This window comes from Hibiscus syriacus, unplaced genomic scaffold, assembly GCF_006381635.1.
Source record: "Hibiscus syriacus cultivar Baekdansim isolate YM2019G1 unplaced genomic scaffold, ASM638163v2 tig00111569_pilon, whole genome shotgun sequence".
In the NCBI taxonomy this organism is placed as follows: Eukaryota; Viridiplantae; Streptophyta; class Magnoliopsida; order Malvales; family Malvaceae; genus Hibiscus; species Hibiscus syriacus.
The window spans coordinates 478,915-544,298 of NW_024063123.1; the positions used below are offsets into that span (position 1 = coordinate 478,915).

Here is a 65,384-nt window from a genome sequence, read left to right on the forward strand (position 1 = left end):
AACATGAATTAGTTATGTTTTATCTCTTGGATGGAGCCTCATTTTTATCTGTAATAGATTCAAAATGAGCCTCATCAGCTTCAAGGACTTTTCACATTTAAGACTGTCCCATTTGAAAATGTCTTTCTCATTTCTCTTATTTTAGGAAAAAAAGAATTTTGTAAAACATTGCCTCTTAATTTAGGCTCGCAATCAAATCATAAACATGAGTTCAAAGAATATCAAAAGAATCAATAGCTCTTTAATGCTTCCAGAGTTATAGCTCTTTGACAAATATCTAAATTGATGAGTTGGCTTTAGGTTAGCTTCCTATTTTCTATGGTTTCGGCCACCAAAATGTCATTTCTTTTTTGAACATCGCAACATGCCCCTCTTTCTCGCCTTGCCATTTTAATCGGATGTGGATAAAATGACATAACTAGCATAATCAATTACTAGACCTTCTATTTTGGTTCTATAAAATCTTCCATTTGTTCAAGCTTCGTAGGCTCCTTTAACAAAGGCAGTACAGAAATATCGATCTAAAAACGAAATTTCTGAGTGCTCGTGTGAAATTGACTATAACAGGTGTTCCTTAACTCCCTTAGTCTATCTTTACCGAAACTCCTTATTTAGATAAATTTGATTTAATTTTCCATTGTTTGGCTAGCTGAATCCATAAATCTGGGGCGTTTAACCAACTGCTCCATAGGGACAGCTCAATATTATTATCATCTTTATCAGGCTAGTTGAATCTTTTCCACAAAGTTAGGCGTTTAACCAATTGCTCTATAGGGATAGCTCAAGCTTTATTGTATAGATATTATAATCACCTTTATCAGGCTAGCTGAACCTTTTCTATAAAGCCAAGGCATTTAACCAATTGCTCTAGAGGGACAGCTCAAGCTTTATTACATTTATATAATATTATAATATGGGTATACGGATCCAATTTCTTAAGTTTGTCAAGAAGAACCTGTTATAGTCAAGGTGTTGTTGAAAGTCAATCAATCTCATATTTAGAGTTTAATTTCCAAGCAACTGACCTAAACTAGATTCACCTACTCGACTATTCCATCTGTGAAGATCATCATCATCATTGAACGTCCTCAATAAAAGTATAGTAATGTCATACACAAGAGATGTCCCATGTTGTCCGCTCCTATGCATACCTAATACCAAGCCTCTTGTTCATTCCCATATGAAAGGAAAAGGCTATATCAGTCCCAAAAGAAATATAAGAAAGTCCAAAAAACAAGTTCAAACAGGATGCTGCAAAATGGGATAAAGCCTCATTAGGATGCCCTTCTAGTTGGATTAGGGCTTTCATCTACACTTGCTCCCCATTTCTCAATCGTTTCACTTGTCTGGGCTCTTTTTGATGTACCCTCTGATGCACAAATTTCTACTTCCTCCTGAGCAGCTTCTTGGGAAAATATCACTTCCTTGTGATTTATCAGCTTTCTTTTCTTGGTTGGAAATTGGGCCAAAATTCAGATCCAAAATGATTTTCCTTGGTGATGATAGTTTTGGTTGGATCCTGACGCATATTGCAGTTGCGACTGGCGTAATATTCGTCACATCTTTTAAGCTACCCAAAACCCTAATTACCTTCAGAAAATCTAATATAGGTGTTTGAGGTGTCTTCAAGGTTGGGTCTGTCCCACTGATTCTTAAACCCACGGGATAGTCTCGGACTACATTCATGGAAGCCCTTTTATTTGGATTTCCTTTCCTATCCTCTTGCGCCTTATGTTTTTCGCAGGAATCCTCTGTTGAAGTAATTTGAGGTATCTTCCTGGCTACATCTGTCCCATCTATTCTCAAACCCACGGGTCAGTCTCAAATTACATTTATGGAAGCCCTTCTGCTTGGATTTCATTTTTCACCCTTTTGCGCTTTACGTTCTTCACAGGAATGACTTCCGAGTTTTGGACCTTGATCCCTTTCTTTTCTACCTTGCACCCCTGAATAGTTTATTCTAAAGGATCCTCAAGGTTACTAGTAACCTTAACAGAACCATCTGGGGTTCCATCCTAATTTATCCAAGGAATCTCCTTATATGTCTACTTCTCATTCGGGGGCCACTGTGCCTGGACATATCCCTGTGCAACTAATCCGGCTGTGAGCATTTTTAATGTAGTTTTTCAAGCGAAAAATGGAAGGGAGAGAACTGAAAACCCTGCACTTTCTTTTTCTTCTCATCTAGTCCCCATGACGAGAGACTACTTGACAATGACTTTATAGATAGAGCTTGAGTGTCCTGACTGGATGATTGTAAATGTTTAGAACCTCTAATCATGAGAGGTTGATCATTCTTAGCTTTTTTGGTTAACATTTTGTCTTCTTCTATGACCCTCTTCTTTGAGTGAAACTTATCTCTCACAAGAGAAATTTTATTCCTCATTAGCTCTTCCTTCATTGTTGGCCCAGTGGAACCTTCTACAACCACATATGATTTTCAGAGCTGACTTGAAATATCCGGCTCCTTAACAGGTTCTCTTACCACTGTCATTTTAGTTTCAGCACCAGCATTCATAGTCCCATCCAGAATGGGATCCTCTAGTGGCTTCTCTCCATGGATCAAAATATTTACCATGTTCATTAACTTGGTCATTTGTTTTTCTTGATTCATCCTGAAACCTTCTTTCTTGATTGATCATTTCCTGTTGGGTATTTACGAGTTGCTCTTGAATTTTCTCAATCTTACCAACACGCGCTAGTATCTCATTCATCGCTTTGGATCTTATTACAAACACACTTCCGGTAATCTTCAATTTGCTTTTAAAGCTTCTCTTTTAATTGCCTTTTCTTTGTACGGTGTATCCAGTGTTTGTTCCTTTTTTATAAGACATCTCTTGTTAGTTAATGTGAATGCAATAAAAATAATGTGAAATATGCAAGAATGCATGATGCATGAAATGTTCGAGGCATTGATCCAAAAATGTGTTTTTTCTTCTAAATAATCCTTATTGGGGATAAAAGTGTTATTTATTAAGAGACAAAAAACATTTTAAAGGTATATTCTTCTAGACCCCGAATATCTTCTAAAAGGTTGATTCATCTTCCACCTTCTTCTGTCATCGGTTGAATATTCTGTTGGACCGTTCCGACCTCTCTGAGATACTTTTTGTACTTGTTACAAGAAGTCTCGAATGGATGCATCTCTAGCTTTCACATTCTGTTGAGTCTGTTCCCTAACGGAAACACCATTGGAGCCCTCTATCGATAGGAACTATTCGAAGTTTATCTGTTTGTTTCTTTGAATTTGTCAACAATGGCCTCCAGTTTTAGTTATCGCTTTACCATCTTGTTCTTGTTGTCTTTAAAGAGACTCCCTAGGTCAGTAACTTTTTTCTCGTTTTGCCCCTACAACTTTTGCCAACCTGTTTAGGAAAAGTTGACTTTTAAAATAAAGCAGGAAATAATCTCAAAGCAACCTATGGTTTGAAATGAGGTTTTAGGGTGGGCTATAATTCCCTGTAGTCTCCCGGTTTAGGTTCTAAAGAATGTACCTGAGTTCTCCTTGCTGGTGCCCCCTTAGGCTTGCCAGACCCTTAGTCCTAAGCCCATTACAAGCTCATATGGACTAAGTTAAACTCGAGAGGATATATTCCCTTATGCCCGCACGGTGAATAAATTCACACGAAGACATAAGGTATATGAATCCCGAAAGTTACTTGCTAGGCCTATGCGGAGAATAAATTCTCATGAAGGTATCACTTTTACCCCCACTTAAAAGGGTTCGAAGCTCGAGTATAGAGCCAGAGATGAAAACTTTTTCAAAAATTTGAAATAATTAAAAAAATATCTGTACAACTATCTACTTGAAAAGATAATCAAAAGTAAGTAATAAGGATCGAACACTTACTTGTCCCCATCGAAGTCGCCAAGATGTCGCGGCCGTTTTCGGGGGGCCCAAAATTGGGCTTTGACATAAATAAAATTATTAGAGCCACAATCGATCATTTATTTTAAGAACAAATGGGTTGATCGGATACCTCGATTTTTTACCTGATCTGCATCTTACCAAAGATATGTTGGATTTGAGAGTCGGTTACAGTCAAGGAAAGGTTAGCACCATTGAACTGCCCTTTCGGTACTAATTAATTTCTAATTGTCTTAATTGAGAAAATCGTAAGTTAAATTAAAAAGTAAAATTTTTATCCGAATTACTTAACTTTAAATTTATAAACACCCTTAAAAAGTCAAGAAAAATGTTAGATGTAGTAAATAACATAATCAAATTAAGATAAAAAAATGTATGTGGATGAATTAAAAAAAATACAATAGAAGTCAATAAAGGGTCAATCGAATTGAAACAAAAAGAAAGAAATGGATAAACATAGAAATACTAATTGAAAAATTAAATATAAACAAATACTACAATAAAGAAAAAAAGTAAAAAAAATATATAAAAAACCATAAGAAATATCTAAATAACAAAAAAATTAATCTCAAAAAAGTAAAAAAATGATAAAATAAATAACATAAAATAAAGTAAAATAAAAAACAAAATAAATAAAAGAAAATAAAATACAAATACAAATAAAAGAAAATTAAATCAAACAAAAAGAAACAAAAAAATTAAAATTAAAATTAAAAAAACAAAAATATAAAATATATAAATAAAAAATATAAAAAATAATAAAAAAGAAATAAACCAATAGGGAGAAAAAAGTATACAAAAGTATATAGATAAATATTAATATTAAATTGAATAAATAATGAAAAAAATAAATATATATAAGAGTAATAATAGGGACTAAATTGAAAAAGAAATTAAATAAGAAGTAAAATTTAAAAGTAAATCAAGGTTAAAATTGAATTTTATGAGGCAAAATGAAAGCCTTAAAAATGGGGGGATCGAAACTATAATTATCTCATTCCTAGGCAAAAACATGTGGATCCTAGGATCCGCGAGTCGGGTCACGAGTCTCCATGTGTTGAGTATAAATGCAATAATCCTATAACAACTTTCATTTCCCCCCACACTGAAAACAGATCAAAACGAAACCAAAAAATCCTCTGAAATATTCATCGCGTTCTTCATGAAAATGAAGAACACGACCGTGAAACCCAGAAACCGGCCGGCCACCGTCTCACTGGCGATAACTGATTTTTTTTTTTTTGCATTTTCTTAAAGTTTTTTTACCCTTGTTTCAAAAATCCAAACCCCTTTTTCAAAATAGCCCGAGGAGGGCTATATCTGAGATTGAAAATCTCGGTCGCCCTCCCCCGATCATCGGCCAACCACTTTTTTTGGTTTTTTGGGTCAAAAAAGGAAAGCGAGACAACGTATGGAAGAAAAAACCAACCGAACGAAGGTAAAAATAGTACCCTTTTTTATTTCAACCTTGCTTTCGAAAGTTTACAATCCTTGCTTTTCTTTCGTATTTTCTTTTTTGTGTAATTTATGAGTGTTTCTTAGTGTTGTTTACATGCATATAAATAGTCTAAAAATCCTATTTTTAGTTCATTTTAGAATTTCTCTTGGACTAAAACACTTGTTTGTTGGTTGTTTTTGTGTCCCACTAACATACGTCGCCGATGTTCGTTGATGTGCCGAGAAAAACGGTCGTTGGTTGCGTGAGGCGTGAGGAATCTTCGAAGGGAGGGATGCGGTTGGAACGGTGCCGAGGGAACCGGGCTAGGGTTCGAAAAACCCTAGATGAGGTCTGCTGTGGGCCATTGGATCTCATCTTGATCCAACGGTTGAGATGCTTGGCGGTTGGAGCAAAGTGAGGCTTAGGGTTCTGGAAACCCTACCCGACTTAGTTGGAGCTTGGGTTGGTTCGAGTCGGGTTCGAATTGGATCCGGGTTGAGGTTGGGTTATGGATTCGGGTCTATTGGGCTTCCCTTGTATATGGGCTTCGGGTTTGGGCCTGACACAAAACCAAACAATATTAATATATATATATATACGCGTAATATTATATAATATGAATACAATGTACACAATGGTATAATGTATGCACACTAATACATCATAAATATGCAACACGTATATACTATATAATATATAATATAATCATATAAGCAAGGACGAAATCGTGTGTCTACACTACTATAGTGATCAACATATATTCTAATATTCGAATCACTAAATAAAGATATATATATATATATATATATATATACACACATAATCACTAACGTTGGTCACTAATAAATAGCACAGTAAATCATGAAGGCATAATAAATGGCACAGTAAATAATAAATTTTGTTTAATTAATTATTTTTGGAATGCCATTATTAATTGCATATATATATATATATATATATGATCACTAAATAAAATCTAAATTTCGTAATATTAATAATAAATGCACTTCAAAAATAAAAAATAATATGATTTGAATCATATTAATACCAAACATTTGCATAAATTAAACAGGCGAACATTAATAATGCATTGTAAAATCAAATATGAATTAAATTAATGAATAATGATTAATAATACTATTGTTTAATTTATACATATAGCATTACAAAAATTAAATTAAACATAAATGATTCAATCATTTAAAATCAAACAATAAATTTTGGACGTATGACACTGTGAATTAATAATGATAGTGTACAATCAAACAAAAATTAATAGTGGTTGTGACTTGCAATTAATTTGTGTTGTAAAGTTATTACTTGATCAATCTAGGAACATTTCACAAACAAATGACAATTGCATACAATATATTTTTCTCATTTTATATTATATGTCATTTTTATGTTATAATTTAACTAATATTTCTTTATTTAGGCATGGAAAAAATATTCCAAAAGAAAGGCAACGGCAGAGAATTCATATTCGGTGAAAAAAAAGTTTTTTAGAAGTTAACTTAAAAAATCTTCAAGGGGATCCCGGAAAAAGACCAAAGATTATAGAATATCATACCAATGATCACGAAGAACTCCGAAGGGCTTATTTGTTGAAAGATCATTGCCAACCAAAAAAAGCACAAGTTCCCCAAGAAGAATTATAATGATAAATTGTGAAGTTTCAATCCTAAATGGTTCAAAGAGCATAAAAGTTGGTTAGAATATAGTGTATCTAAAGATGCAACATTTTGTTTACATTGTTACCTTATGAGACCTGAATCTAGAGGAGAGCAAGGAGGAGGTGATACATTTGTTGTTGATGGATTTAAGATTTAGAAAGACAAGAACAGATTACAACTTCATGTTGGAGGTCCTAATAGCGTTCATAATGTAGCTTTGAGAAAATGTGAAGCTTTAATAAATCAGAAACAACATGTTGAAGTTGTCATTGCAAAACAATTTGATCAAGCCAAACAAGAATATCGAATTCATCTTACAACTACAATTGATTGCGTTCGATTCCTTTTGCGACAAGGATTGGCTTTTCGTGGACATGATGAGTCTCATGATTCTTTTAATCAAGGTAACTTTCTTGAGCTTTTACATTTTCTTGCTACTCATAATGAAAATGTTAACAATTTTTTCAAAAATGCTCATGGCAATCTTAAGCTAGTAGCACCGACTATACAAAAAGATATTGTTAGTGCAGCCGCTAGTGAGACAACTTGGCAATTATTGATGATCTTGGAAATGATTTTTTTTTTGCTATTCTGGTTAATGAGTCTCATGACATTTCAGTTAAAGAGCAAATGGCTATCGTTCTACGGCACGTACATAAAAAAGGAAGAGTTGTGAACAATTTCTTTGAATTTTTCTTGTTTCTCATACTGCTGCTTCACTTATGAATGCTCTTGAAGATATGTTTGCAACTCATGGATTATGTTTTTCAAGAATAAGAGGACAAGGTTACGACGGGGCAAGTTCATGTAAGAGAACGAGTGTGCTTTTTTTGTCCATTACTTTGCACACCAACTTCAATTAGCACTTGTTGTTGTTGCTAAAAAACAAGTTGAGGTTGCTTTTCTTTTTAATTTAGTTGTTAGTGTGGTTAATATGGTTGGTGTTTCATGTAAGAGAAAATAACTTCTTCAATCTAGTTAAATGATTAAGGTAAGAGAAGCATTACAAAATGGTGAAATCTTCAGTGGCCGTGTATTAAATCAAGAAAATGTTATAAAGAGAGCTGGAGATACTCGTTGGGGTTCACATTATAAAATTGTTGTTAGCTTGATTACTATATTTTCTTTTGTGATGGATGCGCTTGAAATTTATTGAGGAAGATGGAACACACTCAGAGCAAAGAGTTGAAACTTGTATGTTGTTGAGTTCTTTATGGTCTTTTGAGTTTGTGTTTAATTTGCACTTGATGAAAAATATATTAGGGGTTACTAGTGAATTATCTCAAGCATTGCAATGGAGTGATAAAGACATTGTGAATGCTAAGCAATTAGTTAGTGTGTCCAACCAACAATTACAAATGATGAGAGATGTGGGATGACAATCTTTACTTGAAGAAGTTTCTTTGTTTTGCGAAAAGAATAACATTGAGGTTCCAAAGATGGAAAATATATTTGTTGTTCCAGGAAGGTTTAGGAGAAAAGCTTGTGAAGTTTCAAATTTGCATCATTTTCAGGTTGAATTATTTTATCAAGTGATTGATAGACAACTTCAAGAGCTTAATAATCGTTTTTCCGAGACAGGTACATAGTTGCTTCTTTGTGTGGCTTGCTTGAGTCCAAGAGACTCGTATCGTTCTTTTGATAAAAAAAAAAGGTTGATTCGTCTTGCACAATTTTATCTTTGTGAATTTTCTACAGGAGATCTAATGTTGCTTGATTGTCAACTGGGAATTATTTTATTGATGTTCGTTCAGATGAAAATAAAAAATTGTGATCTAAAAGGACTTTCTGATTTATCTGAAAAGATGGTTGAGACAAGGAAGCATGTTGTGTACCCACTTGCGTATTTACTTTTGAAGTTAGCTTTGGTTCTATCGGTTGTAACCGCGACAGTGGAAAGAACATTCTCTACGATGCACTTTATAAAGAATCGACCTACGCAACAACATGGAAGATGAATGGTTGAATGATTGTTTAGTTACTTTTATTGAGAAATATATATTTGATAATGTAGCACAATTAAAAGATAATACAACGATATCAGAATATGAAGTCTATAAGGGAGCAATTGTAAAATTTAATTTTAGTCGTACTTTTTTTTGTAAGACTTTTTATTATAATTAAAATATTATTAGTATTTTTATATTTAAAAAATTATATTATTATTATATTATGCCCACCTCAAATTTTTTTCTGGATCCGTCACTGTACATTATACGAGCTTCAGCTTGAATTATATTTCACTGATCTACCGATTTTATTTTGCAGGTTGCCTTTCTGCAAATTTGAAAGGTTGACATCAAAACCCTTGAATGAAATGACAGCATTATTGATTAATCCACCCTACTTATTTAAAACTCTTAATCATCCATAGGAAACAGATAGATGTAAGACAAGTAATGATAATTTCCCCTTAATTTTCACCATTTTCCCACTCTCCCCCTCTCCGATCAGCATAGGATGCCATTTTAGAGCAACCGGATCTCTTCCTTCATTAATTTAATGGGAAAATTAATTGGATTTGGTTTCACCAAATACCAACTCATTTTCACCAAAGATAATGAATCTTTCCACGTGAAAATCTCTCTCTGTCACCTGCATGTTTTTCATCACTTAAATCCCTTTGCTTTTTGTCTATCTAAAAAGGTGAAATAAACCCTAGCTGCTAATCGGTTCCTTCTTTTAATAATCTATGTTTGTTTTACTAAATTATTTTTCGTAAGTTGTGAAATAATCTGTTTTACGTACCCAGAATTCTGGGTAAATAGATATTAATTTTACGTGAAACCCTAATGATGTGAAAGTCAATGATACAACCAGACAACAACAGTGGCGAGGTATCTAGTCTTCTGGGTGGGCACGTACACCCTAAACCCTAATGATAAAAAAAAGTTTTATTTTTCATGATGTAATTTGACAAACATGACTCTATGCTATGCTAATGTAGTAGGCCATGGAAATGGCTCACAGTTAAAGGATTATTAATTTTATTAAAGTCTTTAGATAGCTTTGACTGTGAATATAAATTCAACTGTCACGAGGACATGCATAGGGTTTGGTATGATTTTAAGTTCTCTTGCAATTTCTTTCTACATAAACACATCAAAATTGTTCAATTTATATGCTTTTTTTCTAGATTTTTAATCCAATTATCTGATTTTTAAGTATAGAAAATGTCTGAACATCAAATATATAGTTAATATATTAAATAATATCTTTTTTAAGTTAAAAAATATGTAAATATATGTTTGTCTTTTTTTAAATACAAATCCTTCACGACTTCTCTTAAGATCATTCATTTAATACTTTTTTAATAAATATTTTTATATAAAATTTAGTTTTTTCAATCATAAGTATGATAAAAACTTAATATGTATATTTTAGTGCGTTAAATTTCTTGATTGAATTTTTTTTCCTAATTATTTATCTTTTCATATTTTTAATTATTTTTGAATAAAACATTAAAATTAATTACTTAAAGATCAAATATAAAAGTGTATATTGTACTGATGGATTACTGACTTGATGAATAAACACACATCAAGTATAGTCAATTAATTCCACACAATTCATTGAGGGCTTAATACCCTTTTTATATAACTTTGTTATCTAACTAACTCATGACAGCTCATCACTATAACCACCTTATAACATAAGGCTATGCATTCACACACAAACACATTGCTCAACAACCTCACGTAATTCATACCAGCTCAGCTACCTCTCTAGCTTCATTCACACTCAACCTTATTTGCTATCATTCTCCCATTTTTTTCCTTCTTCTGTTTTTTGTTTAACAAGGACGAACACGAAGTCTATCTCGAAATACTTGAAATGGTGCCATTGTCAAGGGTTTGGTAAACCCATCAGCAAGCTGAAATCCAGCAGGAACATAACTCACCCTAAGACAACGTGTTGCAACCTTCTCCCTAACAAAGTGTATATCAAGGTCAACATGTTTTGACTTCGCATGATACACAAGATTAGCATACATTGCAACTACACTTGTATTATCACACCAAACAACCAGATCATCTGACGATTTCACCCCTATATCACTTAGTAAAGCAATAACCCACGTTACCTCTGCAGCAGCTTCAACAATACTACGATATTCAGCTTCCATCGTCGAACGTGAAACTGTTTTTTGCTTATTGGAGACTCGTGTAACTAAATTGTTACCAAGGAACATTCCATAACCAGTTATCGATCGCCTATCACCCGCATTTTTAGCCCAATCAGCATCGGAAAAGGCCTTGACACATAGTCTAGTATCCTCAGCCGAAAATAACAGACCATAGTCTGCTGTACCTGCCAGATAGCGTAAGATACGCTTAATAGCTACCAAGTGTTCTTTACACGGTGCTTGCATGAACTGAGCTACCCTACTAACGGAGAAAGCAATTTCAGGTCGTGTATGATACACATATAATAATGCACCAACAATGCTACGGTATTCTCGTGCATTGGACAACAACAAACTCCCTTTACTCGACCCTTTTAAGGATGTTATTATAGGAGTGCAGGTTGGAGTGGCTCGAAGCATGTCTGTTCTTTCCAGCAATTCCAGAACGTATTTCTTCTGGCTAAGTGCTAATGCATCACCTTTCCTTTTGACTTCAATGCCAAAAAAAATGAAAGTTCCCCAAGATCTTTGAGAGAAAATTTTTCGTTCAACATTCGTACAACAACATTAATGTCATCATCTGAATTTCCAGTAATTATTATGTCATCGACATATACCAAGAGATATGTGCATGAACCATCCATGAGTCTGACAAATAATGAAGCATCAGCTCGTGAAACTATAATACCTAACTCAAGTAGACTGTTTACACACCAAAGGTGAGCCATTGGAGTCAAATTGTTCAAAACCTGGGGGCTGACGCATATAAACATCTTCAGCCAGATCACCATTCAGAAAAGCCTTATCAATATTTATCTGTCTTAGTGACCAGCCCTTAGCAACTGCAATCGCAAGCACCACATAAATTATTGCAAACTTAACAACTGGGTTGAATGTATCGAGAAAATCATGACCAGGAACCTGTGAAAAACCCTTAGCAACTAACCGAGCTTTATAACGATGAACAGAACCATCAATATTATTCTTAAGCTTGAATAACCACTTACAGCCCACAAGACTCTTATCTCTTGGCATCTCAACCAGGCTCCAGGTTTTGTTCTGAACCAAAGCTGAATATTCAGCATTTACCGCAGTTGCCTAGTTAGGTGACAGTAAGGCATCATGAACATTAGCCGGAACACTATCACTAACGGTACTGGAATATGCTTTTGGCTTGTAAACTCCACATTTACTACGAGTCAACATGGGGTGGTGATTAGCAGTAGACCCTTGCGCAGATTCATTAGGTACAACAATTTCTTCTTGAGATAGAGCATTAGTATGAGCTTCATTAGTAGATGGTGACTCATTCGGAACCTAAAGACCACTAGATGAACCAGTAGAATCAAGTACAAAATCTTCATGATCACAAGCAGGAGCCTGTCGATCTCCAAACGTCTCAGAGGTTACATTACCAACTTTACAAATGTCCATTACAACATCGAGAGAGCGACTAGTCATACCAGAAAGTCCACAAGTACCAGTACTGCTCTCAGCTGCAAAAGGAAACTGCCACTCATCAAATTTAACATGTCGAGACACATAAACTCGGTCATTTGCCCCGAGGCATAAAAAACCTCTATGTTGAGGACTAACTCCAAGAAATGTGCATGTCTGCGATCTAAACTCCAATTTATGACGAATATAAGGGCGTAGATACGGGAAGCATCTGCAACCAAATACTCTTAGCAGTCATAGTCAGGTTTCTTATGAAACAACACCTCAAATGGAGACATTCCTTACAAGACTTTAGTTGGCAGTCTGTTAATAAGATGAACTACCAGGACTACAGCATAAACCCAAAACTTAATAGGCATAGATGCTTGAGCAAGGAGTACGAGGGCAAGTTCAATGACATGCCTATGTTTTCGTTCTATAACTCCATTTTGCTCAGATGTGTGTGGGCAAGTTAATCGATGCAAAATACCAGATGTTAGAAGAACATGAGACAAGCTGCGAAACTCTCCTCCCCAATCACTCTGCACAACTTGTATTTTCGAATTAAATTGTGTAGAAACAAGTTGCTGAAATAACTGGAAAGCATGAACTGCCTGTGACTTATCTTTTAGCAAATACAACCACGTGTGACGTGTGTATGCATCAACAAAATTCATATAGTATTTGTAACCATTGGAAACCACTAGCGAAGGTCCCCATAGATCAGTGTAGATTAATTGAAATGGAGCAGTATAGACTATATCTGAATCATTAAAAGGAAGCCTATGGCTTTTACCCATATGACAAGCAACACACTGTTCATTCAAGTTCTTATCAACAACTACATGAATTGATTTTCAAACTCATTCTAGGGTCCCATGTACAGGATGCCCTAGACGCCTATGTCATAGTTCATACAACTTATTTGAAGCAAGTGCATAATAAACTATTGCCTGACTACTACTCGCAGTACCAACATCCATTTAAAAGAAATAGAGACCACCTCGTTCTTCACCTGGCAATAGAAGTTCACCAGACCTTTCATCTCGGACGCAACAACTTGTAGCTCGAAACTCAAAGTAAACCCCGTTGTCCCTAGCAAGCTTAGACACCGATAATAAATTCTTTGTAATTTTAGGCACATGTAATAAGTCGTTTAACAAAAGTGCTCAAGAATTAGAACGTAAAACAGATTGACCAGCAGTATGAATCGAAAGAGGTACACCATTACCAACCAATAATTTACCTAAACCAGAAAAAATCAGACTTATGATCAATGGTCGACGCATCAGGTATCACATGGTGTGATGCTCCAGAGTCAACCACCCAGGAATCACGATGAGCAGTTATAGCATGAGCTTCAGCATGTCGTTTTGTACAGCAAGAACATGCATAACCATCTACTTGTATAGCTTCCATACTTGAGTAATTAACACTGCCAATGTTATCTCTAGAGAAACCACGACCATAACCCCTACTTGAAAATTTTTGATCAAACTGATGCCAACAATCAACCACGAGATGATCATTCTTGCCGCATAATTTACACTGAACTCTGGGCCTGCCACGACCTCGTCCTCAAGTAGCATAACCAGAATCATTGTGATAATCAGATCGATTGTAAGAAGATGTATTACTCTATTTAGAGTTATTACTCATATTGGTGACATGAGCACTCATAAGAAATTGATCATCTCGAGCGTCAAACCCAGCAATCTGAGTCTCCGCATCAATCAACAATGAACATACCTTATCAAGAGACAATGAGTCTTTCATTGTGGTAATGAAGGGAACATAAGGTTGATACTCCCTCGATAAGTCTTTCAAAATACTCGCGACTTGCTCTGCTGTGGAGATGGCACTGTTACACAACGCCAACGCATCGCAAACCTCCTTGATCCGAGTCAAGTAAGTCATCATGCTGTCATCTCCTTTCCTGAGTGTCTGCAGGTTATAATAGAGAATGATGATGGTCGTGGTAGAGCGGTTTACAAAAAACTGCAAAACCTTGTTCCAAACTGCCACCGCAGTCTCGGCTCCAACAAATTGAGAGAGCAGATACGAGCTGATTGTTGACAGAAGCCACGATGCCAATGCACTATCGTGTGCTACAAAATCATCATACAACTCATTCGACACAGATTAACCATTTGCACCAGCTACAAAGGCGGGTAGAGGTTGCAGCGAACCAGTCAGCAACCGCTCGAGCCGATGGCTACGAACAGTTAGCAGAACTTGCTGCTTCCAGAGTAAGAAATTCGATTCATCAAGAATGACATTCACCTTCTTGTGAGTGAAGGTCTTAGCAATCAACGAATCCATCTCCTCCAGTGGTTGAAGCAGCGAAGCAAAACTCCTCAGGAACAGATAGCGAATGATACCATGATGGATTACTAACTTGATTAATAAACACACAACAAGTATAGTCAATTAATTCCACACAATTCATTGAGGGCTTAACCTTTTTATACAACTTTGTTATCTAACTAACTCATGACAGCTCATCACTATAACCACCTTATAACATAGGCTATGCATTCTCACACACACACATTGCTCAACAACCTCACGTAATTCATACCAGCTCAGTTACCTCTCTAGCTTCATTCACACTCAACCTTATTTGCTAACATGTACCAATATATATATATATATATAAGTGTATATAAATATTTGATCATTTTACCTATAATTACATAAATCTGCTACATAATATAATAATATATAAGAACGGTGGGGGCATTCATGTACCGTTGCAACGCTGTAAAATGTATGGATTTTGGTTTAAATGCAACATTAGATTTGAGGCTGAGTCTAGATATATAATATATATATCGATATTTATTATTAATATAACAATATCGTGAAATCTATAAATAATCATTAAATTTGTTAAAATGATTTATTTATCATTATATTTTTAAAAATTATAAATTAAACATTAAATTTTAATGTATTTAAAAGTAGGACATAGGTAATGACGAGGATGTCGTACAATGTTAAATTAATGGAAAATATCTTATTTGACCCTTCCATTGTAACTGAAATTCCATTTGATATTTTTCAATTTTTTTAAATAATAATTCTAAAAAGAAATTAGAAAATTTAGATTTTTAAAATAAATAAATATATATATATAAATATATATGAATATAAATTATTTTTAAAATTTAAAAATAATAATTTTGAGAAATTTTTTCATTCTTCAAATTATCTTGTAACAAATTATTTATTAATTGTGAGATTTGTAATTAAAAATTTATAATTTTCAAGACCCAAAAAAATTGCAAATCAAACAATGTAATTATCTTTCATTAATCGATGTGATTCAAGCATTTGACTTTCGTTTAAGAAGTTTAAACACAATTTAAAAAATACATCTAGAAAATTATAGTATCATATTAATAAGAAAAATACATCCAAACTTAAATAAAAATACTCAATATAATCCTTAACTTTTAATAATGTATCAAGTAATTTATATGGTATAAATTCAAAATTTATAATATGATACTAAAAATAATATTTAATTTATTTATATTCATTTTATTTTCAATTCAAAAAAAATAATAAAAAATATTTTAATTAAAATTAATAGTAAAATAAAATTTTAGTTACAATTAAAGGGTCAAATAAGATAGTTCCTATTTAGCATACCGCATCACCTCGTTAATGATAGATAACGGCGTTGGGCCCATTTTGTAACAAAATTTAAAGTTTAAAGTATATCATATAATTTTTGAAAGTTTTATGTCTAAAAAGATTATTTTGATATAATTTAATGCACATGAGTTTTACCTTATAAAATTAGTGATGGATATCATTGACATCCATTATAGAATTTTCTCAAATTTTAATATATATTTTTTAAAATTCTAGATTTGATAATTTGAATATATAGTAATTGCATGATATAAGAAAATTCATTAAAATATAAAATATTATAAACAAAAATAACACACCCTTTACTTTACAAATAGAACAAATATTATAAATAGAACTTTGACACATAAATATATAAACCAAAGCCAATATTTGTATATTTTAAGTAAGCACGAATCAAGTGATCTCAATGATTAAGGGATTTGTTATTATCTTTCGAGGTTTCATGTTTGAGCATCACATACGTTAAGGGTATAAGCGTTCATTGTCAAATATAGAGTGTCTTTCTTTAAACAGATATTACTCTTATATTTACCCCAGATATATAAAAAAATAAATTTAAAATAAAAATCATAATATAAGTATTAAATTAAAATGTTTAAAAGGAATTAGAAAATAGAGGGTGGGGACCCAAAAATAAAGAATCAACAGAAGCGCATCTCGTACCATGAACATTGACAGAACAGTTCACACAACTTTAAAATGATCGTTAATATGTTGGATGAGATTTTGTGCCGTTCGATTTATCTCTCGGCTTTCGATGTTGGATGAGATCCAGTTAGGGTAATTAGGGTTTTGATCACAACATTGCATCATGTAGTCACAGAATTTTAGGATTAAAATTTTTTAACTATCATATATTTTAAATATATTTTCTTAAAATTTTATATGTTCATCTTCCTAAAATATTATAAATTTGCTCCCTCATAAAATCATGCATCCATTTCCGACAACGAGACAGAAAAGTATGGGAAGGATTCAAGGGCCTGCATTTCATACTTGTCATCTTACATGCTCGCATATGAAAAAACATCAAAACTCTCTAATACATATAGCTAATTATGTTCGTCACAAAACAAGTTCATCCCATTCTAACATTCAACTCGAGCCGACCGACACAAGGAACATTGCTCTCGCTAACTATAACCATACCACACCAGGAAAACAACCACAAATGCTCTATAGTTCTGTATATTTCACTAATAAAGTTCGTATCTCTCTCCAAAAACTGTTACTCGGACCAGAATTTCACGAAGGCGGCAACTAAAGATTTGAAAATAGCCAAAAGGGGGTTAGTTTCGGATTCCGCAGCACCTTTTGATGTCCCTTCCCATGATTCACTGTCCATAGAAACCAATGTATATCCTAAGGAACTGATAACATTGAAACTAAATTGAATAAGACTGATTCAACTTTAAAAGCAAAATGAGCAAAGGCTAGAAATACTAACAGATTAATTCTGTCTAATGTTTTATTGCATCCTTTCTTCGAGTTGGCATTCTGCACTTCAACGTTACCTTCAGCAGTAACATCGCCCTCCAACATTGGCTTGCAAGTGACATGAGCTTTCGGGTGGATGCCATTTGGAACATATATTGCCTGATGAAAAACAAAACCATCAGGTTCTCATTCAATCCAATACTACAATATTTCTCATTTATCAGTTTGTTAAGAAAAAATACAGCCCATCGAACATACCATGTAGTTTAAAGACAATGACTCAGAGGGAAGACATTCTTCTGAAAATAAAAACATCAGTTCAACCTAAATCGAAGTCATTGGCTTTCTCCAATTAGGGGTCATTACAGAAGAAATACAAATAAACTACTAGAACTCAAGTGGACTTAAAATCACCCCCAAAAAAAAGTGATTTACAATTTGCACACGTGTGACATCTAATTTTTTTTTTTTTTGTACAAACGCATGTGATAGTATCTTAGGCATGTTAAATTATTGGCAAATATCATTGTTTCATTTTTCAGCAAACACATTCAGTGAAGAGTCTAAAAATCTAAAATGTGTGAACCACACACACCCCTTTCTGGAGGAAAGAGGGTTAGGAAGAGAATCAAAACACTCCAAATTACCTAATAATGCTCCAACTTTTCATTTTTTTCTTTAAGTAGCTACTTGTGTCGGAAACATGGATATAGGGATGTGACCTCCAAGGATTCTCTAAATACAGACACTTTGAAATATCTGACCATACCTGTGTTGGACACATACCTGTGCACGACACTCAGACCTCAGTCCGAGTAACATAGTTTAAAGCCACCCTTGAAATTCCTCAAATAACAAGGTTTGAGTATAGTGTCCCTTGAGCATGTTAGTATGTTATCCCTTTAACGCCATTCAGTTTTTTGAATGATTTCATAGCAAGGCACAGAACTAAATAGCACATTGATTCTGCACTATACTCACAGCAATGGTTCCCCCATTTATTCTACCTAAATTACAGTCAAACTACCGACCATTTTTATAAGCAAAGCTTATAATTAGCGAATAATAGCAAAAGAAAACAAATATTTAGAAGCTAATAGACAAAATCAGCTTATCATTCATATTAAGCAATCACTTCGATTGATGTCTGACATAGACATGCACAAAGGTGTTAGACAAAAGCTCACCTCTCCAACAATTGCTTGGCTTTGTTCATTTGTTTCAGAAGTTAAAATATCATCACAAGAGACCTCTAATGCAGCACCGTTGAGAGTATCGTCAATGGCAGTTCCCCCAGTAGAGCAATCCCAGCTTTCCAATAATGGATCTGATATGAATTTTACCACTTTCTTATCTGCTAAATCGGAGTTTTTTTCCAACAACACATCTTCATTGTTTTCCGCTTCATTCTCATCAGTCAAAACAGAAACCTCAGAGGAATTCATACCATACAACTTAAAACTACCATTTTCTTGATTCACATTCACCTTCCCGTTTTCCGTTTGATCCAAGTTTTCATTTAATTTCCCAACATCACTACACATTCCATCAATGGTGCCAGTCGGTTTAGCAACAGGTCGCAATGGAAATGTCTCTACTACTACATCTGCAGTTATTTGAGTGACTTCAGTTGTGGATGCTTCCATTTCCTTTTCACTTTTATCACTTTCCAGAGGTTCAATTACTTGCACCTCTACCATTGCCACTTTATCTGTTCCACAGGTTACATCTACAAGATCCTCATTAATAATCTGCTCGCTGTCAATTTTATATTCAGATCCCATAGAAAGCTCATCAGTAACTGAAAAAACTGATTCATCTCTAGCATCCTCACGATGACTGGGAACAAAAGAACCTCCATTTGGTTGGATGGACAACAGAGTTGCGGGTGCAGTTGAAATGGATCCCAGTGGATTTTGTTGCAAGAACAGATCGGTGCTCTGCTCCCCTTCAGTCAACTTTGCAGGACCCAACACTCTATTTTCCTGAATTATCTCTCGTACAATCTCCCGTACTGTGTAGAAAGACCCACCAACTTCCTTATGGGTAAGGTTAAGAGATGGAAAATTCCCACTGTTCGATTCTTGATACCTGCAACAATTTCATCAATGGGTGAGTTTAAGCGATGGAAATTTTCTATCGTTTAGTTCCCCTTAACTGCATCAACTGAACCAAATAAATGGTACGGAAATGTAGCAACCCACTTCACATTTCCATAAACTTATAGTTCCCCTTAACTGCATTTATTTCTTTTCATGTGAAATGTAACAACCTATAAGTTTAAAATCCCACATGAAAAGAAATAAATGCAGTGCAAATTATATTGAACTTACACCAAATTCAATCCAACCTGGAAATTAAACTATTCCACTCAATTCTACATGGGTTTAAAATTCTAATGTTGCATACTAAATGAACTACAAATGATTTTCCCACAAAGAATAATGGAAAAGGATCATTTCAATAAAGCTCATGAAACACCATGATGATAGTGATTTAGAGATATTAACATGGCATATATTGCATTTGCACAAAAATCCTTGTATCAAACAAAGAATTTTCAGTTTGAAAATAAGTCTAAATGTGTCTTCAAGGAAATATAATAAATTTTGGCTTAAGAAAAAGAATTTTTCATCAGCAAACCATTATTTTCATACATATATAGAACAAAAAATTTTACTGATATGTATGGACAATCTTATATAACACCAATGTCTGAGCTCGATGACCCACCATTCACACATTTAAAGTTAGCAGCGATCAGAGTCAATATCCCAAACAAATATTTTAAGTTAATACTCATAGGTTAAGCAATCACAAGCATTCTGCAATTAATTTGTTAGATACTACAAGGATGATAAATTTAGAATCTTGAATTGCTAAAATATCTGACTATATACAGAGTAATTCTATTATGATTACCATGGAACGGGGATATAGAAGTGTATTAGAATGAAAAAAGATAACTGGTAAAGACTAAATTAAGATGATATAATTAAATTCAACAGTAGAAGCAAACAAATGGAAGAGAAACCATGTGAAATTACTTCTTTATAAAAGACTCAACCATTGCCTTCCTTTCCTCCTTTGAACGACGAACCCGAGACTTCTTCCCTCCGGGCTCATTGCACTTAGCTAGGGCAAAAGTTTGCCCAACCCATCCACCTTTTATAGCATGCATGATGATAACAAGGTTTACCAGCTCACAGCATTAAGGCCTACACGATATAGAATCAAGATCAAGATAAGAAAAGTAAAATCCACGAACACAATTGCACAATGCATAATACAACTTCTTTTAACTACTTTCTTTTCCTTTAGCAGCTCCATTTCTTAGTAGGTTAAATGAAGGGGGAAAAAACTAATCTCCGACAGTAATCCTAACAATACTCTGAACTAAAGAAAATCATATATTCCAACTCAGCAAAAGCTACCAACTTGAGCAGAAGAACTTCAAAAACAAAAGGAACACACCAATTCAAGATCAGTTAACGAAGATAAGGCATTACGCAGGCAAGAATACACAAAGGAACTTGGTGTAAAACAAGAAAAACTAACAAGATAAGCAGATAGATGGATGGAAATGAATTTCAAAGGTAACCCAGAAAAATAAAGGAAAATGAAGCAGAGAATGAGCGCTTACCTAAAGAGATGGAGAGATTATGGGATTTGGGAATTTCTTTTTATGTTTTTAATGCTATTGGGGTTTAGGAAAATGTTGTTTAAAACCCTACCGGGAGGTAAAAGGGAAATGTGAATGCACTAAAATAAGCAGCAGTACACAACAACTGTGTCCCATTTTGCTATTGGTTTCTTCGGGGCGGTACTTTCATTTTTTTTAAAAATACTTTTTGAATAAATATTTAAGTCCTTTTTTATTTTTTTTCCAGAAAAAGTAATTTTTTTTATTTTTAATATAAATAAATAGATGTCCCTTGTTTTTATATATAATAAGGGTAAGAGGAGGTAAAATAGTAGGAGACCTCCAAATTATGAAATGTTCTACGTGAGATTCAATCACATGACCTCAAGATTAAGAACCTTGTGCTCTATCAACTGAACTAGATGGTCATTTCATTTTTAATATAAATATTAACTATAAATAATTGAATAACTTAACACATAGTCCTTCAAATACGATATTTTTTAGTACTTTTATTTGAATTATTTTACTTTCATACTTAAAGTAAATTATATATATAATTTCTAAACTATATAAAATTTTAAATTAAATTATTTAACTATAAAAAATTACAAATTATTTAACTATAAAAAATTACAAATTATTTACTCAATTTATATAAAATTATAAAATTTAATGAGAATATGAAACGACCATTAAACTTAAAAATTAAATTCACATATATTCTATGTAAGACACTAAGGTGGTGTTTGTTTTTGTAGAGGTAAAAGGTCTACAGTCTGCGGATCACATCTGCAGCAGAAGTGGTGAACCAAAAGTCTGCAGTCTGCAAGAAGAATAATGTTTGTTTTTTAACGTCTGCAGACTACTAAAATAAACTGAAATATAAATAAACTGATTTTTTAAACTTAGAAGAGTTTTGCAATACTAAGGTTTAAATAATTTTAGTTTTACAATACTGAAATTTAAATAATTCATATAACTACAATAATAATTTTTTTAGAAAAACAAACAGCACCTTATTAATTTTATTATAAATCTCACATAATATTATATATTATTAGTTTTATAGAATAAAATTTATAAATGATCATTAAATTATATGATTTTTTTTAAATATGCAATTATGTAATACTTTTAATTTTTTTAAATATATATATATTCATAATTTATTTTTAAAATTATATGATATTTTTAGAAAATATTTTTTAATTTATCAAATTATTTTATGATTATTTTTTATTTAAATGTGATTATATTTCAAAATTTTAAAAACATAATTTATATTTTTTTTATTTTAAAATATTAATTATCAAACAATGAAATCATTTTTTATTAAGCAATGTGGTTTAAATACTTACATTTTGTATAAAAAGTTTAAATATAATTTAAAAATAATAAATCCAAAAAAATATTATATTTAAACTTAAATCAAAATAATTAAAATAAATATAAAATTTTAATAATAGATAAAATAATTTATATGATATAAAATTAAATATCTATAATATAATATTAAAAAATTAATATTTAATTTATTTAAAAAAATTAATATTAAAATTAATATTTATAATATAATATTAAAAATTAATATTTAATTTATTTAAAAAATTAATATTAAAATTAAAATCAAATATAATATAATATAAAATTAAATATAAAACCTCTTTGAAGAGGTTAGAAGATGTCTGCAGACATAAGGCTACATCTGCGCCGCGCAGACTACGCACAGACGTTAGAAGAGCTTCTGTCTTCTAAAAAGCAAAAGGTCTGTGAAGCCCAATGTCTGCGCGGCGCAGACATAAGAGCTTTTCAGACCTTACACAGTAAAAACAAACACCACCTAAGATAATACCATTTTTGGTGGATACGTGATAAGTCCTCATTACAAGGGATATAATTCAATCTGAAATTCGCGAGTTCCGATCCGATCCGATTCGATAAGGTCATTTTTTTTAAAGAAATTCAGATGTCGGGTCGAGTTAAATTTTTTAAGGGGGTAAGATCGATTCAGTTCGGGTTCAAGTGGATGGTGAAAAAACTTCAACCTGACCTGATTCAGTGATAATAATGTAATTTTTGAAAAAAAATATTATTTTTAACTAAATCCTTGTTTTATAGACAATCAAATTGGGTCGGATTTATACTCTAAAAATTATGGTATGTTCAGATCAGAGTCGGGTGGAGGATATATATTTTTCGGATCGAATCGGTTTTGACGGAGGATATATAATTTTTCGGTCGTATCGAGTTTGGGTGGAGGATACATATTTTTTTAGTCGAGTTAGGTTGACCAAAAACCCGAATCGTTGCCATCCTACTCATTACAATAATATTTTTATTTGCATTTAATTCTTTTTTAAATGTGTGTTTTTTTTTTTGTATAATCACATGACATTTTCGTTAGTTTTACATTATGATTTCATATTGTATACATTATATTTTTATTGTCATTTTATATGTTTCTAATTGATTTTTGTTAGTTTCGTAAATGTTTATAAGATTTCTATGTGGGGTAGAACGATATTGAAGAGATTGTTTTTGAACAATTTTGAAAAAATATTTTAAATTGAAGTATTATACACTCTTTTGATGAGAACTTAAATTACACATATGGAATGAAAATGCATTAAATATCATTAAAAAAACTCACTTAAAGATAAAAAAAAATACTATAGAATAATTATTATTTTTAATTAATTACTGGTATCCGATTTATTGATCGACTAATCCAAATCAGATACTACAGAAACGATAACGACCCTCTCAACCCAATTTTCTCCATTCGCAAACACCACAATTATTTTCTCTATTTGCTTACAAAATAGAATTATTCTTAATCATTGTGAATACGATATTACTCACTGCTATCTATATAATAAACAAATTAATTTTAATGGAACATACGATTGAAAGAAACAAATATAATTATTTGGCACACTACGCGAGCAGTTTAATATCATACATGAACACCTTATTTCGTACTGTCTTTGAAAATCTTTTGGATCAAATAAAAATGCTTACATATGAAGAGGGCCGGACACATTTGGATCATCCGACTCTGCATCCCCTAAAAACGATTCCATATTTCCTCACGTTTGTTGTTCTCTGGCGATCGGGAAGTTCCAAAACGAATCGGATTTCTCGAAGAATATGTAAAACACAACCGCTGATGCTAAAAATAGTCCTAAAAGCATCAAATAGATCTGCCACTGCACACGGAAGAGGAAGAAAAAAAAATAAGATTATCATCCTCGTATTCATTTATATTGTTCACATTCATTGTGGGATTAAGTTACTTCGACTTTTCGTGCTTCTTTTAAGTACCGTCGTATGATATTTGCACCCGAGTAGGGTAACATAGCTTGAGAGGGGAAAGGAAGAGAGGAATACCTTTCCAGTCTGCAGGAACATTTAGTTTTGTCACCATTGCTCCCCACTGATTAGAAGTTGTAAGAACAACCCTGCAACTGCAACAAAGCAACGACAACGGGAAATCAAACCCGGCTTATAATTCCGGGGAACTATCTGCCAAATTAGAACTTGTTTCACTTAAACATACTTCAGCTAGGACAGAACCCTAGCGATGTAATGGGTGTGCCCAGATGAAGCCTCTTGCTCCAATGGCTGATCTCCATTTTCTTTACTTCAACCACACAAATGTCTCCATCTTCGCTTCCACTAGGATAAAAACAGTTGAGAGTATTCATCAAAACAACATATACATTGAAGAATATTATAAATGTAATTAATTCTGCGAAACTTCCTCAAACATCATAAACCAGTGCTTGGAATGCGAATACATCCAGACTTATGATACTCAGAGTCGGATGTCGGTGTCAGGTATGTTCTAAGTTTTCCCATGTATTTGGAGGATCCTTAAAGGGGTATATCTCCATACCCATGTCAGACACAAGTACTTAACAATGAAGAACCTATTCGGTTCTCTCTATGAGAACCTTGACAAGTTAACATAGATGACCTGTATATGGAGCATTGACACACATACGTAGCTATATGTTGTAAAGTCAATTTTGATGGGTTGTAAAAGGAATAAAATTATCGAATTGTCAAAGCAAATTTTTGGTGGATTGCTGGCAGAGAAGCTTTCGGTGCAAGTGGCAGCAATTACTGAATTTTTGAAATGAGTAAATGCACTTTAGTCATTGCACTTTAGGGTATTTTCAAAGATTAGTCTCTAAGCTTCAACTATAAATATCCTAACCCATTTAGCTTCAAAATCATCCCAAATCATTTCTTTCTCCCAATACTAGAGAGATTCCTTGTGAGTAGTGAGTGCTTTGTAAACACCTGTAAATTTTCTCTCTTAGTAAAAGATCTGCATCAGTCCGGAGACGTAGGCATAATTGGCTGAACTCCGTTATCAATTTCGGGTATTATTTTTCCGTTTTTATTTCGCATTCTTATTAATCTGGTAATAGGAAAATTACGCATACTCGTTTATTTCCCAACAACTGGTATCAGAGCTTTTGGTTGTGAATTTTGTCAATTTTTGCGATGTTACTATTTATTACTATTCACGTGAATAGTAAAAATTTTGTCGGCGATACGAATTTGTCGACGGAGGTGTTCTAATTCACGGTGGTTCGTAAGAATTGTCATAAACGATCCAAACAAAGCCAGATTCGAGCGGGAGCGATAGCTGCAGACGAAGGGAAGGTGAAAATTGAAAAGTTCGATGATGTGGACTTTGGCTTTTGGAAGATGCAGATTGAAGATTTTCTGTACCAGAAAAATCTATATCGACCTCTCTCAGGAAAGCAACCAGAGGGCATGAAGAATGAAGATCGGGGCTCTTCTCGACAGACAAGCCCTCGGAGTTATCCGACTGACGTTATCACGCAATGTTGCTTTCAACATAGCAAAGGAAAAGACCACGGCGGGTCTTATGGAAGCTCTCTCCAGTATGTATGAGAAGCTATCGGCCTCAAACAAAGTTCATTTGATGAGGCGATTATTCAATTTGCAGATGTCAGAATGTTGGGATTTTCAGAAGCTCGATTCGACAACCGGAACGGTTTACAAAGAGGGGTCGAAACGATTTTTGAGTTTAGGGAGTAAGGAGATTGAAAGATAGAAAATTGCACAGCGATTTAGAGTGGTTCGACTTTCTAAGCCAAAGTCTACGTCCACTACATTAGCTCTTCACCAAGGATTTTCCAACAAATTCACTAATTTGTTCTTTCTTTTGAGGACAAAGAGATAACCTTACAACTCCCTAGTTTTTCCAGGCTAAACTAGAACCTTTCCCTAGCTTTTACACGGGATAAGCTAGAACCTTTCCCCTTTACAAAAAGATAAGAAATGTAAACAAGAAAACCTTTCTAAGGTAGGTGTTTACAAGATTAAGCTCACAAGAACAAAATATTTACAAGAGAAAGATGAAATAAGATTGAAAAACTCTTCTCTTGTGTTTGATTGCTTGGATAGTTGTTCTCTTACTTCTTCAAGTGTACTTAGCTTGTATTTATAGCTTGTATTTATAGCTTGAAATGTGTTTGATGTTGTATATAGCCGTTGGGAATGTTTTAGAGCCGTTTGGGGATGATTTTTCTACTCAAAAAGGCTTCCCATAACATGATGCATCGGTGCACTATCAAGGTGCATCGATACCCCTTCATTAAATTCAAATAAACTAGTCGTTACTAGTCGTTGCAGCCTTGATGCATGGATGCATGGCAGGATGCATCGATGCACTAAGTGCATTCGATGTTTGAGTGCATGGATGCATTGCATGATGCATCGATGCATTAGTGCAGGTGCATGGATGCACTGCAGGGATGTATGGATGCACTGCAGGGATACATGGATACACTTCAGGGATGAATGGATGCACTTTGACACCCTTTAGCATTTTGGCTCAAATCCAAATTTAATGGACTTTGAATTATTTTTGAAACCTTTTAAAACTTTGAATAAATTCAATTAAGTCCAAAAACATTTTGTAAATTCAATTCAAGTCCAAAAACCATTTTGCCTTAAATTGTTATATCAAAACATAGTTCAACAATCTCCCCCTTTTTGATATAACAAAATATTTGAAAAATTATTTTTGGCAAAACTCCCCCTTAATAAATTGTTTAATGAAAAAGATATCAATTGTTAACAATTGTTGGAAAATATATGAAAATGTTAAGCTCCCCCTTTTTCATTTAGAAATTAAATTTTTCGAACCAAACTTCTCCCCCTTTTTGTTATATCAAAAATAATTTGATCTTTGAAGTTCAAAATAACTTTAGAGAGTAAGTGGTAAATTTCACATTTAAAAATCATTTGAAAAATCAAAGATCCCCCTCAATAAATGCATTCCAATCAAAATTTATCTTTAAGAACTTGACACTTAAAAAGAAATTGAATTTCTACAAAGAATAACAAATGTTTTAGTAGCACATGAAATTCAATATATCCAAGACTAAAATACTTTATGCAATACCAATTGTTGAAATTTGATATCAATATCATTTGTTAAAATTAAGTGCATATGCATAAAGTTTTCCAAAAATGTTATGCATTTTGAAAAAATTTGATATCAATTGTTAGAGAGATATCATTTTCATTTAAACCACATGCATAAACATTCAAATTTAGGTCAAAAATTTAAAATTTGTAAAATCAAAGTATTTGAAAATTTGATAACAATTGTTAGAGAGATATCATTTGCATTAAAACCAATTTTGACCAAAATTTTATTATGATGAACTAAAAATTCTTAAAAATTAATATAACTTTAAAATGTTCATCATAATCATCTTTTCAACATACATGAGATTAAAACGATGATGCATAATCATTTAAAACCAAAACTCATGCATGCTTAAAATCAAATGAGCAACCAAATAACCAAAATTAAAAACATTAAGCATAGAGGTTGCCCATTCCTTTTTCATGTGTGGCTAGAGCATCTTGAATATCATCACTTTCATCACCATTGCTCCCACACACCTACAAGAGACATTTATTTTTATTTTGGTATCCAAATTGCTTTGGATCCTTGGATGTTAGGTTCAATGCCCCTTGTTCCTTTTGGAATCCATACTTGTCTAATTTTAAAACGATTTATTTTCTTCAAAGGACAAGTATGTTCCTTATGACCATGATAATGACAATGTGAGCATATTGTCATTATTGAACTAAATGAATTATTTAAAATGATTTCTTTTTCTATTGTTAAGCGTTCAAGCTTAACTTTTAAATCAAAATTTTCTTTTTCAAAACTTTCAATTTTTATTTTTGAAAGCTCTAAATCCTTTTTCAAAATTTCATTTTGTTTTTCAAAATCAACTTTTGCTTTCAAAATCAAATTATCTTTAATTTTGAGTTTTGAAATTAATTTCGTATATTTGAAATTCATGGTCTCAAATCCCAAATACAACCTATTATAAGAATCTTGTAACTCATCAAAAGTAAATGAATTAAATTCATTTGAGTTAGAAGATACCTCAACTTCTTCATGAGTGGTCATGAGGCATTGGTTGACTACTTCATCTTCATCATTGGAATCATCTTCATCACTACAAGATTCAACAAATGCCTTCTTCCTCTTTTTCTTTAAAAGAGGACATTCATACTTGACATGCCCCTTTCTTTGACAATTGAAGCACACCGGGGGACTCTTCTTCTTGGTTGATTCATGTTTCACTTCTTTGGAAATCATGAATCTCTTGAGTTCCTTCAAGAGCTTGACCATCTCTTCTTCTTGTTCATCATCGTCTTCATCCACCTCATCACTTGAATATTGATAGCTTTTATTGGTGGACTTGAAGGCAATGCCTACCTCCTCCTCCTTCTTCTTCTTCTTCTCTTCCCTTTATTCATCTTCCTTCACCATCATCTCATGAGTGAGAAAGGAACTAATTAGCTCATCGAGGGTGAGAGACTTTAGATTTCTTGCTTCGATTATGGCCGTCTTCTTTGATTGTCACTCCTTTGGAAGAGAATAGATCATCTTCCTCGCAAGCTTCTCATTTGGGATTACTTCTCTATATCCCTTGAGACCGTTGACAATCACGGAAAATCTATTCGTCATAGCTTTGATGTTTTCATCGGGTTTCATCTTGAAGTTCTCGTAGCTATGGTTGAGAAGACTTTTCTTTGATTCCCTCACTTCGTCGGTTCCTTCATGAGTGACTTGGAGCGTATCCCAAATCTCTTTGGCACTGGAACAAGATGAGATTCTTCCATATTCATTTGGGCCTAAAGCACATAATAGAATATGTATAGCCTTAGAATTAAGCTGAAAATATTTTTGCTCTTCTCTACTCCAATCGTTATACTTGCCGGGTAGAGAAGAGTAATCGTCCATGATTAAGTTCCAAGCTCCTAGATTGTAGGATTGAATAAAGTACATCATCTTATTCTTCCAATGTGCATAATTTGCTCCATTGAAGAAGGGTGGCTTGTTAACCGGTTGTGAATCCATAATAGGATATTCTTCAAGATAATAAGCACCGGAGGAAAAAGTCATTTCTTTGTCGGTTGCGTCGGGAATTGGTAGAGCTTCTTCGAGGATCGTCTCAAGATGGTTAAACCTTCTTAATGAGTTAGGCTCTGATGCCAATTATTGGTATTTTCGAAAGCTTGATTCGACAACCGGAACGGTTTGCAAAGAGGGGTCGGAACGGTTTTTGAGTTTAGGGAGTAAGGAGATTGAAAGATAGAAAATTGCACAGCGATTTAGAGTGGTTCGAATTTCTAAACCAAAGTCTACGTTCACTACCTTAGCTCCTCACCAAGGATTTTCCAACAAATTCACTAATTTGTTCTTTCTTTTTGAGGACAAAGAGATAACCTTACAACTCCCTAGTTTTTCCGGGCTAAACTAGAACCTTTCCTTAGCTTTTACACGGGATAAGCTAAAACATTTCCCCTTTACAAAAAGATAAGAAATGTAAACAAGAAAACCTCTCTAAGGTAGGTGTTTACAAGATTGAGCTCACAAGAACAAAATATTTACAAGAGAAAGATGAAATAAGATTGAAAAACTCTTCTCTTGTGTTTGATTGCTTGGATAGTTGTTCTCTTACTTCTTCAAGTGCCCTTAGCTTGTATTTATAGCTTGAAATGTGTTTGATATTGTATATAGTCGTTGGGGATGTTTTGGAGCCGTTTGGGGATGATTTTTCTACTCAAAAAGGCTTTCCATAATATGATGCATCGGTGCACTATCAAGGTGCATCGATACCCCTTCATTAAATTCAAATAAACTAGCCGTTACTAGTCGTTGTAGCCTTGATGCATGGATGCATGGCAGGATGCATCGATGCATGGATGGATGCATCGATGCACTAAGTGCATTCGATGTTTGAGTGCATGGATGCATTGCATGATGCATCGATGCATTAGTGCAGGTGCATGGATGCACTGCAGGGATGCATGGATGCACTGCAGGGATACATGGATGCACTTTGACACCCTTTAGCATTTTGGCTCAAATCCGAATTTAATGGACTTTGAATTATTTTTGAAACCTTTTAAAACTTTGAATATATTCAATTAAGTCCAAAAACATTTTGTAAATTCAATTCAAGTCCAAAAACCATTTTGCCTTAAATTGTTATATCAAAACATAGTTCAACACGGAAGGAACATCAGTGGCTCAACACCTAAATGAACTCAACACAATCACAACCCAGTTGAGTTCCGTGGAAATTGAATTCGATGATGAAGTTAGAGCTTTAATTCTCTTATCATCTCTACCATATAGTTGTAATGTTATTGTTACAGCAGTCAGCAGCTCGTCGGGAAACAAAATAAATTAAAATTCGACGATGTTCGAGATCTGATATTGAGTGAAGAAATTCGACAGAGAGAATCAGGTGAAGCATCAACCTCCTCAGCCTTGTACACAAATTCTAGAGGGAGAACTTCAGAAAGAAATTCAAATCGTGGCAGATCGAAATCCAGAAGGGGAAAATCAAGAACATGAAAGAAAGATTTTACCTGTTATAATTGTGGCAAGAAGGGTCACTTTAAAAGAGATTGTCGAGCACTGAAGAAAGATACCGGCGCACAGGAATCTGCCAACATGACGAGGAGACAGGTGATGCCATGATTCTAAGCGTCAACAGACCGATTGAATCATGGATCTTAGATTCAGGGGCATCTTTCCACTCCACCCCATGACAAGAAATCATGGAGAACTATGTCAGTGGTGATTTTGGAAAAGTTCATCTAGTTGATGATGAAACCTTGAATATCGTCAGAAAAGGAGACATCAGATTAAAGTTGCCAAACTAGACCACCTGGAAGCTGAAAGGAGTGAGACATATTCCTAACCTCAAAAAAGAAATATGATTTCTGTAGGACAGCTTGATGGAGAATGATATAGTATAACCTTTTCAGGCTATGAATGGAAGATTACCAAAGGAGCACTCATCATTGCTCTTGGTAAGAAGACTGGTACTCTCTATGTAACCTCAAATTTAGAGAATATCATTGCAGTAGCAGATGCTGATGGAAAATCAAACATATGGCACCAAAGGCTTGACCATATGAGCGAGAAAGGGATGAAGACACTTTTGTCAAAAGGGAAGCTGACGGATCTAAAGAATGTAGATGTCGGACTATGTGAAGATTGCATCTTTGGCAAACAAAAGATTGGCAAGACACCCAAGGCTGAAAAATTAGAGTTGGTTCATACTGATGTATAGGGACCATCTCCAGTTCCATCTCTTGTAGGCTCACTATATTATGTCACCTTCATCGATGATTCAACAAGGAAGGTGTGGGTTTATTTTCTGAAGAAGAAATCAGAAGTCTTTGATACCTTCAGAAAATGGAAGGACATGGTGGAAAATGAGATTGGTTTGAAAGTCAAGCGGTTGAGGTCTGATAATGGATGAGAGTACAGAAATAGTAGATTCAGAGATTTTTGCACAAACAATGGGATCAAAATGGAGACAACAATTCCCATGACACCACAACAGAATGGCGTAGCAGAGCGCATGAATAAAACTCTGAATGAACGTTCCAAAAAGATGAGGATACATGCCGGATTGCCCAAATTTCTATGGGCTGAAGCTATCAACACTGCAGCTTACCTAATTAACCGTGGGTCCTTAGTTCCCTTGGATGGTGGAATACCAGAGGAATTTTAGAGCAAGAAAGAAATAAACCTTTCACACTTAATAGTGTTTGGTTGTATTTCTTATGTATACATAGATTCTGCTGAAAGAAGTAAACTTGATATCAAGTCCAACAAATGTGTTTTTATTGGTTATGGTGGTGATGAGTTCGGTTATCAGTTTTGGGACTACGAAAATCAAAATATCATCAGAAGCAGAGATGTCATTTTCAATGAGAATGTGATGTACAAAGACAGGTCAACCATATAATCAAGTAGCTCCAATACCGAAGCTGAAACAAAGGAATTTGCTGAGTTCGAGGAGATTTCTGGAAATGATGTTCAGATAAGTCCTCAAGCAGTTCAAGAAGAACCAGGCACACCAGAACTGAGATGCTCCTCCAGAATTCCTAAACCAACCCAACGTTATTCGCCTTCTTTACACTACTTGTTGCTGACTAACAATGGTGAACCAGTGTGCTATGATGAAGCAATGCAGGTGGAAGATTCAGTCAAGTGAAAGTCTTCCATGAAAGATGTGATAGACTCGCTTATGTCAAATCAGACATGGGAATTAGCTGAATTACCACCAAGCAAGAAAGCGCTCCATAACAAGTGGATTTACAGGACCAAAGAAGAGCATGATGGGAGCAAATGCTACAAAGCAAGATTGGTTGTCAAAGGTTTTCAACAAAAAGAATGTACTGATTACAATGAAATTTTCTCTCCAGTCGTAAAACTGTCTACAATCAGACTGATATTGAAAATTATAGCTGTAGAAAATCTACATCTTGAGCAGTTAGATGTAAAGACAACTTTCCTTCATGGTGATTTGGAGGAAGAAATCTATATGAGGCAGCCAGAAGGCTTCATAAAGGCAGACAAGAAAAACCTGGTATGCAGGTTGAAGAAGAGCTTGTATGGTTTAAAACAAGCTCCTAGACAGTGGTACAAGATATTCAATAGTTTCATGAGTAGCAGTGGTTTTACTAGATGCCAAGCAGATCATTGTTGCTACATCAAGAAGTTCGACAACAACTTCATTATTTTATTGTTGTATGTTGATGGGATGCTCGTTGCAGGCTCAGGCATGCAAGAGATTATAAATTTAAAGCAAAAATTGTCGAAGCAGTTTGCTATGAAGGATCTGAGCACTGCAAAGCATATTCTTGGGATGAGGATTAAGAGAGACACAAAGTCGGGGACTCTGATGTTATCACAGGCTGAGTACATCAACAAAGTACTCTCCAAGTTCAACATTCAAGATGCTAAACTAGTAAGTACACCTTTAGGTGTTCATTTTAGACTCTCCAAAGAACAGTCACCAAAGACGGAGGAATAACGTGCACACATGGTGAAGGTGCCATATGCCTCAACAATTGGAAGTCTGATGTATATCATGGTTTGTACTAGACCAGATATTGCTTATGCAGTGGGAGTTGTTAGCAGGTACATGAATAATCCGGGCAAGGTACACTGGGAAGCAGTCAAATGGATCCTCAGATATCTGCGGGGTACCATAAACAAAGCACTTTGTTTCAAAGGTGGAGATACGATACTGACATACTATGTAGATGCTGACTTAGCCGGAAATGTTAACATCAGAAGAATCACTACATGGTATGTCTATACTCTAGGATGAACTGCAGTGAGTTGGGTTTCTCAACTACAGAAGATAGTTGCCCTCTCCACAATTGAAGCAGAATATGTCGTTGTTACGGAAGCCAACAAAGAGATGGTTTGGCTCTAAAGTTTCTTGGAAGAGTTAGGCAAGAAACAAGAAAACAATGTCTTGTATTGCGACAGTCAAAGTGTCATCCATCTAGCGAAGAATCCGTCTTTTCATTCCAGGACGAAGCACATACAATTGCGATATCATTTTATTCGGTCTCTTCTGGAAGATGGGGTTTTGAAACTTGAAAAGATTAGTGGAGCTAAAAATCCGGTAGACATGTTGACAAAGACGGTGACCACGGACAAACTAAAGTTGTGTTCAGCTTCAGTTGACATGCTAGAATAACAAGACTAGAAATGCTGCTGCATTGATCGAGGTGTGAAGAAAAATTAAAATCAGTCTTCAAATGGGAGATTGTTGCAAAGTCAATTTTGGTGAGTTGTAAAAGCAATAAAATTGTTGAATTGTCAAAGCAAATTTTCGGTGGATTGCTGGCAGAGAAGCTTTCAGTGCAAGTGGGCAGCAATTGCTAAATTTTTGAAATGGGTAAAATGCACTTTAGTCATTGCACTTTAGGGTATTTTCAAAGATTAGTCCCTAAGCTTCAACTATAAATACCCTAACCCATTTAGCTTCAAAATCATCCCAAATTATTTTTTCCTCCCAATACTAGAGAGCTTCCTTATGAGTAGTGAGTGTTTTGTAAACACCTGTAAATTTTCTCTATGAGTAAAAGATCTGCAGCAGTCCGGAGACGTAGGCATAATTAGCTTAACTCTGTTATCAATTTCGGGTATTATTTTTCCGCTTTTATTTCGCATTCTTACTAATCTGGTTATAGGGAAATTTCTCATACTCGTTTATTTCCCAACACTGTACACCCACACACACACCAAAAAATTTCAGCTATAAATATAACCACGGAAATAGAGCTCCTAAATACACAAAGCTGTTTCCAGCACAGAATTCTACAGTGACAAAAACAAGACTTGGGAATAGATTTGAAAATAAATACTCTTTAAGAATTTGACATTTTCATACAGACAAATCAAATTAAACCAAACCGAAAGAAAAGATGTGCATTTGGTTAATCTCAAAAATGAACCATATTCGAAAGGCAGAACTGAATGCTTACAGAGCAAGATGTGCATTTGGCTAAAATAACATACGTTTTCCTGTTATTTGATCACTTCAGTTGTGTACTAGACATTAAATGTGTGAATGGAGGAATTTCTTATATGTGTGGCAATGGATTAGAGCTTAAATTAATGAAAATAACGGATGAGAGCAGAAGAAGCAGAAGCTGCCTGTATGGTTAAGAGTGTGAAGGGATGATTTGAACTGAACATTTATTTTTGTTTCACTGTACTCCTTTAAAATAATTACATGGAATTTGTATGATGGTGATGGCTGCTTGATATGTTAGTTCAGTATATATCTGTTCATTGGCAATGAAGATAAAATAAACATCCTTTAGTTGAGTAACAATTATACATGGTTGGTTGATTAATATGAAGGCATGGGGGCTTATTTTTTTTATAATAATTAGTTTTGGTTGTAGTAACCTTTTTGAATTTTTATGGAAAATGTTTATTGACTTATTTATTTAGTATATGTTCACTTTCTATTTTCACTCATCATTTCTTATTTGAGCTTTCTTCTTCATGTTGATGTTAGTATTATTCTGAATTTTATGAATGGTGTATGCTTTGAAGATCATGGACAAAAAGTTCATCACCAAGGAAAATAAAACAGCTTATGTAAAGCTGGAACGTATAGTTCTTGATCAACTGGACCATCCCGGTGAATGTTATTTCAATTTCTATATTTGTTTCCTATTTTTCTGACAAAAATAATAATAAATATGTGTACTTCTTTATCTATGATCAGTTTTATATATGATCATAATTCTCCTGTGACCACTTTTGAAGCTTTTTAAAATTCATTGCAAAACGTTGCCAACTCTATCCCCTATTTATAATTTTGAATGTCGGAATATTGTCAATCATCTGATTATCTTTTTGTTCAGAAAGGTTGTTTATCAGAGGATGAAGCTCGATTCTATGCTGCAGAAGTTGTAGACGCTCTTGAATACATACACAACATGGGATTGATACATAGAGATATTAAGGTATTTTCACGACATATATGTTCTGTTACATCAACACTTGTAATACGCTAATGTTGGTTGTTACATGGCAGCCAGAGAACTTGCCTCTTACTACGGATGGGTATATTAAGAGTGCTGACTTTGGCAGTGTAAAACCCATGCGGGATAGCCAAATTATGGTCCTTCCTAATGCGTCCTCTGGTAAAATCACGATTATATCACGTTGAACCCTCCCTCCCTCGCTATGTTTATGACTAACATTGTTCTCTCCAGATGACAAACCGTGCACGTTCGTGGGTACAGCTGCATATGTTCCTCCTGAAGTCCTAAACTCTTCTTCAGCTACTTTCGGGTAAGAGACCTTGAATCTCTTAATGAGTTTGCCCAACAGTCTTGGTTAAAATTGTCGAACTTGAAAAAGAACCTCAATCTTGCTACAACTAATTTTAGATTTTTTTTAATTGTTTTTCTTCCCCTTTTTTTCTTGATTTTGTTTATGGGATAACTAGTTTGTTCCTTTGAACATATTCAAACAGAAATGACCTCTGGGCTCTTGGCTAGGTCTGTAAATAAACTGAACGTTCAGCGAACCCTTCATGAACCGTGCGGCGGGAAGTTCGTTTATGTTCGTTTATTTTCGTTTATTTATTAAATGAACGAACATGAACAAGATTTTGCATTCGTTTAATTAAATGAACGAACACGAACAAAGGGCTCGTTCGTTCATTTACGTTCGTGAACGATCGATTATATGTTCGTTCATTTATGTTCGAACAAAGGGCAAGTTGAATATGTTACGAAGATTACTGAAGTTGTTTGGATTTCAAGAAGATTGTTTTGTTGAACAAAATAACTTTAAGACTTTATTATGTTCATATAGCTTATTTATGATTTATGTATGTTTTAGTCGTATTCGAACAAATTAACTCTAAAGTTGCAGGTTATATTAATGAATTTTAAATTGTTATTCTTGTTGTTTACTTTTTTTTACATTCATTTGTTGTGTTCGAATAAGTTTGTTTTTTGTGTTTGTGTTGTTCGTTTATGTTCATTTATTGTGTTCGTTTATGTTCATTCGTTTGTGTTCGTTTACGTTCGTTTATCATTTAAATAAACGAACATGAACAAACTATATTCCTTAATAAACGAACATGAACAGAAGAATTTGTTTATGTTCGTTTATTTATGATTATGTTTTTGTTTAACTTCTACCTGAAATTTTATAATTGTTTTAGTTATTTTAATGAATGGTAATATTGGAGTCGTGCACGCCCAATGTCATTACTTTTTCCCCTTTTAGCTTCGGTTTATCCTATGTTGTGTGTGATGTTAACTTCTGGATCAAAGGTTGTAGCCTCAGACTTGTAATGCAACCATACGGTGCAGGACCTAGATCCCAGTAAAAGACCGGGTGCCAATGGTTATGCCACACTCAAGATGCATCCTTTCTTTCGGGGAGTTGATTGGAGTAGTTTAAGAGCACAAACCCCTCCGAAGCTTGCTTTAGAGGCAGAGGTATGATGGCAACATGTGTTTTCAATCATTTTTTATGACGGAATCCAACTTTTTCTTTGCATATTGTCTCTTTCGGAGTTTAAAATTCTATTATCATATGTTAAAAATTTCAGGCTCAATCAAGTGAGGGTGACGATTATAATGATTCATCATGGAATCCTACGCACATTGGAGATGGTTTGGCCCAAAAGAACGATGGAATCGTCAGAGCCTCATCATCAGCTGAACCATCTGGCCATATAACTAGACTGGCCTCAATTGATTCCTTCGACTCAAAGTGGTATTTGCCAATGTCTTTTTATTTTCTCTGCACACGTTCTTTGATTTTGTTGAAAAAGAAAATATTCGAAGGAAAAAGTCCACATATCAATATGCGCTGTTTTGTCAGTGCAACCATTAAATTAGATTCGTTTTCTATCCTTACCCAACGGATCCTTAACCAAACGTTTGCTGGTTCTTTACCGTATGCTGATTTAAGCAGGCAACAATTTTTGGATCCGGGAGAATCGGTTCTTATGATCTCAATGGTGAAGAAACTACAGAAATTATCCTGCAAGAAAGTGCAGCTTATCCTCGCCAACAAGCCAAAGTTGATCTATGTTGATCCTTCAAAACTGGTTGTGAAGGGGAACATTATTTGGTCCAATAATCCTAATGAACTCAGCGTCCAGGTCACTAGTCCATCGCACTTCAAGATTTGCACGGCAAGTATATGAGCATGTCCTGGTGGGATATGAATGAATTCATCGAACTTATTAATGGAATGATCGATGGTACCGGGAATCTGGAGTTTTCGTGCACTCTGGTGCTTTTTATTCCATTTTTCTCATATTTAGATAGTCACCGATCTTCATTGTTCCACTTTCTGATCTATATTTGTGGTGCTTCAGCCAAAAAAGGTGTTGTCATTTGATGATTCAAAACAAAGAGCGTGGCAGTGGGAAAAAAGCTATCGAAGGGCTTCAAAACCAGTGAAGGGAGTTTTATCGATTCGTTGCACTTTTTTCAACGTTACAGAGGAACTTGGGAGCTATTAAACAACTCAACATCCCAAAGCTATTTATTCTCGGATTGAGCCGTGTCGTGTGTTGCCGGCTGCTGCTGATTCGTTGTAGCTTTCATTAGAAATGTCGTGTAATGGATGTTTTCTTACCTGTTTCAAGCACATACGATCTGAAACACAGTTTTAAGTGAAAAACAAAAAAGAAGAAAAGGATGAAGGGGAAGAGGTTTTGTTGTCAATTATATTGGAAGGATGTTATCAGCCATTCTTTTCTGTGATACTGATTTTTGTTTCGGTACTTTGAGAATGGAGGAGAGTTGATGCATATTATTGACAAGGCTAGGCAGCTGCAATTACCCTCTATGGATGGAATGAGTATTTCCGATGGAGCAATGACACTACTTGATATAGCTTAACAATACATGAAAAGAGATGCAATTGACAAGAATAATCATTTATTGAAGTCGAATATGAGCTTGAAGCCACAAATTACGAGTTCAGCTCGACTCGACTCAATTACACCCATTGAATTCGACCAAGACAGGAATCCGTATGCATCGATTATTCAATAACGTGGCCATATTTGGAATAGTCTAAAAACTGTACACAAACAAATCTTCGTTCAAGAAAAAAATCAAGTAAATAGCTAATAAAAATATACCTCATCAACAAAGTGACCAAGAAATGAACGGCCATTAGCTGCATTGCCTCTCGAATCTACACTTTCTTGCTTCTGTCCCTCAATGGTATCTAAAACTAGATCGATAACAATCGAATCGACTCTATGTTGTCTGTACAACGTATCCCGAAACCCGTCCAAAAATCTAGGGTCAGTTTGTCTTTGTTTCACCATCTCCAGACCTGCTTCTAGAAGACAAGATTCCAGTTTCTTGAACCAAATCTGATTATCAAGGCAAAAACGGGTTACTTTTTGCTCACCTACATATCCAAAATTTCATCTGACTGAAAATAGTGGTCGTAAATAGAAAGCCGTTCAAATGCATCGAAGTTTGCCTTCAGTCCGACAAACTGGCTACCAAGCTGAGCACAGGCAGCATCCGGCCACTGGCAGCCCCTGCCTTGAGCACGCAAAGGGCACAAAGTTTCACAGACTCGACCAAGTGGACTGCTACGAGCAACATCATCTGTTACAACTGTAATCGAAACCGATAAATCTGATTTGTCATCGCGTCCCGTCGTACCTTCAGATTCTCTTCTAGGAAGAGAGAATCTTTGCGAAGTTTCTGTTGGACTGTTTTCGCGGCCATCAACGGTACAATCAATGCTATTTGTAAAATTAACCCTGCACCCCAATGACTCAACGACTCTCTGTATAGCAGCACTTTCCTTGCTGGCTCTCTTTGCCAAGTTCATCGCTGAGCTGCTGACCAGTTTCTCGTTTTGTAGATCTGCATTCAATATTTCCATGGCCGCCAAGTATTCTTTAGCTTTCATCTCAGCCACTTCTTTAGCCTGTTAGCATCACAACACCCAATTACTTATATTTCGGAAAACTCTCAGCCTATCCCTAGCACCATGTATTTGTAGTTAACCAGAGGGAAGGATTAGTGACCAAAACTGTAAGATTGAATACCTTTTGCAGTTCGGAAAACTTCATAGCCATGTTCCGGCATTCGGCCTCGAGCTCACTGGCTTGCGATTCAAAAGGACATGCCCAACGAAGATGAAATTGGGGCCAAACCATTGGGGCTAAAGCAGCTGCTGGAGGTAAAAGTGGGCCATTGTGTTTCAGTGGATCATAAAAGAGGTTATAATGGGTGTGGGACCTTCCCTCCGAAGAACGCAGATAAGCCAAATAGGCCCACATGCATCCACAAGCTTCATCCACACCACACATTTGTCTCTCCTTCTCACTGAAATTTTAAATTAAAATAATTACAAAGAACCATAAGCTTATGCAGAAGATGGCAACGTTGATTCTGGAATAAATATGGCCATAGGGGTTACACAAAAATATTCAACTATTTTCCTATATAAGTGTCAAAATTAAGAAAAGAAGGCAGTATAAATTTAGATTAAGAATAGAGGCGCCGACGACTAGTTTTTCTGAACATCATGTGGAATGAATCAAATGTAATCTGGTTGATATTATCTCCGTCTCAGGGAATACTTGGTTGAGTCAATACAGATGGAAAGAAAATAAAATTTAAGATGAATTTCAGTTCCTGAAAACAAGTTGACAGAGGATTCTATATTATTTGGATTACATTTACATCTATATGCAGATCCTGGGGATTACTCGAATTTCATCACACGGCCAAACACATAGAATCACCCCGACTAAAAAGAACTCATTTTCGAAATGATGCATTTCTCAAATTACCTGTTACACAAGAAATTTCCGAAACGGCAAGAAAGCACACAATCCAAGAAATCGACCAGGAAAGTCTGAACTACCACAAAGTAAGAATGTTAGCTATGGAGAAGACAAAGAAAATAACAAAAGAAACAGCCATGTCAACCTCATAAAAGAATTACAAAGTGAAAAGGAAGATATGCATGTCCTGTGTTAAAGAAAGATACATACTGAGGAGAACTCAAAAGCAAATGGGTAAATCCTTAACAACTGTGAAACGCAATCAACCCACTGCAAAAGACCAGATGAGATTTCATCAGCAAAACACGTCTTTTTTAAAGCATCAGCCTTTCAATGATGATTTCACCCTTTACCCCCCTGAGGGTGAACAAAAGGGCATCTTTAAAACAAATGAACTTTAGTGTATATAAAAACCTCATGAGGATCATAATATAATATTAGCAGTCCATTAAATTTAACAAAATTGCAAATAAATGTTACTTTATTGATAGAATAACCATATGTCAGCAAGTGTACCTGCAAGAATATGGGAGAATAATTGTTCTGTGCATGAGACGAATTGGATGCTTGAGGTGAGAATGATCCTGAAGCTTGGCGTAAGGGTGATGTTGAAAAACTTCCTGTAGAAGCATGTCTGGTTAATTCAAATGAAGATCCAGAGATGCTTGGCATTCCAACACGATCTGAAAATGGATGCCCAAAAGCTAGCCAATCTTTTTCAACAAGTGCCTGCATCAAGATAAAATAGTCCAGAACTTGAGAGGAAACTTGGTCTGTGGTTATACCATGTTCATTGCACATTGAAAAACTAGCAGAATTTCATGTGGATGTGACCAAGTGAAATTAAACAGCAAAAGCACTTTTTTTTTGTTTGGGGGGGGGGATTTAAGGGTACATGATATTAGTATTATTGTTACGCAAATCCATGTTAGAAAGGCCCTTAATTGGGTTATTTAATATAGGCTTAGGTTATGCTTTTATTTATTTCCATAGGTTTATTGATTATTATTATTTATTTCGGTTGATTTATTTTCAATTTAAGAATATCTTTCCTTTTATGTAATGAAGGACGCCTGAAATAAGGAAACCTTAAGTCTGAATTTTATCAAAAACCCTAAAAAGATCTGGGTCTTCTTTTAACAAGTCCTAAGGTTTCAGTCTCCCTTTGATGAGCAAAGAGTCTTCAGTCTCCCTCCGACGAGCTGAAACATTAATCTGACACTCGAGATCGCCAGATACATAACAGTTATTGATCTCGAAAGTAATGACAAACATGTGAAGTATCGCACACAGAAAGGTACAAGGAAAGCCTTGTACATAATGTGCAGCTTGGGTTCAAGAAATAGAGAATGCAAAAACAAGGTCAGTGAATGGTCGTTGACAATATATTTGTTCAGAAAATACCTGAAAACCAGTGAATGTGCGGTAATATGGATCAAGCATTAGGTTTGCAAGTGAAACCAGCTGACTTGTTCTATCCCATCCATCACTGCACAATAAAAATAGCCAAGATAGAAGTAAGAAACATAGAGGATTAAAAAAAGTAGAAACTATTTGTATTGTTAATATAAAAAAAGAAGGTAAACAAGAAATGTAATGTCATTCACATAATTTACAGGTAGCCTCATCGTAAACGTTTTTGACTGTGGACTGATAATGAGAGAAGGTCAACAACTTTTTTCCCTTTATTTTTTTTCTAAGATAAATTTTGTCAAAGCTGCATATCATAATCAAATTTAGCCTTTGAGATTTCAACTGGGATTAGGATCACATAACTGCCTTTTTGCATGTTTAGTTTCTTTTCTCATTTTAACAATATATTAGGTTTCACTTCAGCCAACTCAGTACCAGTTAATCAAATTCATGTGAATAGCCTCAATTAAACATAATTTTTTTTGATAGGAAAGGTAGGCCTCTTTAAAAACCCCCTTCATGATTAACGGATCACAAGGTGCTCCTTAATCAGCGGAAGGAGGAAAAGAGTGCCTCATTAATTCATTGATAACCACACGTTACAAAGACTTAAAACAACCATACAATCTATAATTCAAATAAGCAACCCAAAACCTAATAGAAACCCAACTAAAAACCCAGAGATCTATCCAATACCAGCCTTAGCTAAACTGTCAGCCTCAACATTGGCAGACCTAGCAACCCATCTAATACTACTATTCAGTCCATTAACCTTGCCAACAATAGCTGTCACAATGTCTAAGTAAACATAGGGACAACGGTCGATGTTCTTGACCCAATCCACTGCTAATTTACTGTCTGATTCAACAATTAACCTTTCCTTAAACCGCTGCTGGAACGAGTCAAAGAAAGATAACCCTTTCATAATTGCCTTGAGTTCTAACAAAACAGGAGGACCTGGACCAGCAGCCTCTTGAAAAGAGCCCACCACCGAACCATCATGATCTCTAAGAATGCCCCCAACACCACTCTTCCTCCAATCTTCAGTCACAGCCGCATCCACATTCATCTTAATAAACCCTTCTGGAGGTTTAGACCAGGACACAGTTTTGATAATAGGAGAGCTTAATAAGGAGCAGCAATCCCCAAGTGAAGGGTCACAAATAAGAGAGTCCTTAGGGATAGATACAGCCTTGTAGTAAGCTAAGAACCAAGCCGCCAGTCTACACCTTGCCAAAAAGAATAAATCAATCTGATCTACCTTTCCCCCCTCGAACACAATTGCATTCCTACCCTTCCACATTGTCCATAAAACCACCCCCGGAATGAAGGACCAAATTTTCGAATTAGGTACCAATTCATCCCAAGCGACCATAAAGCTGTGAGCATTGTCTTGAAAAACTGAGGAAACTCCCCAGAAAAACAAAATTTATTCCATAAGGACCACACCACCGAGCAAGAAAAGAATAAATGTGCTGAGGTTTCATCCGCCTCTCCGCAAAAGGGGCAAGCAACATCCACAATAGTTGAAACTCCTATCCTCTTTAGCTCAACTTTAACTGGCAATCTTTGGTGCACGACCTGCCACAAGAAAACCTCCACTCTAGGAGGCACCGTTCCCCTCCAAACATACTTCTTCCAAAAGGGGTCTGTTATACCAACAGGCCTGCATGACTTAACACTCGAACTAACAGTATAGACACCTTCCCCATTACCAAACCAGACCAACCCATCCGATAACTCCTGAGAAAGAGGTATATTGTGGATTAGGGTCATTAAGTCAGAGTACTGAACCAATTCCCATTCACTCAAATTCCTTCTCAAGTTAACATGCCAAGACCAAACTGAAGATCGAAATTCCCCAAACTCATAAAGCTTCCCATTCTTATTATAGACAGCACATACAACCTCGGAAAATCACTTTAAGTGGGGAGTCATGTGCCCACCTATCCCACCAAAATCTAATGCTCCCTCCATCACCCACTCTGACTTTAAAGTTGCTACAAAACTTTTCTCCAAACTGATCATTTTTGAAGTGGTTGAGGACCACCGATTTCCAAATCCAAGAAGCATGTGTAGGAAGTTTCTCGTTAAACAGCAGTAAACTGGGATCCAAGTTATATTTACAACAAATAACCTTCTTCCACACTGAGTCTTTATCGTTAGCAAACCTCCAAGACCATCTCCCTAAGAGAGCTCTATTCATCAGACTTATATTCATAGCACCAAGACCTCCAACACTTTTATCGGAGCAAACTTTTGTCCAATTGACCCAATGGATTTTCCTAGCCTCCACTCCTCCTCCCCATAAGAACCTGGCCATGATGGAATTCAGCTTAACACTCACCGAAGCAGGCATCTTGAAAAGGGACATGAAATAGATAGGAAGGGAACCCAAAACTGCCTTCAGTAATACCAACCTCCCTGCCATTGATAGAGTCTTCGCCTTCCATCCGGCTAGCTTTGAATGAAACTTTTGAACTACCGGATCCCACAACATCATAGAGTTTCTCTTAGCACCAAGAGGCAGCCCTAAATATTCTGCAGGAAAATGTCCTACAGGACAACCAATAGCATTAGCCCACTGAAGAAGCTCTTCCTCATTAATATTAATCCCAAATAATCTGCTCTTAGACAGATTAAGTTCCAAACCAGTCATAATTTCGAACACCCGAAGGATCCTCTTAACATTAACAATCTGGGTCTTCGAAGCACTACAGAAAATGATTAGGTCATCTGCAAATTGCAGATGAGATAAGTTGACTGAGGTCTCGTCTTTACCAACCACCAGACCACTGAAAAGGCCCGAAGATACTGCTTTACGAAGCAGCAGGTTAAGCAGTTCTCCAACAAGGTTAAACAACAGAGGGGACAGGGAACAACCCTGCCGGAGGCCTCTAGCCATAGGAAATTCATCAGTAGGGACCCCATTAACTAAAACTGACACCGAAGCAGTTGACACACACATCCGGATCCAACTACACCATTTAGAACCGAACCCCATCTTCGCCATAACTTTAAATAAAATGTCCCAATCTACCGAATCATAAGCCTTTTAAAGTCTACCTTAAATACACAACCCTTCAACCCTCGCTTCCTCCATAAATCAATTCCTTCATTAGCAATAAAAGAGCAATCCAAAATTTGTCTCCCAGGAATGAAAGCAAATTGAGACTCACTGATTATATCATTGATGCAACATCTTAATCTTCTCGCGAGGCACTTAGATAGGATCTTATACATCCCACCTACAAGGGAGATAGGTCTGAAATCATCTAAACTCCCAACATTAGAACCTTTCGGAATGAGAGTTAAGAAGGAATGGTTAATACCATGCTCCCATTCCTACCCAAATAGAAGTTGTGGAAGAATTTCAATATATCACCTTTCAAGCTAAGCCAGAAGGTCTTAAAGAAACCCATGTTCAACCCATCTGGTCCAGGGGCTTTATTACTATCACAAGAATTAATGGTCCCCCAAATCTCATCTTCCGTAAAGTCCTTCTCTAGCAATAGGTTCTGTTGCAGGGAAATATTGCGAACTCTAAGTTAATACCCTCCACTTCCATTGTTGAGCAACAATTAAACGCTTTAAAGAAATGCTCCCTGACCCTAGACTTGATAAGACCTGGATCTTTGGTGATAACACCATCAACATTTAAAGCATACATAGAGTTCAACCTCCTCCTAATGGAAGCGCAAGTGTGAAAAAACTTTGAATTACGGTCACCCCCTTTGACCCACTTCTCTCTAGACTTTTGTTCCCAAATCTGCTCTTCGATTCTAAGAAGTCTCCAAATTTCATTTCTCAAAAACCTCAACTCTGTCGAAATGACAACATCATTGGAAGGAGGGTGATGTTGCATCCCCTTTTCATCTGATGATTTTGTCCTCTAACATAGAGATTTCCTTCCGAGGAAATTGATTTCTATCTCCAGACCAGCACTTAATGGCAGACTTTGTATTCCTAAGCATACTCAAAATTCCAGCTCTTGAATTTCTTCTTTGAACAGCTTAACAGACTCAACAACCATCTTCTCAAAACCATCCTCAGACAGAAGATAATTGAACAGCCTAAATGGTCTCTTACCCCAATTATCTGCCCCCTCCCAGGAAAATTGCATTATGATCGGAGATAGATTTAGGCAAAAGAAACTGGTTGATACCGGAAAATTCTGCTGAGAAATTACAGTTCACCAGAAACCTATCTAGTCTTACAACCGTCGGCAAATCCCGATAACTGCTCCATGTGAAATTCCCCCCAACAAGAGGCAGATCAATAAGTCCCGTTTGCTGAATAAAATGATTAAAAATTTCCAGTGAATTCCTGTTATGACCTCTGCCTAACTTCTCCTCTTCATTCAAATAGGCATTGAAATCCCCTCCCACACACAAAGGAATACTGAACCCGTTTAAAAACAGTCCCAGTTCATCAAAAAAAGCAGCCTTCTCTTCCTCCACAGACGGGCCATAAACGTTGATGAAGCCACACCTAAGGTGATTAGACTTGATCTTTCCAAAAAACAGCAATAAACCTCTATGAATAAACTGATCGTCAATCTCAAAAAAATTATCATCCCAACAACTTAACATACCTCCAGATGAACCTATTGCTGGAGACTCAACGAACCCCTGCAACCCATTCAAACCACTCCTCCTTAAAAAAGACATTGGTAATTTTTCAAGTTTTGTTTCTTGAAGAAAAAGAAACGACGGTTTCTTCTCATAAACAAGTTTTTGCACAACTCTATGTTTCTCTTTTTACCCAGACCCCTAACGTTCCAAGACAAGATACTTAGCTTAGTCATGATACTCAAACAAAAAACCCAGAACTCCCACATACAAATCTCAAGGTCAAATAGCCCCACACAACCCTTTCTCCAATTCAACAATCTTTTGTATAAAAGCTTCCTTCCCCTCCTTGAAAGATATCCCCAGCATCTTACTAATTTCCCATGTAGCAATTGCTTCCTCAACCAGCAAAGGAAAGGCTGATGAGGAAACAGTATCAACACTAGCATGATCAACAGCTTCCCTAAATAGAGACCTTTTAATTCTCCTGTATGGTCTGCTCACCAAGAACTGTCCAATTCCTTTATCGAAAAAACCAGCAGCCTCGGGAACATCAGAAAGACAACCTCTAGAACTTAAATCTCTTCCTGTCTCACCATTGAACACCCTCGTGACTTTCCTTACAATCCTGCACATTATTATAAGTTTTCACAACCTGATTCCAGATCTTTCTAGACTTCGACCTACTATAAGTTTTATTATGACTTCTGATGAATTTCCTTCCAACCGGAGCAGTCTTCATGGATAACGAACTTGCAGAGCAGGTTTGTGAACCATCTCTTAAACTTATCAGCTTTAAACCAACGGAGGCCCCTCCTCCAGCTTCAGCCCCTACTGGGTCCTTAACTGTATCTGATGAAAAGGGCTATGGCCCATAGAGTTTGGGCAGTATTCTGCTCCAGACCAGCCAACTGAAGCCCTCCAAGGCCTGAGTTAGGCCCACTCTCCCGGTCAACATTATCAAGCTTAAAAAGATCCCCCCCATACTTTTCCCGCTTTTCTTACTTTCAAAAAGATCTTCCGACTTTCATTGGGAGAGAAGTCAACTCTCTCGGAATCTGTGACAATACCACGTTGTGAGTCTGCAACCCACTCTAGCACCCTATTATGGATTTCTGACATTTCCTGACATCCCACGTGACCTCCATGCTGTGCCTGCCCATCCTCTGTGCTCCCTCCGGAGGAGTTCTCCACCGAAGGATCCTCTGGAACAACCTCTTCAGCCAGATCTGAGAAATCAGGAAAGAAATCATCCCCCCCATCCACCTTAATTTTTATCAGAAATTTCCTTCCATTCGTAATAACTGAAGTATGATCAGGGATGTCAAAAGGGCTGACTACCCTAAGAAGCATCTGTGCAACTCTGCAGTCCACTCTCTGAGCAGTTTCATCTTTAATCTTCACTAACTTGCCCCACCTGGATACCACCCTAGTGAAGAACGGAACCGACCAGCAATTTAAAGGAACTCCTATCATGGATATCGTACAAAAAGCTCGGGGAATACTTTCCTCATCCAATACCGGCTCCAACCTTTCAAACCAGAAGGACAAAGCTTCCCATTTCCCTTCCATTGCTAACTTCTTCTCTTCCACCGATTGGAACACAACCAGGCACGCATTCTTAGAAAAACCCCACCTAACAATCTTTACGTTGATGCCCTCGTTCCTTAACGCTTTCTGCACAACATGAAGATCAAAAATATCTTTGAAGATACCAGTAAGAGACGATCTAAGCCAGACCCTATCCTCCACTGGGATGGCCACATCCTCAGAATTATTCAGCTCCTTCGAATTAAAATGAATACCCTCTTGCACACCCTCTGACTCTTTATACACCCCCACCACCGCCTCCTTGTAGGACCTCCCATCATGAAACTTATCCAGCATCTCCATCCTCCTCACCCTGTCAGCTTGCGGAGGCAATCTTCTACCCATTCCCCCACTGATACCAGCACTATTAACTCCATCAACCCTCCCATCTTTCTGTCTCTTCGACCCAGATATTTTCTCATATTTGGCTACAGCCACTAAAATCCTCCTCCCATCAATCAGTACGTTGTTCATCTTATCCACTGCATTACACAGATCCTCCTTACTTGCAAAATGGACGAAAGCAAACGTGCTTACCTTATACTTCGGTCTATTATTGATAAACGGAATGAACACCTTAATAACCTTACCAAAATGACTAAAACGAGCCCATAAATCACTACGACTCACTCTCCTGCTAAGATTATCAACGAACGCTGACCAAATAATTCCACCATGAACCTCTCTAAGGTTACCACCAGGACCCAAACTTTTGACGGACTCTCTCTCTCTCTCACTAGTTCTCTCCATTCTCTCCGAGTGGGACACTTGTTAATGAGGCCCTTCAATTAAACATAATTGAAAAGTTAAAAGGGGAGAAGTCACTAGAAAGAGGATGGACTTGGTTTATTCTCAAATAAACTTTGAAGATAAATTATGAAAATGCAACAAAGAATTACTGTGATCAATAAAAGAAGCATGAAATTAAAAGAATTCTGACCTGCAATGTACAAGCACAGCTGCAGATTCTAAAGCAACACGTGCAGCAATCCAAGCAGAACCAGCCAAGACACTTTGAACATGTATTAACCAACCACTGTCACCGAGGGTTGATACTGAAGCAGACATACTGCTGAGATTTCCCCCACCCCAAGTCCAACCACCATGTCTCTATCAATTAAAATTGTCATAAATTAGATGTTGACCACAATACTAACACTTCAATATAGTAAGGAAGACTTATAGAACATCAAATGAAATTCTTGTCTATATACATCCTTTATCAATACCAACTTCAGAGACCTAAAAGGCTGAATGACCAGTAACCACTGGGAACAGCCTACAATAATAAATTCATATTCAAAATAGGGAAATACCATATGATAAATCTCTGAATAGATCCTTTCCTAACAAGAGTAATCAGGTTTAGAATGTACCCTCAGAATTTATATAAAGAAGTTACCAGCTAGCTTCTTATCCACAAAATTAATTTGCTAGCATATATAATTCCTCTAGCAAGGCTTTTACAAATTTTTGCCAACTTAATGCACCAAATACTGTAGATTGTAGATATGACGTGTATTAGTAATTGTAACCGATTAGTTAGTTTAGGAAAAGACTTATTCATCTAAAGGATAAGTCCCTAGTTCATCTCTAACTTAAATTTTAAATAGAGTTTTACTTAGGTTAGAATTCTTGTACAAGAGGTCTTATAAAAAGGACAAGACTCTCTTTTCTGCAAGTGTTATGTAATAGAAAACACAGGAATTCTATTTCTCTCAAACTTACAAATACATATCATGATCTCTCTAGATGACTTCGAGTAGGAAAAGGTTTTGCCTTTAACAATAGTAATTGATTAAGATATTCATAGGACCATGACTGTAGGACTAACCAAGAATGAAGACATTCCATCTGATGACGCAGCACCATGAGTATCTAAATATTCTCGAAACCGAGCAAAACTTTCTCTCATTGCGTGTATGTTGTCTATCCCAAAGAAAACTATCTGAAATGGAGAATAAAAGAAACTGAGGTAAGAAAAAAACTATAGTTCCTAATTTCATGAGCCACAACATAACTTCCAAGTTCAAACCTTAGACAGACCTCAGATTGAAAATAATTTGAAGATGACTCCGAGCCCCCTCCCATTGCTCCATTCGCCAATGCATTTTTCCTTGGTCTCGCATCAGCAATATATAGCTTCCTGAATTGGAAAAATGAATAATTTGAAAATAAAGGAAAACTGTGCTCTCTATAGGAATATTACTTTCTTCCCATTGGACAACAGCAAAGTATAAACATGTCATTAAAAGTTTTTTTTTTTTTTGTTGATAGAAATAGAGTAGGCCTCATTAAAAAACCCCTTCATAACCTCCATGTTACAACAGTAACGTGAAGGACATTGGAAGGAGGAAAAGAGTGCCTAAGAATTTATTAATATAAGAATAATACAAAGCCAGATCCTACAAATTTGTCATTAAAAGTTTTAAAATTGTGTAAATAATTAAGGCATGTTCAAAACAAAAAATCAGGTTCATTCAAGGAGTTCTCTGTGAGCAAGCTCCCAAATCATGATGAAAATGAGATCATCATTTTAAATATGGTGGAAAGCAAAATACATGACCACGTTAATTTGAAATTGATACGCAACTCTTATGGGACAAATAAAAATTATCAAGTAGACATAATACTTATTAAAAAGAAAAAAAGGACCAATTAGATCATGTAGGAATGAACAAAGAGAAATACCTCCTTGAATCCTTTCCATCAACGAATCGAGCACAAAGTGCAGCAACCAACTTTTCATCTGCATTGCTATAGAAGAATAACAAAAAAGAATAATCAGATGCACCATATTCCGACCTTGATAGAAAAACCAAATAAAAAGTTTTTCATAAATATCATTTTTATCCAGGATCATTTTCTTATGAATTATTTTCACTGTAGTGCTTTTTTGTTAATTTGAGAACTTAGGAATACCTCCTCGTATTCATAAGACCAACTAAAGGTTGAGATGAACGTGCAAGAACTGCTCCAGTTCCTGTTATTCACAATTTCACATCACAGCCACAAAATAAGTACGGACAGATCTTATAGAATAGGCGCAGACACGCACACAGAATCATATATGTCACATACCAGGGTGACACCAAGAAATTGCAGGTACCCTAGACCTTGCACGAAAATTTGAAGCTTGGATAATTCCTTCATCACTAGCATCAGTAACCAGAGATAAAAATTAGTTCCTTAGCTCTAGAAAAAAAAATGGAAATAGCCTTATCAACGATTGCTGTAATTCAAAAGTGAAAATGGGGAAAGAACTCAATCTAATTTATTTTTCCTTCTTCTTCTTGCTATCTCAAAAGATCTCAGTATCTTACCTAATAGTTTTTGGAACAAGCAATGCAAACGGATAACTTTGGCACAGTGCATAGTTGAAATTTATATCACTTATTCTCCACAAATCATTAGACAATGCAAAGGAACCATCTTCAATCATACTCATTGATGCATGATGGTAACGGTTTCCAAGAAGGCGAAAGTACTCATTCAGTAACCGCACCTTTGGGTTTGGGTTACTAAATTTGGATGGTCCACAAGTAAAAGCGTAAAGATCCCAAATTCTTTCTGGCTTTGTACATCTCAACAATGCATCATATATTACACGTCTCTACATGGATAAAAAAAAAACAGCCAAGTTAATTTCTTCAAATAAATAAATAAAGTCTTTGGAGTTTGGGCTATGCTATCAAAGAACAGAATAGTTTTACTACTTTCTTTTCCAAATAAGTGACAGTGTAAATTGATAAAATTGGAAGTTAACACTTCCTTTACACTCATACAAGCGCTACTAGTATTTATTTTTCCAAGAAGTTAAAACAAAATTTTCCATTTCATAGGAGGATAAAGGTCCAAATCATGACTAGAAATTTTCACGGAGTCATTATCCTCACTACTTGACTCTGCATAATTATTTCCTTCGAATATATGAAAAAAACTTAATTGAGGGACTGCATTATCTCAACTCAAAAAGAGAAGATAAAAAAAAAACAAGAATTAAACTTATAAATGGCAGAAATAAACCTATACACAAAGGGGGATATATAGCATGATAAATTGCACCTAAAGCCTATCGTAATCCTAAAGTTGCCCTCAGCTTAGCATAAAAATGCACCATCTTTTCAGTTTTAAATTCTATGGAAGCATAGGATACACAGAATAAAATAGATCTTGTAGAGGGATACATGAATCTAGAATTGAGCTCGATGCTCAAGTGCAAAATTATATAAATAAAACAAAACGAAATCAGTTAAAATTAAAAGGAACCCAAATAATTGACAACAAAAACTTACCTGCTTTGTTCGAGGGCGAAAACAAAACACAATAATTCTCATATCTTTTCCTGCAAAACAAGGAGAAGTCATAAGGTCCAAAAGGACCACAACTATTTCCATATCAATTGAATCAGAAAGCAGTGCTTATAACCCAAAGCGAATAGAACTTGCTAGCATAAGAAATAAAACTGCATATATGATACTAAAAGACTGTTAAGTTACTTTCTAGAGTTCCATTGGAAAGGAACACTTAAGGGATCGTCTGAAAGAATGTTAAGGGTTCTACAATACCTATGTGGGAGTTTAGGTATGAACCAATTTCCAACAATCCTCTAAAACATCTATTCTTCAAAACATACTTGGGTTTTGGAAGTAATTTTTACAGGCAATTATTTTTCACCAAATCTGTTATAAAGTAACTCCGCATTGCCGTATAATGACGATAAATTCTAACCATACACCCCTTCAGCAGACAAATGTAAAGCCTAACTGTTCTCTCTCTCTCTCTCTCTCTCTCAAAGTCTCAATTCCTCGAGCCCCTACCATTTCTCATAGTACCATGTCCCTTCAAAGTTTCAAACATATTCTAACAGGGAAAAGGAATGATTTCTAACATGCATTTGGAAAATTCTATTCTCGACAACCTTGCACATTATCTTTACTATTTTGAGCTTTTACTTTTATCTGCAAGTCTACCCACCTGAGATGTATGCGAATGAAAATGTTTTTTTTGATAATAATTGGAGGCCTCATTAAAAACCCCCTTCATAATTACTATACCAAAAGGTATTCCAATAAAAAGCGAATGAAAATATTCAGTAGCTGTTAATTACATAAATACCACTACTTAACCTGCTACCAACTCTACTTATCCCAAATTCCCAGTGAATAAGCACGCTCATCCGGAGGCAAAAAAAATAAAAGTTTGTCTTTTAAACAATTTGGTATTAAGAGAGATTCATAGCATACCAATGATCTGGAGAAGACGGCGTGATGAAGACTTGTTAGTTTGGCGTGAATTAGATTGAACTTTTGCTACCTATACATATTCCAGCGAACAAAGAAAATAAAAAAAAAATATCCAATAGAAAAAATTTAGAATATCAAACACAGATACAGCATAAGTGCATATCAACCCTGTAACAAAAAGTAATATACATGAAGAATTAAGAGCTAAAAGACTTTCTACGCTATTGAACATTCTTTTCCTTTTTCCTGTATGGATAGCTATTGGATGGCTAAGAATCTTATGGAAATAGGAAAGAGGCCTTTCAGTTTGAGACATATCAAGTATCACGAGCCAATTGGTTAAATGAGCTCACATAACAGAATGCAGTTGACAACACAATCACCATTAGATTGCATAGGAACCAAATACAGCATCCAAAGAGAACTCGAGAATGACTTTCAGCCTAATACTTTTGTAAGCCTTGTGAAATTCTGAAAAACACTCAATTGAACTTACTGCTCAGCTATCTTATAAATGAACAAAGATTTCACCATTTTTTCCTTCCAATACTAATACAAAATCTCACATAAGAATCATTCCCAAAAACTTCATTTATACTGCTCGTTACAGGCTGGGATCAACATTAAGTATTGAGATTTGCGAAATATATTTAAATAATCTCTCCACCTGATGCAAGGCTCATATCTGGAAGTTTAATAGCCAACAATAACTTACCATTTTGTTGAACTTCTCAATTGTTGCCAGTGGAATGGTACCTAGCGGAACAATATTTCTGGTCCCGTCACTCTTTGGGGAAAGGGAGAAAAATGATCAATTACATTGAACTTGTAACAAGAATGAATAAATGCATGTACTACTAAAGCATTCATAAAACAGAGATTTGTGAATAGGGATGTCATAGAAGTTCTGTAAAATGCAATAGAAATAATGAAGTCCTGAAACATGCTATTTCCTGTACATTTTCTCTCATCATCATTAACTCATTTGATCCATATTAATTCTAGTCTCTTCTCATAGAAATGACTTCTCTTTTCTTTCCCAATGCATTTTGTCTCTTCCACCTATTATGTCATCTCTGTTAAAAAGTCTCCGTCTTCTCAACATAAACGCCCATCATTCAGAATCACTTTATATCAAGACAAAAGCATGTCATAGAAAGATAATAAAGCATACTAGATTATGAGATTTGCTATTTTCATACCGATACTAACGTAATCATACAGTAAGAAAAACAAATAATTTCCAAAGTTAAGGGTGAATCGGTGATCTTGATTTAAAACAAACTAAAGCAAAGTTCTTAGACATGCATAAAATCTGGGTATTTCACCTACTTGCTTAAAAAAACTGTAGGTTTAATGTCATTATTTCAAGTAACCCAGCAAGTTTACGTCATAGAACAGATTTTCTACAATCCTATATGAAAATGTTATCCATTTTAAGTTCAAAATAACTGAAAACGTGTCTGTGCAGCTACCCTGTAAGATTTTACTCACGCAACATGCTAACATGATGATGGCATATGTTTGGCCAAATAAAATAATGCAAGACGGTAACAGTTTACCAGACAGTAAAAGTTACAAGGCAAACGACTCACAAGAAAGAGAAGACGAAAGTTTGTAACAAACAAGGTTCCAGCCTCATCAGTATTAACAAGTACAACGCCATGACCCTGAAAAAAGAAGTAAATTCCAAAATGCCATTACGTTTCGCCATGCTTTTCATAACATTAAGAAAACGAAGATTTAAGATTCTATAACTGCTTTCCTGCTTTAATATTGAATTAGCGATCATTGAATTTCTCGTTTCAGTCAAAACAATAATTCATGATCTAAATTTACAAAATGCCTACACCATTTATTCCAATGGCGCTCCCATTACTTGAGGAATTGAAAAGAAAAAGGAGAAAAAAGTATGAATTACCTCCACTTCAACTCGCTCAGCTTCAAGCAAAAACTCGAGATTGACATGCGAAACCGACCTCGTAACTGGCTGCAATTGAAGTTAATTATCTTTTAATTAAAAATAATAAAGCAATCACAAACAATAGAATCCGAAACATAAAATTAGAAGAAGAAAACCTCAATTTTGGTCCATTCCAGGGTGTCCCAGCTTCCAGCACCTTCCAACCTTTCGCAACCGACGGAAATGTCCCTGGCAAAGACCGATCGGGGTGGCCTCGATGCAGCCATGACCGTTGATTATTGAGTTCAATTTTCTTAAGCAGGAATTTCTTCTTCTTCCTTTTTTTTAAAAAAAAAAAATCAAAGGAATCTGATGTTTGGGGAGAGAAAGGGAAGGGAAGGAAAGAGACGTGCGGCAAAGGGAGGGCTATGGTCTCGGCTTTTCGGCATCGCCACATGAACCAATTGGGGGGTTCGTTGATGATCTCATTTCATCATTAAATTTCAATCCAACAAACCATACCATTTATGTAGGACAATTTTTACACACTCAATTCACCCATTATTTATTTTATAAAATAATTATATTATCTCTAAATTTATTTTCTATTTTTCATTATTTATTTTCAAAAAGTTTTACTTATTTATGTTGGTACACTACAAAATTAATCCCCAATTACAGAGTATTTTTTATTGTATCTACAACTATAAAAAATTAAATGAATGTTACAAATTATTCTTTCCTTTTTTTAAGAAAAATAACCGTTAATAAATTTGATATAATATAAATTTAATTCTCCTATTATAAGTTGGTTATTTTTCAGATTTAAAATTAAAGTAAAATATAGAATTTAATGATTAAATTTATTATCGTGCATGAACTAGAAAAATTATTATCGTGCTAATTTTATTAATTGTTATGTTATCACTTGTTAATCTTTTGACAAAAAAATTAATTTATAACTTTTGTTAATTTTAATCATCATTTTATAGTTTTTCATAGCCAGAAACAAAAAAAATACATAATCAAAAGAATATATATTTAATTTATCTTATTTTTATACAAGCTGATTTTAACAACTGGTAAACGGCTTAGATTAATAAAGAAAAATTAATCAACGGAACTTGATGTGTCAATTTTAAATTTTGTATAGTAAAATATTTATTTTTTATAATTACACATTTAATCAATTTAGACCTTATTTTAGGTAATTCAATAGATTAAAAAAATATTAATTTGATCCCAAAACTCTTCATTGTTTGGTTTATCATCAATTATTCATTGTTTCCTTACCTGTACAGCTCATTCACACGGGTACTTCTGCTGTGCGGCGCCTAAACAACGGCTAAAAAATGGCGTGATCGGTTAAAATTTAGACCGGTTATATTATATTATTTAACCAGAAATATTATCAAGCACAATAGCATATTAGGTAGCGCTTATATAATGTAATAGGTAGCGCTTATATAATAAAATAGGCATTTAACCGGAAATATTATCAAGTACAATAACATATTAGGTAGAGCTTATATAATGTAATAGGTAGCGCTTATATTGACATATTTTCCCATAAAACCGGTAAATTTCAGCCGGTTACATTGTAAATTGACATATTACATTATAATTATCGGTTTCGATGTTTTTGGGATCGATACAATTTTAAATGTATCGACACTTTATGTGTGGACCTGTTTGTGCTTTCATTTTGGAAAAAAAAGTATCGACACATATTTAAAGAGTGTCGATACATAATGTAGACATATTTGCTAATTAACCGGTATATTTTTACCGGTTACATTGTAACCTGTTAATAATTATCGGTTTCAATGTATTGAGATCGATACTTTTTATAAATGTATCGACAATTTATGTATACACCTCGTATGGACAAATGTATCGACACAAATTTAAAAAGTGTCGATACTTTTTGTTGACCTATTCTCTCATTAACCCGATATATTTCTACCAGTTACATTGTAAATGTATTGACACTTTATGTGTGCCTGTCGTTTGGCCATTCATTCTAGACAATAAGTATCGACATAAATTATAATAGTGTTGATACGTTATGTTGACCTGTTTTATAATTAATCGGTATATGTATACTAGTTACATTGTTAATTTACCTATTACATTATAATTATTTGTTTTGATGTTTTTGGGGTCGATACTTTTGGAAAATGTATCGACACATATGTTTACATATGTATCGAAACAAATCTTTGTGTTTACTAATTTTGTCATTAAAAAAGTATATTTTTACCACCTACATTGTAATTTTACCTATTACTTTAAAGTTATTGAATGTTATAGTTATTGTACATACTTGAATATGTCTTATAAATTTAATGTTGTACCAACCTTTCAACTAGCACTACCAATACCATATCCTATTGAAAGCACCACTGAAACATGTTGTTCAATGAAACTTTACTTACATCTCCATCAACTCCTATTGGGACCACTGAAATTGCACAACAAATTTTTTGCCATGGATAATACTGATGCAGACAATGTTAAGCCAACCGATGAATGCAATGAAGTACATAATGTTGATGAATCTGACATATTGATTAGTAAGCTCTTCTCTTCACGTGATAAAGCTTGGTACTTTTACAAGGGATTCGCACTGGAACATGGGTTTAGTACACGTCGGGGAACAACACGGCTTGACATGGAAGGGAATATGAAAATAAAAGAATTTTATTGTTCGAAAGAAGGGTTTCAAGAATCAAAAGTCAATACCGTTGATCGTCAACGTGCTCATACGCCAATCACAAGAACATGATGCAAGGTTAGAGTCATAGTTATAACAACAAATACAAACGATTAGTGGGTTATAAGTAAGTTTTATCAGAAACATAATCATGCATTGTACACACCTGCTATGACACCATTTATGCGTTCTAATAGAGCTGTAAGTAAGGCTGATATCGATGAGGTAATAGCATTGAAAGAGGTTGGTGTTGGCACGTCACAAGTAATGAACTATTTAACGCAGCAGGCAGGGGGCTATCATAATGTTGGATTTACACATAAAGACCTCTACAATGCACTTCAAAGAGGTAAAGCAAAGGAAATCGTCGATGGGGATGTGAATGCGCTTATTGCTTACTTTGATTATAAGAAACATGATGATCTCGGGTTTTTTGTGACATACTCGGTAGACGAATCAGGGGAGTTGTATAATCTTATTTGGTTGGATTCTACATCGAGATCAGATTACATATGATTCGGTGATGTAATTGCATTCGACACAATGTAAAAAGATAATTTGTATGGTCGACCAATTATGTCTATTGTCAGTGTCAATCATCATCATAACACAATTGTGTTTGCTATTGCCATAATCGCTGACGAGATGTCCCAATCTTTTGAGTGAGTGCTATATAATTTTTTAGAAGCCATTATGAACAAATCGCCTATTTCAGTTGTCACCGATGGGGATAGGGCAATGAAGAGGGCTATCAAATCTGTTATCCCTAATGTTAAGCACAAATTATGTTCTTGGCATCTTTCTCGCAATGCACAAGCTAACATTGGTGACCCAAAATTTACAGCAGCATTCTCAAAATGCATGGCTTCCTGGTGGACAACCAACGAATTTGATATTCAATTGCATTCAGTTGTTTCAGAATTCAACGTCGAAAAGCATCCATGGGTGATTGAGAAGGGAAATACTCAACACTTATGGGCACAAGCATATCTAACCAGTCATTTCTTCGCTAATATTCGCTCAACACAAAGGTACGAGTCTATGAATGCTTCACTCGCAATTGCACTGAAACACAAGAAGAATTATTTAGATGTTGTTCATGCAATTGAAGATGAAATTAGTAGAATGCGTCTAAACGAGTTGAAAGCGGATTACTTAAGTTCCCAGACAAAACCCTTCCAGATCACAAAACTGGTTGAATTTGAAAGTCATGCTCCTGAGATTTTTACGCGTGAATCTTTTCATGCGTTCCAAGAAGAACTTCAACAGGAGACATTATACCGGATTCAGGAAGAGATTCAGTCCTTATCAGATGAATGTCATTATTTTTATTTGAAAAAGTACAAAGAAAAAAATAGGCCATTTGAAATTAGTTTTGATTCTCGTACGGAAACCCTAAATTGCTCATGCAAAAAATTCGAGACCGTTGGACTTCTATGTCGCCATCAACTTCACGTTTTGAAGCACTTGGATTACACATATTTGCCCGGGTCTTTGATTCAAAGTAGGTGGACTAAGGATGCGAAGGCTTCTGCACTCAGTTTTGTTGATTTGAATGTGCCTCCAGAAATAATGCAAATGGCAAGGTTTGATTCTCTACGTGCAACAACAAGTATGTTATGCTACGCTACATCAAAAACAGACGCGTCTTTCAAAATCGCAAGAGATGAGATGAAAAGACTAACAGAAGAATTTGAGAACTCGTTTGGTTTGAATGATTCAGTCAATCGAAGCAGTGTATTAAACAATGTTCGTGACCCTCAACAAAGACAATGCAAGCGAAAAGAATTAACAAAGAACAAGGTCGAGAAGAAAATTAGGCGATGTGGGTTTTGCAACGGTGAGGGACATAATAAACTAACATGTCCTCAAGTCAAGTTGGGTTTGAATACAACCACGCAGTCTACTTCAACTGATTTTTTTGAAGACGGAATGGTTATTCAGTCCAACACATGATGTTAGAGACATTTGGAATAATGCAGAGAACGATCTCCATATATCAAAAGTATCAACATGACTCCTACTGTGTATAAGAAACATGTACAACAACATATTGTTATTGCTAACTTTTCTCATCTCATACATAATTACATTCACATTCAAATTGTCAGTACATTAAGTATTGTAAACCACGGCATTCAATATACGACTTTTAACAATTTAACCGCAAACTTATTTTTAATTCCACTTACAAAATCACCAGTTGCCCCTCTAGAACTGATCATTTCCATCTGCCATCAACTTCATATTATCTAGGTTAATCATGTTGAATGTATTGCCAATAAAACCTGGGGGTCCAAATGGTCAGCTAGGAATTGGTAAGGTAAGCTTCCTTTGGGGGTTTAGGTACTGAATCCCTCCGACGTAAGGAGTTCATGTTTGAATATTACAACTATATTTGTATAAAATTAAAAACAATTCTTCAATAACTAAATACAACTATTTAATGTAATGTTCAATCATGTACTCCTTACTTTGTAGGGATTCAGTCCTTAAACCCTCACAGAAAACTTGTCTTACCAATTCCTATCTTACCATTTGGACCCTGAAAGGGTATTTTATTAGCTATACAGTCAACATGATTATGAGATTCCTTCATCATTTTACATTCAGTCAGACTGTAGAGATTTGAAATTTGTAATAAATTAAAAGTTCTTAAAAACTTGAATCCAATTACATTAATACATTGATACTTACTGGTCGCTTTCGATTTTCTTCAATGTTGATACACTGGGGCTCCATTTGAAGGTCATCACCGTCAGAGTGGAAGAGTTCTCTACCTTTAGGGTTTTTCGATTTGAGTTTTGTATATAATTATGAAGGAAAAAAAACACGTGTAATTTTAAAAAGTGTCGACACATTATGTTGACCTATTTTCTATTTACACCGGTAAATTTCAACCGGTTACATTGTAAATTGACCTATTACATTATAATTTTTGGTCTCGATGTATTTGGGGTCGATACTTTTTATAAATGTATCGAAACTTTATGCGTGGACATTGTTTGGCATTCATTATGGACATAAAGTATCGACACAGATATAAAAAGTATCGATACATTATGTAGACCTGTTTGCTCATAAAACCAGTAAATTTAAACCGGTTACATTGTAAAGTGACCTATTACATTATAATTTTTGGTCTCGATGTATTTGGGGTCGATACTTTTAATAAATGTATCGACACTTTAAGCGTGCACATAGTTTGGGAATTCATTATTGATAAAAAGTATCGACGCAAATAAATAAAGTGTCGATACATTATTTAGACTTACTTTCTCATAAAACCGGTAAATTTAAACCAACTACATTGTAAAGTGACCTATTACATTATAATTATAGGTTTCGATGTATTTGGGATCGACACATGTTATAAATGTATCGACACTTTTTTGTGCACTTGGTTTGGAAAATACATTCTGGACCAAAAGTATCGACACTTGTTTTATTTGTGTCGATACTTTATGTATACTTGTTTTCTCATAAACCGGTATATTTAGACCAATTACATTGTTAATTTACCTATTACATTATAATTATAGGTTTCGACATTTTTGGGATCGATACTTGTTATAAATGTATCGACACTTTGTTGTACACTTGGTTAAAAAATACACTCTGGACAAAAAGTATCGACACTTGTTGGATTTGTGTCGATACTTTATGTATACCTGTTTTCTCATAAACCGATATATTTAGACCGGTTAAATTGTTAATTTACCTATTACATTATAATTATAGGTTTCGATGTTTTTGGGATCGACACTTGTTATAAATGTATCGACACTTTGTTGTGCACTTGGTTTTTAAAATACACTCTGGACAAAAAGTATCGACACTTATTGGATTTGTGTCGATACTTTATATATACATGTTTTCTCATAAACTGATATATTTAGACCGGTTACATTGTTAATTTACCTATTACATTTAATTATGGATTTCGATGTTTTTGGGATCGACACTTGTTATAAATGTATCGACACTTTTTAGTGCACTTGGTTTTGAAATATATTCTGGACCAAAAGTATCGACACTTGTTTTATTTGTGTCGATACTTTTTGTACATATGTTTTCTCAAAAATCGGTATATTTAGGCCAGTTACATTGTTATTTTACCTATTACATTATATCTATGTGTTTCGATGTTTTTAGTATCGACACTTGTTATAAATGTATCGACACTTTGTCGTGCACTTGGTTTGGAAAATACATTCTGGACAACATGTATCGACACGAATGAATAAAACAAATTCATTATGCACATTATCACTAGTGTTGATATTTGAAAAATGTAAGTTGTTACCTTAGAAATAAAATTTGATGTTTTCTCCCGATGCATCCATTGAGTAATTTGTTTTTTGGATAGATGGAATTTTGGTTTAGGGCTAATATTTATGGTAGAGCCTAAATTTATATTTAAATTCAAACTCAAATTGAAATTTAAATTCAAACTCTAATTATAAATGAAATGAAAATGAAATGCCATGTTAAATTGAACATAGAAATTGCATAATTGATTCATATTATTCAATTAACATGCTTTATGAACCATAAAGCCAGTAAAATACAATATTGATTCAGTACAAAACTGAGTTATGAGTTATGGAGTTGTTACACTTGTCACATAGAAGAGATAGATAGACCCATCCGAATGGAATATTTACTGTATAAGTCACATGTTATAATGTGATATTCATATTAAAAGACACAGTTACTGTGTTATATGATTTAGTTTTTTTTTAATGGAATGAAAATATACACACAATATAATCAAACCAAAACATACATACACAACAAAATTATAGATAACAATGTTCAAATAATGTACCTATAACGAAATTAATCCGATGTAAAAGGGTTATCGCTAATGAAGTCCGGAATATTAGGCGCCTTCAACAAATTTTCCAAATACTCGCGTATTTTACCACCTTTTTCTAAGGACATAAATAAATAATTTCAATTATCAAACTAATCAAGTGCAATTTTACTAACAAGAAACTAAATTAGCATAATCAGGAATAAATTTGTGTCATACTTAGAGCATCGTCGTCCGAATGGGAAGCAGCGACGAAAGAATGTGGACATATGTAATTGTTTATCTAATAAAAAACATAAATTGTTAATCAATCAATCTATGAACAACTGTTTAACTATGAAAATATGGCATGAAAATATGGCATGAATGTAACTTATCGGATTATGAATCATTTTTCGCAGTGAATCATCGACCAACAGTGTATTTAGGGCGTTAAAATCAGTAAACTCGTTCCAAACATCATTGAGATCTTTACAGTAAGTAAACTTATCTTCTGTTTTGCACTTACTTTGATCCTGTTTACAAACAGTCGAACATAAATATGTAGGAATCTTAGACAAATTAAAGTTAGCAAAGTGTAATACAATCATCTTACCCAAACGAATAGAAAGTGGTCAGAGAACAAACGTAGTTTATCAAGTACACGGTCCATGTTATGCCTGAGATTGTAATCAAGTTTGAATGTTAACATTTAATTGTATATTAACGATTTTGGCTATAGTAATTTGAATTGCTCAATAGTTCTAACCTCATCTTGGATGACCAAATGACAACAACAAAATTCTGTAAACAAAATTGCATAAATTCATATAATCCATTTCTAAGGATAAAATCTGCAACATGAAGAAAATGAGATTAAAGTTATACGCTTATATGTTAAAATAATGGATACAAATTAACAGAATTGAAACCTTCTGGATGTATTGGGATGTAGTCAATGACACCATTGAAATAAAAAAATTACTAGTTTTCTTATAGGCGGCGTTGCAAACACGATATACTTGTTTGGATCATCATCATCATCATCATCATATTCATCTTCATCGTCATCTTCATTGACCGCTTGGTTGTCCACATCTGTTAGAAGAAAATAAAATACATTTCAGAACGTGTAAATGTTTAGAAACATAAATAATTAATTACCTAACTCGTTTGATGTCGTTACCGTAATTCATCACACAACATGGAGACTTCATCTTACAATGATGAAATATCGGCTCGCATTCCGCTCACAAGGGAATCAATATGCTCCCAAAAATTGACCATGTATTCCATCACTGTCGTAATTGTGACATCCTGTCCAACTTGAGCTTCTGGAGCTTCTGCAGCTTCTTCTATCATTACATCTCCCATTGGTTGGTCGTCTTCATTGTCATCCCTCTCTAGATCTAATCTGACATCCTTGACACGCTTCCAACCGACTTTTTCAACAAAATCATATCCCGTTTTTTTAATAAATAACATGTCAATCTTGCGGGTTAATCGAACAGAGGAGTCAAACGAAAAATCAACTTCTTTTTTATTCAACAGATTAGTGATGACACATCCATATGGTAGTGAAGTTGAAATTGATGTTCCCTTTGTGACTATATATATAATTGTATTAAAAATCAGTTTAGCAATGTTTGGATCCATTTTGGGTTTGGATTTATACTTTGCTATCCACCAATAATCACTGTCTCGAATCGTTGAATGTTTTCCCCCACTAGACCGAATAAACCAAGTCAGCATTTTGTGAAACACTCTCGACTCTAGATCTAGGTGAATTGGGCTATTTCTAGCAACCCGTTTAATTGTAGACCAATCTACATCATTTTCATCTGAATCCCCTTTATTCGCTATACCTAAACCCTTCGCAATAGTTTCCGGAGATATATATATATATATATATCCTTCCCCATGACATGCGTATTAATTCCTATTATATTACTCTTATTAGGCTCATACTTGATGGAAGCATTGTTGTAGAAGAATCTAACTAGGTTGGGGTAATATTTTGGTTATACACCAAGGAATTCAAGCCAACCCCAAGATGTAAACGTGGATTTAAAACTAAAATTATATTTATCATCGAACAAGAAACTCAAGTCAATGAGACGTTCGGGACGAATCTT

The 65,384-nt window shown here is 34.9% G+C and overlaps 3 protein-coding genes across 6 annotated transcripts; 1 reads left to right on the forward strand and 2 right to left on the reverse strand.

The window, feature by feature from the left end:
• Positions 1–17,234: 17,234 nt before the first annotated feature.
• Positions 17,235–35,124, reverse strand: LOC120165105. 3 transcript variants are annotated; one of them, XM_039174689.1, is made up of 6 exons: positions 21,289–21,379; positions 20,693–20,863; positions 18,833–19,736; positions 17,656–17,804; positions 17,400–17,545; positions 17,279–17,321 (listed from the first exon to the last, which is right to left on the reverse strand). In XM_039174689.1, exons 2-5 carry the CDS (start codon positions 20,824–20,826, stop codon positions 17,437–17,439), a joined length of 1,296 nt encoding a protein of 431 aa, XP_039030620.1. In that variant the 5' UTR covers positions 20,827–20,863; positions 21,289–21,379; the 3' UTR covers positions 17,279–17,321; positions 17,400–17,436. The 3 variants fall into 3 exon arrangements, with proteins under 3 accessions (XP_039030621.1, XP_039030619.1, XP_039030620.1); XM_039174690.1 differs by lacking the exon at positions 21,289–21,379 and adding an exon at positions 35,111–35,124 and having other exon boundaries at positions 17,235–17,545; XM_039174688.1 differs by having other exon boundaries at positions 17,236–17,545.
• Positions 35,125–35,743: 619 nt separating this feature from the next.
• Positions 35,744–38,708, forward strand: LOC120165096 (3-phosphoinositide-dependent protein kinase 1-like). The gene is made up of 10 exons (XM_039174681.1): positions 35,744–35,880; positions 36,039–36,177; positions 36,249–36,357; positions 36,430–36,508; positions 36,693–36,712; positions 37,457–37,461; positions 37,543–37,671; positions 37,785–37,951; positions 38,153–38,375; positions 38,562–38,708. The coding sequence occupies exons 1-10, from the start codon at positions 35,744–35,746 to the stop codon at positions 38,706–38,708; spliced, it is 1,155 nt and encodes a 384-aa protein (XP_039030612.1).
• A 528-nt stretch (positions 38,709–39,236) lies between these two features.
• LOC120165080 (phosphatidylinositol-3-phosphatase myotubularin-1-like) lies at positions 39,237–56,300 on the reverse strand. Of its 2 annotated transcripts, XM_039174667.1 has the most exons (19): positions 55,912–56,299; positions 55,754–55,822; positions 55,428–55,502; positions 54,548–54,619; positions 53,833–53,902; positions 52,882–52,931; positions 51,910–52,199; positions 51,668–51,741; positions 51,509–51,569; positions 51,278–51,343; positions 50,633–50,732; positions 50,421–50,534; positions 49,527–49,696; positions 42,417–42,501; positions 41,529–41,741; positions 41,223–41,282; positions 41,019–41,083; positions 40,269–40,548; positions 39,239–40,147 (listed from the first exon to the last, which is right to left on the reverse strand). In XM_039174667.1, the coding sequence occupies exons 1-19, from the start codon at positions 56,020–56,022 to the stop codon at positions 39,614–39,616; spliced, it is 2,559 nt and encodes an 852-aa protein (XP_039030598.1). In that variant the 5' UTR covers positions 56,023–56,299; the 3' UTR covers positions 39,239–39,613. The 2 variants fall into 2 exon arrangements, with proteins under 2 accessions (XP_039030599.1, XP_039030598.1); XM_039174668.1 differs by lacking the exons at positions 51,509–51,569; positions 51,668–51,741 and having other exon boundaries at positions 39,237–40,147; positions 55,912–56,300.
• Positions 56,301–65,384: the final 9,084 nt, after the last annotated feature.

Bases quoted from the DNA above. Each gene is read 5' to 3' on its own strand.
- LOC120165105 (XM_039174690.1), bottom strand. From the start codon at position 20,826: ATGCATGCTATAAAAGGTGGATGGGTTGGGCAAACTTTTGCCCTAGCT. The intron at 19,737-20,692 runs GTAATTTCACAT...AAATTGTTGCAG, and splicing joins GTTGAGTCTTTTATAAAGAA to GTATCAAGAATCGAACAGTG. The intron at 17,805-18,832 runs GTGAGCTTTTGT...GTTTTTCATCAG, and splicing joins GCCAAGCAATTGTTGGAGAG to GCAATATATGTTCCAAATGG.
- LOC120165096 (XM_039174681.1), top strand. From the start codon at position 35,744: ATGGTGTATGCTTTGAAGATCATGGACAAAAAGTTCATCACCAAGGAA. The intron at 36,509-36,692 runs GTAAGAGACCTT...ATATTCAAACAG, and splicing joins TCTTCTTCAGCTACTTTCGG to AAATGACCTCTGGGCTCTTG. The intron at 38,376-38,561 runs GCAAGTATATGA...GTGGTGCTTCAG, and splicing joins CGCACTTCAAGATTTGCACG to CCAAAAAAGGTGTTGTCATT.
- LOC120165080 (XM_039174667.1), bottom strand. From the start codon at position 56,022: ATGGCTGCATCGAGGCCACCCCGATCGGTCTTTGCCAGGGACATTTCC. The intron at 51,570-51,667 runs GTATGTGACATA...TGTGAATAACAG, and splicing joins AATTTCTTGGTGTCACCCTG to GAACTGGAGCAGTTCTTGCA. The intron at 41,084-41,222 runs GTATGTATCTTT...GTGGTAGTTCAG, and splicing joins TTGCTTTTGAGTTCTCCTCA to ACTTTCCTGGTCGATTTCTT.